Source organism: Psittacula echo (genome assembly GCF_963264785.1).
Source record: "Psittacula echo genome assembly, chromosome: 12".
NCBI classification, from domain to species: Eukaryota; Metazoa; Chordata; class Aves; order Psittaciformes; family Psittacidae; genus Psittacula; species Psittacula echo.
The window spans coordinates 8,387,906-8,459,491 of NC_137747.1; the positions used below are offsets into that span (position 1 = coordinate 8,387,906).

General features: G+C 48.5%; 1 protein-coding gene across 1 annotated transcript; it reads right to left on the minus strand.

Annotated features, from left to right (window-relative positions):
- Positions 1–1,142: 1,142 nt before the first annotated feature.
- On the minus strand, positions 1,143–32,323 carry MYT1 (myelin transcription factor 1; the record flags this gene model as incomplete). Its single annotated transcript, XM_080628065.1, has 21 exons — positions 1,143–1,728; positions 3,410–3,553; positions 3,672–3,775; positions 4,587–4,678; positions 5,608–5,829; positions 9,366–9,449; positions 10,044–10,106; positions 13,048–13,116; positions 13,293–13,355; positions 15,148–15,302; positions 15,690–15,959; positions 16,599–16,804; positions 19,199–19,413; positions 20,810–20,923; positions 22,525–22,615; positions 23,962–24,096; positions 24,703–25,572; positions 26,552–26,799; positions 27,532–27,594; positions 30,693–30,723; positions 32,269–32,323. The coding sequence occupies 21 exons, from the start codon at positions 32,321–32,323 to the stop codon at positions 1,588–1,590; spliced, it is 3,435 nt and encodes a 1,144-aa protein (XP_080484191.1). The 3' UTR covers positions 1,143–1,587.
- Positions 32,324–71,586: the final 39,263 nt, after the last annotated feature.

The window sequence follows — 71,586 nt, forward strand, 5'->3', positions numbered from 1 at the left end:
TATGAGTTGGGTCACTCGTGAGCTCCAAGGACAGACCCAGTGGCTGCTGCAGTCAGTGGGGAGCTTTCCATCAACTCCAAATCATGGATTACACCCTAAACCCCAAATGTCTGCAGGATTGGGCTCAAAATGACACCGCAGTCGTGCCTTTAGGAGGACTCAGCAAAATCCACCCCAGCTCTGCCCGCCCCGCTGCTGGGAGGGATGTGGGATGCAGGATGCGCCCCACGCTGGGACCCATCAGGGGGCTTTTCCCCTTTCTGCTTCCAAAGCATTTGCAGGAGGGGAACAGTGAGCTCCAGATGGGAATGAACATGGGGAGAGCACGTGGGGTGCTGCAGAGCAGCGTCGCAAAGACATTCATTGAGTTGTTCTTTAAGTGCACAGTGGGCTGTGTGGACCGAGCTGCTTACAGAATGCTTCTTTGGATGAATACCCAATACCTGAATACGCTTTTTTCCTCCCTTTTTACAGCGCTTGTGCTGTGATTTTGCAGCAAGCGTAGAACACCAACCCCAAAAATACCCATTGCCCTATGGATACGAGTAGGGAATCAACTACTGATTGGTGGTAGTAAGCACTTTGCTGGCCGTTAATTGACATCTCTCTTCTTGTTGGTTTTTGTTTCTTGGTTTTTTTGCTGCTCATCGCAATCTCAGCCATTTCTCTGGCATTCAATGTATGATCTCTGGACTGGCAGTACTGCGCCACTGCAAGGCTGATCACAACGATGAAAAGAACCAGAACTGTCATCAAACAGACTTCCAAAAAATCATATACACCGGACCATGACACATGAAAGAAGTCTTCTGTAGGAAATATCTGGTATTGGCCTATTCATAATAGCTATTCTCATATTTAAGACAGACAAAGGAATACTGTAGTTGCAAACTCCAAAAGCTTCCCTGAGAACCTTTTTTCCATTGCGCTTTCCACTGGAGATCCAGAACTGCTCTTCAGATTTCTTCCAGAAAATAAAAATAAGCTACTTTATAATACTTAAAGAGTTCCCACACCCAGTGGAGATCTGAACACTTCGGGGCTGGGAGGCCCAGCACCGGTTCAGATTTACAGGTGGCTTGCAGCTCCAGCACTTGTAGCAACACAGAACAGAATTCATGTGTGTGTAGGTGATCTGGACATAAGACCATAGACAACATGAGGGTTTAAGCCAGTCAGATGCTAGTCTTGGATCAGACAAGACCCTGTTCTTGTAACGTTTTAACCCTTGGATCAACTCTGCAAGAGCATGGCAACTCAGGAAAGATGCTTGCTCTTCACCAGCTACCAAGCCCCACAGCCTACTGGAGAATTCAGCCTTCCATCCTGATCTACCTCGTGGTCCAGGTAGAGAAAAAAATCCCACTTTTCTCAAGAAGGTCCAAAGTTAAGTAAACGAGAACATTGAGTTTGATCAGTTCCATGTCTCAGAAATGGCCTCTTGATTACATTTTGGTCCTTTTTTTTTTTTTTTTTTTTTTGTCTTTTTTCATTCATTAAACAAGTTTTCTAACTTGTAAACCTGAATATTTGGAGGGATAGTTCCATCTTACAGTCTGGTCACTTGCTCATTTCTGTCCCACACCACTAAACTTGGATGCCCTTGACGGCTTGCTTGATGGTCTCCAGCAGGTCCTTGTTCTCTGGGTTCTGGTAGCACTCCTGGTTGGTGTACATGTCAGTCAGTGTGTTCACATATGCATCAAAGTTCTGCTCACTAATTGGCTCCTGCAGCCAAAAAAGCCAAATAAAAGTATTAGAAGTAGAGCAAGAAGATGCTGAGATGTTTCTTTGCAATTAATCCTTGAATTGGTTTGTGTTGGAAGGGACTTTAAAGCTCATCCTGCTCCAACCCCTGCCACAGGCAGGGACACCTTCCACTGGAGCAGCTTGCTCCAAGCCCCTGTGTCCAACCTGGCCTTGAACACTGCCAGGGATGGGGCAGCCACAGCTTCTCTGGGCACCCTGTGCCAGCGCCTCAGCACCCTCACAGGGAAGAGCTCTTCCTAATATCTAATCTAAATCTCCCCTCATCATCTGTGTATGTACCAACAGCCAAAGGTCTCCACGTTGGAGCCTTGTAGTGTGTGGTGCTGTAGGTATTGAAATCTCATCATGCAACCCCTATTCTGGCCAGATCCTAACTGGGTTCTTCATTATGTGCATTGGCCCCATGGAACTATTAACAGCACCAGGTTAAGCATGTGCCGGCAGATTGACAGGCTCGAGGCTGAATTAAGGCATGGAAATGAAGGGCTGGAGGACGAGAGGACTGCTGAAACATCACAGAGGGAATCAAAGGCAAAGTTAGGACAGAAGCCTGGTCACCTTGGGCTGAATGCTGCTGTGCAGCTTTCGCTTTTGAGAGGCATGGTGGTAACCTTGCAAATGCCTAACTCGGAGTTAATGGGGAGAAAAGAAAGGGAGGAGGAAGAAGAAGAACAGGACTAAAATGAGCAGATCAGTCTCGTGGGCATTCTTTAATTGGAGTTGCCTGAAACCATGAAAAAATATTTGCTGAACAGTTTATTTGACCTTTATGTGTCAAACACTTGACAAAAAAATAGCTCTCAGCGAGCGGTTTTCTGCCAGTTAGGCAGCTGGGTGAATGCTATCCAAAACTGCTCTGCTGGAGGATGGCTTCTCTCCAACCAGCCTGGATTTAAATACAACCCCCAATGAAAAGGATTCCCAAAAAAAAAAAGAGGAGAAAAGATGGCAGAAAGAAAGAAATCAAAAGCTCGTTCCTCTCATCATTGCCATGGTCTTCATGAGTTGTAAGAGGACAGCTTCTCCCAACAACACGAGCCCCCCTCCACACACCTGGCTTTGACAACAGTAATTACATTGCTGGGAATAGAGAGAAGGTAATTAATAGCCTTTTGTGGTTTTACTATTTTAATGCAGGCTTTTCATTTTGCAGTAACTCTATGGTAACATGCTGTGGGCTGTGAGACCTTGTTAAATGAAACAAAATACACTCTCTTTAAGAATGCTATTCTTTGGCTGCCAGCTATTCAAAACTGAATTGAAACTACCTGCATTATAATAGGAGCTCTAAGATCTTTCTGACGTTGAAATCCAATCCCTCCTGATCTCTGCTTGTGCTGTCTTAGCCTAAAAGGTGCTGGGTGCCCTTGATAAAGTTTCCTATTTTGCGATAACGCTCCCAGATGTAATGAGACAGAACAATAGATACAAAGGCAGATCAGCAGAAAATGACAACAAAAGGGAGATATAATGCAAGCTTCAGAGATAAGGCAAAAGTACTGATCTTATAAAGGACACGTAGGTGTGCGTAGAGAAATTCTTCCACTCTTTAAATGTATATAACCCTTATTGTGGATTGGGTTTGGCACAGCTGCCTCCATCAGGGCCGGCTGGGGTGAGCGCTGTCAATGTTTCTTACCATGTGCGGAAGGCGGATATTGGCAAGACTTTGGATTAGAGCCTGGCTCAACCCTGAGAGCTCCAGGAACAGGGCTTCGTTTTGCTCCTCTATGATTTTGTTTTCCTCCTCAATGTTCTTCAGGTTCTTCTCCATGCTGGAGATCTGCAGAGCAAGGAGCATGGCAGGGTCACCAACCCTCATGTGATGATACCCACCACCATCCACCCAAGGGGCTTGGCCGTGCATTTATGGGCTTGGATGCACATCCAAGCACACAAACCTGTGACTGCAGTTTCACCATGGCTGCTTCCATCTCCGAGTTGGACTCGTTCAGCTCACTGATCTCCTTGTTCAGCTGCTTGATCTCTTCATCGTTCTCTAGAACTGCAGGAGAGATGATTAGGGGCAGTTACCAGCATCACTACTCACAAAGTAGCCTGTGCTTTTACGTCCTTGGGACAGGACACACATCTCACCTGCTTTATATACGTGTGGGTTTTGTAGTAAGGGTTTTTATCATCACAGTTCAATGACACTTGAATAGGTCAATATGTAAATGCAAAAGCAAATGACGGTGTAGCAGTTGGGGTCCAGCACATCCCTTGCAAGGTCAATTGGGTTACTCAAAGGTTGGGAAGATGCCATGTGCCAAACTAATGCATGTCTCAATTAGAAATTACGAAGTTCATAAAACAAAGGAGTATTTATAGAAGACTGCAAGTATTTATAGGTTCCAAACTATAGAAGTATTCAAGTTAAATGCCTGAACCTTGTCAGATACCACAGAAACCTCAGGAATAGGACTGGAAACACAAAGTGCCATCGCTAACAAAATTCCACATCCAGAAATATCTCAGGATTAAAAGCCCTGAATAGGTGGAAATTGCTGAACGACTGCAAGGGGTTTGTAAAAATGCCAGTGAATATTTGATTAAAAACCCCACAAAAATCTACTACTTCAGCATCATTTTTTACTTGCCTGGAATTTCACTACGGAAACTCCTTCTTTATCATGTCGCTCAGGAGTGGTGCTGGTACCACCCCCCAACACCCAGGACTTGTGCTCATGGCACAGGTCATCCTTGCAAACCTGCAGCCAGATCTGAGTTATTGAATCCCCCCCTGGTCTGCAAAGAAAGGTTCATGGACCCAAGACCTTTATACACCACAAGGCAAAAAGAGTACAAGTCTTTACCATCGCTGGTCTTGAACTTTGTGTTGAGAATTTCATCCCCTGAGAGTTTTCCTTTCTTCCCAGCAAAAGTAGCTCTTGGACACCCTGACAAACTGAAAAGCAATTAAAAATGGGTTTCATGAACTCTTGGTATTTATAGGTGCCTATGTTCCCAACAACAGCTCATACCATTTGGTGGCGTTCATGCTGTGAGACGGTTCTTGTAAAAGCTTTTTATGGCACAGAGGAAATTGCTTTATGAATAATGCCACAAAACTCCTCATTTATAAAGCGAGAGCAATTTTCTCGAGCAAAGATTAAAAAGCACACCATTTACTAGAAGAGGGGCTACGCCAGGTCAGGAAGGTGAGATGAGTCTGGTCAGTGGTATGAAAACTCTGTTTGGGGTACCCAAGTCCTGTCTGGCATGCTAATGAAAAGACATTATAGTATCAAATTCCTTTATTTTGCTGAATATATTCCCATCCAGGGAGACCTCAGAGCAGCTTCCAGTACCTAAAGAGGTTATATGAAAGCTGGAGAGGGGCTTTGGACAAGTCTGTAGGGTTAGGACAAGAGGGAATGGCTTTAACCTGCCAGAGGGGAGACTGAGATGAGCTCTTAGGCAGAAGCTCTTCCCTGTGAGGGTGCTGAGGCGCTGGCACAGGGTGCCCAGAGAAGCTGTGGCTGCCCCATCCCTGGCAGTGTTCAAGGCCAGGTTGGACACAGGGGCTTGGAGCAAGCTGCTCTAGTGGAAGGTGTCCCTGCCCGTGGCAGCGGATGGAACTGGGTGAGCTCTAAGGCCCCTTCAACCCAAACCAGTCTGGGATTCTATGATTATCACTATTGCAATATTAAAACAATTATGCATTTACTTCTAAGTAGAAAATTCCAACCTCAGAGCAACCTGAGGTCAGCACATAAAGCTCCAGCTATTGAGCCTTGCATGTAGAGCTGACCGATGCTCAAGCAGCATCTGCGCACAGATGGGGTTAGTCCATGGCGATGTCACACTCACAATGATTTCAACACTGTGATTTACCTTCTGTGAGTGAGGAAGCTCCCATTGGCATGGCCAGAGCCGTCGCAGCCTGGGGTAGGGCAGGTTGGGCCTTCGTTCTTTAAGGACTTCCAGGAAAAGGAGGAGCCATTGAGTGATCCTTCCTTCTGCCTGCGGGCTGCGAGGGGGCACCCCGAGGCGCTCCGGTGGGAGGCGTATTTGCCACTGATGTGTCCAAGCCCAACGCAGCCAGGAACCGGACACCTGGGCACAGGGAATTACAGCACAGGAATGAAGAGGGAAGTAAGGAAACGGGATGAGCAGGAACCAGAGCGTTCAACCCTACAGTAGGTTAACATGGTGTGGGAGCACTGCCTGTGCCCACAGGGACACAACCCTTCCCATGAACCAGTCCCTGACCTGGAAGCCCATCAAGCTGCAACCTGTGCAATGAAGTATCTGACGGATTTCTGAGCCTGTATCTGTTAAGACAAGACAAATAGACCCTGTGGCACTGCTCAGCCTCACTTGCCTCCTCTTCTTGGTTCACATTCCATGGCTACAGCGAGATAAACCTGTGCTCTCAAGGGATGAAAGGGGGAATTACGCTCACCAGCCCTCCCATCCTTGTGCTTCTGCCACCGTTTCAAGCATACAGGAGCTGTGAGGGGTGTTGTGGGAGCATGGACACAACTTGTGCTGATTGCCAAGAGGATGAGGACCTCTGTAAAGGGCATCTCCTTCCTCCCTGCTCGCATCCTCCCCACCTAATGACATACTCGCTAAATTCAGGCGTTCCACAAAGCCCTTTGTGTCTATTAGTGTTTCTGCTGTAGTTTGCATTTGTTTATAAAGATACTGGTCAATAAGAAATACAGTTTAAAGTTTATTACTCAAGAGGTTGCTCTAAAAAAAGGGGAGGTGGAAATAGGTAAGAAATGGCAAAAATAACCCCGTGTCCTGGCTTTGAAAGCACTTAGGGACTCAGTTTCCCCAGCAGAACACCCATTGAGCTGCTCCTGCAAATCACGAGCTGCGTTTCACTGCCCTGATTGTTTGCGTTTTGTACAAAAGGGAGATGACAGCAAAGGGGTGGGGGGGGCTCTGTACACGCAGCCCTTTCCAAGATAATTTGAAAACTGCTGATCTTGATTTTAATCAGCTGCAAATGCAGCACAATTCACTTATAATATCCCTGCCAGCAGGATCCTCAGTAAATTCATAACATCATTGCTTTTATATGATCACGAGCAAATTACTGAATCCTCAGGAGGAAAAGGATGGGGAAGGGAGGAGGAGGAAGAGCAAGAACAAGACAAACCCCAGCATTTAGCACGTTACTGCCCAACCATTACATATTTTACACTGCTAATTTAACATTCATTACGTTTTCATTGTTAACAAATAAACCCGAGCCTCATGGTGCAAAACAGCTGGATGGGGCTTTGCTATTAGTATTATTTCTTTATTTTTAATTGTTAGTATTATTTAACAGAAGCACCAATAGTGTCTGATCAATTCGGCACCTGTGGATGCTCCCGTTTGATGCCAGGGCTGGCCTGAAGGTTGAGGTGATCTGTTCGGTCATGCCTGTAGGAAATTACTTGAGGGATGAACAGCAAAACCAACAGGGGCTCAATGACTTTCTCCTCGGTGGTGATGTGCAAATCTCAGCTGGGTTCCAAGTGGCACCCGATGCAGGCGGAGGAGGGATTTAGAGCCAAAGCTCCTTAACGCAAACCCGCACTGGGCGCACCTTGCTGTGAACACTGGGCTGGGGGAAGGCAGCAGGGAAGGGGTCATTGTGCTGGGTTGTTTTGCGCAGTGCAGAGGAGCGCCTGCCTGCGCCATGGGACAGACAGGGAATGCTTTCACATCCTTATGCCACTGAGAGCCTCACAGCCCACCCAGCACTACCTGCACTCACACTCAGCAAGCAGCAGAGCCACAATGAGCCCCCAAGGCCAGAACTAGCTTTATAGTCAGAAAATCCAACCCCATTTCTTGCCACTTTAACTTCCTCACATTTGCATTTTTAGGGCGGACTAGGTTAAGTATACAGGGTGCTCAGTCTGGAGAAGTCTCTGAAGAGACCTTAGAGCAGCTGTAGTGCGTAAAGGAGCTACAAGAAACCTGGAGAGGGGCTTGGGACCAGGGCCTGTAGGGACAGGACAAGGGGAATGGCTTTAACGCACCAGAGGGGAGACTGAGATGAGCAGAGAACCCAACACTGAGGGAGCCACTGGGCTCATTTCTGACTGGTCCCAGCTCTAGAGTGGGGCAGGAAAGGAAAAGCAAAGCCCTGCTTTCCTCATCCCACAGGGCACACATCCCTGGGTGAGGACATAGAGAGGAACAACCACCCAACCAGGGGCTCCAGCTGCAGTAAAAGAAGCAACTGTGAACAGCGCAGCAGCTGGGAGTTGCACAACAGCACTGGCTACCCTTTCCTCCTTTGTGTCAGTGGTTAATGGCACAGCATTCCACCACCGCCGGCAATGCAGTGTATTGGAGCCAAACCCGGAGTTTTTATCCCACAGATTCTTGAGGAAGTTGCTTGATTTTTAATAAACCCGGCTAACTCCTGCTAATTACCACATGGCTCATTTAACCGGGAGCTTTCCTTCCTGTATGCTGAGAACACAGCAGATGGCTCAAATACCATCTTCTTCCTAAAGGTCCTTCCCCCGGCTGGCGCATCCCCGTTTCCCGCAGGGCTCTTCCGCTCCCACAGGCTCCCGCTTCGGCTCAGCCTCTGGTCCAGGGCAAAACCCACATACACAGAGGTATTCACCGTGTTCTGCAAGGGCAAGACCTGCCCTGGGGCTAAAATGAGCCAAAGTAGATGCATTTGGGGGCAGGCTGCTGAGCCAGAGGGGTGTGGGCAGATAAGCCAGTGCTCATGGCAAATGGAAACTTGGATGGGGTTAATAAGGTTTTCTTTATGCCTCTCTGTTTCTTCTTATCCCTCTCCGCTTGCACTTGCTGGGTGAGTGGACAGGCCCTGGAAAGGCTGGGAATGCTCTGGATTAGGATCCTGGAGTCAGTGCTGGCCCCAGCCTTGCTGTAAAGGCTTTAATGTCCTGTAGCCTCATGAGAGGTCAAGACACAGACCCTGAACCTCACATCAGGCTCTGGATGCTGAGCCCGTGATGCTCAGCCTTGCTAAAAGTCAGGACAAATGGATTTCACAGCAAATGAAAGCTAAGGGATTTAAAATCTCCATTCCCACTAGGAATAAATCCCCTGGGATGTTTAGAAAAATACAGCCTGAGGCAGAGAGAAAGGCTTTTTGTTTGCTTTGGGTATTCAGCCATATCAAAGACCCTACAAAACACATGTAAGTCCAGGTTACTGGATCCTAGTTGGACTCAGTTCCTGTTTCTGCTGCATTCCTAGGAGATAAGAAAACCCACCAGCACCCCTCACCTGCCCACTGGTGCCCAAAAACCTGCAACGTTTTGCTTGCCTGTGGGTTTTTACCCGCATTTACAACACTTTAGGTATTATATAAAGCACAGGTAGGAGAGGAACGGCTTGCCCCCTACCAGCTTATCATTCACATCCACAAAGCCAAATACACCATAACCTCCCCACTGCCCAATTTTCCAATCACATTCCAACATCACAACACCATTTCTGGGATTAGGAAAAAATGCCTCCCGAGACCAACAGAAGAGCTTTGGCTCCATTGCGGGCAGATGATGCTCTGAGCATCATTGTGCTGCTCCGCGTAAATCTGTGCGAGGCAAAGGGGGATAGAGCGAAAGGCTCCACCCAGGAGGTATCTCCAGACTTACTTCATCAGCTCTGGGTCTTCTTTGTCATCCTTTGTCGGGGTGATCTTGATCCCACTTTTCTTGGCACGAGGGCAGCCTGACAGACTGTGGTTAAAAAGAGAAGAAAGGCCTGTCTCACTGGCAGAATCACTGCATTTGCTATTCCCTCGCTTCAGTCAGCTTTCCCTTGCATTTGGCACAGTGTTTTTGATCTCCCTCGCTTTGCAGCTTCACATCACGAGGAGAAGTCAGGAGGAAAAAAAAAAGATAATCAGAAATTGAGGGAGATGGACAGTAATTAATGGTGTCTACATAAGAAGATCTCTGCTAACAGCCTGCGATGTTTAATGGAATTGTTGAAACAGAAGGCTCAGATCTCTGCTATTAATGCTCTAAAGTGATAATAGAAGTCATAAATAGGTAGCATTATTAACAGGAACATTGCATCAGCTAAAATCTGACCCTTTGTCTTTTATGCTGTTGAAAGGAGCTTCTAATCAGATGCTGAAAACATCAGAAAAAAAAGAGAAGTCAGATTAAAGAGATGAAAATAGGCTTCAGTTGTCAGTAACATTAATGTTTTATTCAGGACTTTACAACTCTGCCCACTGCAGGGGGGAGAAACACACAAAAACACCCCCAAAAATCAAAACAAAACAGAAAGAGGCTACAGAAAACCTAATTGAAGGGAGATCTTACCTTCTATGTGATGCATAATTTCCTGTTATGTGACCAGAGCCATCACAACCAGGAGTAGGGCACCTGTGGAGGAAAGGGAGGCTCAGATTAGCCTGGGGTTGGGAGCAGGGGATCGATGCATTGCAGCAGCTCATTGCGAAGAGAAACTGAGGGACTGTCAGCACAGAAGCAGGTTTTTCATCCTGCCCCTTCTCCCTCCATAAGAACAAGGTCTGGAATAGCCACCGGAGTCAATGTATTGCTGCATGATGGTGGTGTTGGAGAGGAACATTGGTGGGAAGAGGTGGGATGTTGGGAGCACAGTGGGTGGTGGCTCCCAGCTTCTGTCCCCCCTCCTCACAAAGGGGACAGCTCAGGAGGTGACAATAAGCCAAATAAAAGACCTTCAGGACAATGGATGTCATCCTGAAGCCATAAAGAGACAGCAAATGCCATCCATGGCCATTGGGCTGGGCATAAGCCTAGGCAAAACCCAGAACGATAGCCTGCACCTCTGGACACCTTGGCCACCACCAAAAGGAAGCTCAGCTGAAGGCCTCAGCTCTGGCCCCTAAAAGTGAGTGAAGCAGTGATTTCCACAGATGCGTTTAGCTTTGCAGCTTGGAAGGAGTCTTTTTAAATGTCCTTTTGGGGTTTTTTTGTCACAAAATACCAAAATTCTCCTCTTTGCACCAGCTCTGGGGAGGTTTTGGCATTTGTGGGGCAATGAATTGTCTCCATTGGTGAAAACTTTCAGCACCTTATCTAGGGTGGGAGAGCAAAGACATGTCCTGGTCCTAGAAGGGTGGCAGGAAGACTAAGTCAGGAGCAAAGCTCAGCATGCTCAGACCCAGGAAAACATAAATACAGGGCTGGTGCTCTAAGAGAAGGGACACATCCAGCAGGACCTCAGTGAGGATGCGCACTCCCTAACGCATCTGGAAGTACAGGTTGAGGAGATGACAGTGACATCTCCCTATTATGTGCTGTTAAAGTAGAAAGCAAAACTATTTCTTTGTTGTTCTTGCTTCAGGGCAGGATGGAATTATAAACCCGCTCCTTTTGCCTTGCAGGACTTTTAAAGAGGGGAAGAGAAGTGATTTGATTTTAATTTTTAATTATCTGGAGACAAATCATACCGACAGAGACCTTTTATTGCATGTTCCAGCCTGGAGCTATTTTTTTTATACCAGGTATATTAACCCCTGAAATAGAATTTATAATAGAAACACTGACATGGCCTTATCTGAAGTTGTGAAAAGCTCTGTCTGCGCTATCTCTAATATCTCCAAATCCTCTTTCCCTTCCTCCCTCCTCTGCTCCTGTTCTCACTAGGACATAATAGTCCTTGGGAAATAACATTTAAAGCTTTGTTTTGTCCAGAATTCCTCTGTTTTACACAGTATTTTGATACAAAGCACTGACTTTGGGTACCCAAGGGGAGTAGGGGATACTGCCCACCAAGGCTTGGTGTGATGCTCTCTGAGGACCAACCCAGTTTGCTTTCTCTCCAGGTCCTTACTGGCAATGGGCACTGTTCCTGAGAGCTTTTAATATCTTTAACACTAATTGCCTGATCACTGGCTATTCTTTAAGGCTGTTGGAGAAACACCAGTTCAGCAAAGCTCTCTTAAGAGGTCCTTTTCAAAATGTATATTGCCTATAATGCATGATTAAGTGTACTTAGTACTAATCATGCAAGTCCTTTCCATCCACTAGCATATTCTATTAATATCAACTAATCCAGCTACTTTTCCACCTCTGTGATAAGGAGCAGGCTTTTAACAAGCATTTTTCCTGGCACAGGGATTCACATTGGTGATGGAGTGTGGAGCACTCCTAGCCCCACACTGCTCTACAGGGCACCAAATAGGGATTTGGGACTTTACCAATCACCTTAATGTCCAAAGGGGCTCCTGCCTGACTCTACTATGGCTTCAAACATCACTGACAGCACACAGGACACAGGGCATTATTGGTTTTCATTATAAGCCTGTGCAATGTGGAGTCCTCCATGAGGTTTTCCTCTCTGTAGAGGCTTCTCAGTTATATTTCAGTGTCTAAATAATCCTGAAACTAGATTCAAAGGAGGGAGCTCAGAGGAGAATCGGCCTCCAAAGGTAAGCTGGATCCGTGGAAGAGATGTTGAAAACAGATTTAAATGAGGTTTCCCCCAAAGGTGCAGGTTGGGTGGAAGAGATTTAGAGTCCCACCAATGCCTCCATCTCTTTTCAATACTATTTCTATTAAACCTCTCTTTAGGGGAAGCAACGTAAGAGAGCATTTGGGAAACCCTCTTGTGAAGAATAAGCTCCTACTGAAAATGAGGAGTTTGGGGAAGACGGAAACAAAGCTGTAAATGGGATTCCAAGGAATATATTTGGATGAAAGTGGCAAAACCAGATTTCTCGCTTCAGGATCAGAAATGGGAACACAGGAATTAGGGTGCCTGTGAGCCCTTCACAATTGGCTGAGGTCCACCCTGAGTGTGTCCTTGATCCTTCACAAATCAAATTCCCATGGAAATTAATAGGAACCGACTGTCACTGTATCCTGAATGGCCCTTAAAATTGAGGGTATTTTCCCAGCTGTGCCTCTTCCCCAAAATAAAGTATGTGCCTTTATCTGGGCTTTGGATTATTTGAAAGACATAGAAAAATCCGGAATGAAAAGGCACAAACTAGGGAAAAGAAGCCAAATGAAAAAGAAGGACATTCTCCTTGCGTGAAGGAATTCCCAAAGGAAATCTGCCCGGGATCCAGCTTATTTCTTATCACTGCCCTGATCCCCTCTCCCAAAAATAAGCCTTTCTCCAATGCCACTGCCTCTCCTCAACGCAGCGCCTGGAGGTTGGACCCCATCACTGCTCCTCGCAGGTGGATTTTGATCGGCTCTTTGAAAGGAGAAGGGAAGGGATGGAAAAGCAAAAGCAGAGCAAGAGGAAGGGGGGAAGGGAAGGGGAAAAGAGAGAAAAAAGGGTGGAAATAAAGGAAAAAAAGGAGTTTCAAGTTGAGCGCAAACATACTTGAGGTCAGCAGAGTGGGCAGCCATGAGGTTTCTGAGGCTCTTGTCAGCAAGAGGACAACCAGAAAGGCTGAAAGAGAAGAGATGGAATATCTGGATAAGCCAAAAAAAAAGGGGAAAAAAAGGAAAAAGAAAAAGGGCTGGGGAGGGAGAGGGGCAACAGAAGGGGGAGGAACGAGAACCAAACTAAAGGACAAAAATCAAGATGTCTTTAGAGCCCGAACCATGAGCAAAAGGTTGACCCACCTGCGGTGAGAGGCATAGTTTCCTGTTATGTGTCCGCTGCCGTCACAGCCTGGGGTTGGGCAACTGGATAAGAAGAAGGGGGATAAGTGAATGGATTCACCTGGGAGCCATGGATCTGCAAAACTGGCTCCTTCCATCAGACCTCAGTGTGTGTCTAATGTTTGCATGCAAGTAAACCAGCTCTTTCCCCATCAGCTGCCCTTCCTCCCTTTTTTACCCCCAAAAGATCACAAAGATCCTGAAAAAAAAAACCCAGAAAACATTGGAAAAACTTGTGGAAAATGTGAAGAAAACATTTGGAATACGGAGCTGCTTGGTTTGCTCGGTGGTAGTGGGAGAATTGAAGCAGCTGGTTGGGTGGCATGGACAAACGGTCATGAACACCCTGTCTGGGTGCTGCCAATGTGAATGATATTTGCCATACTGAAGCTGCAGGAATCAGCTTATTCCTTGGAAGCCTCAGATTCCAGCTTTATGAAATGGTTTTCTTTCTTTCAGCCTTTGTATCTGCAAATAAAAGCTTGGAAATACTGTTCACTCCACAAAGGGAATGAAAGTAATCTCTGATTGATGCGCCTGAGGGATCCTGAAGTGAGGATGGGCAGAAGCTGCCACATCCCGTCTGCTGCACTTCCCCCCTTCCCTTTCTGCTGCCTTCCCTGTGAATTGCCGTTGTGCAGTGATGGAAAAAGGTGCCATTCCTTATAGATGTCCAGGGAATAAAACCCAGTCTGTGCCTGAGCAGTGGGTCTCTGGCACAATCATGCCCTGCCTGCCCAAGGTATGCAAGAGAGTGGGGATGTCCCAGGATACCACAGGGGTATCCTGGGGCAGTTCAGCTCAAGCTGGGAGGAGAAGAGGACTCAAGGGGCTCACCCTTGCATCCTCTTCACAGCCACAACACCCTCACAAACACAGCAAGTCCTAGAGCCAGCACTGATATGAAGATGCTCAAGCAGCAGTGATGTACGTGGTACCCACTTGTGCACCAACAGGAGAGTGACAGAGGTGAAGAGCATCTTCACAGCAACTGCCATCAGCTACACCCAGCCCTGGAGCATCAAACAAATACAGTGGGCAAGTCTGCTCCTATGTTAACTACGGCTAATTCATTACAGCCCTTGGGCCAGAAAGGAGCAAGGATGCTAAATGGGGAGAGAAGGCTCAGGGCTGCCCATAACACCATTTATTTATTCCAAAGCTATTTCTATTTAGGAAATTCCTCTACCCTTGTAATTCAATTAAAGCACAGGAGGATTTCAAGGCTCTACCTCAGAAATTGCTGTTCACATCACTGCTGGGTTTTAAAAAGCCTTTAGAGCTTTGCACAGGGCACCTGGTCTGTGCTTGGCTCATTTAGGGAAGATGCTGCTGCTGCTCTGCCTCCACGGATCTCTTTCCTGCCTGTCTGTTCCTTCAGCCTCCTGCTGCATCACCAGATAAAAATCTATGTTGTACAGGGTAAGCAAAACCATGCCCTGTTTAACATACAGGAAGGTCAAATGCACAAGAAAAGCCAAGAACAGCAGATCTGATGGGACATCCTGGTCACAACCTGCAGACTGATCCCAGCCTGCCATTAGGTCAGAGCCAGGTCCAAGCTGCAGCATTTGGGTCAGACTCTAAACATTAACCACTAATTTGGAGATCATTGTGGATACAGAGCAATACCCCATCTAACAGAACAGACCTGGGTCTGTGTTTCCACCCACCCGAAGCCAAGGTCAGGATCTTTCTCCAATGTCAGATGCACCATGACAACCCCCATCCATGAATCCTGAAAGCACACATTCTGTCTCCCATCAGCCTGGCTGTGCTGGGTACATATTTGGTAGGTCTTGGGGGCAGGACTTACGTGAGCAGCTCTTTCTTGATGTCCTTGGAGAGGAATTTAAGCTTGAAGTTGGTTAAAGTCACCTCCCCCGGGTATTTGCGTTCTTCAAAGTTTTCCTCCGATACTTCTTGCTCGTCAGCTTCCGAGGAGGCAAAAGAGTGGGCAGCAGGCTCTGACTGCAAGAAAACAGACAGGAAAAGTGGGTGTAGTGGTGGTCATTGCTGCCGAGCAATGGGAAAAGGTGGGATCCCAGGTTCATCCCAGTTGAGAGCGCAGCATTACCAGTACCCTCTGTGGTACCCAGACCAGAGACCCAATAGTCTCTAATTTCACTGTTTTAGAGGAGAAATGTGGAAATCACGTCTGTACAGGGATTTACACCTGGTTTTTCACAAGGTTTTGGAGGGATGAAGATGAGTGCAATCCCCCCACACTCATCCTCAGCAGCACCTAGCTCAAAGGACAAATTAGGGGTTCTGGGGGAAAATAGGACAACTGCACAAGCAACCATGGCATTCAATCCCCCAAGAGGCATTATTCAAGCATCAAAAGTGACCTCTCACCTCTTCTGGCTCCTCTTCCCGCTGACGGTTTGGTTTAGTGTAGTCAATGGGCCCATCCCACTCATCCTGGCGGGAGGTCTGGCTGGACTGGGGGGAGGTCATGGTGCTGCTTGTGGCACTGGTGCTGTTTTGGCGCTGGGACACGTCTGGGGACTTCATGCTGGGACTACTGCTGCAGCTGCTGCTGCTGGGAAAGGTGCTCTCCCGCTTGCGGTGCTTGTTCATACTCAAATCCAGAGTCCCGTTTTCATCCACCTCAATGTCCATGGACTGAAAGGTTGGAAACATGCCCAACGTTAGCAGCTGCCAGCAATTCCCAGTGGGCATCTTGCCCCTGTTTGTCTTTTGCAGTGCAGGGGGCAGGTTATTCATGTCCCATCCTCTCCACAGTCAGTTAGAAGGAACTGAATGAAAAGGGATGCTCTTTCATAAATAGTTCGGAAACGTGCCCTGTACGACCAGCAATGTGGTATTTTGGCTCAGTTGTTGAATGCAGGTATCTAGTGCCATTTAAGATGACCAAGGCTGGGAATGCAACACAGGACTTGTGGAAAACCTGCATTCCTCTGAAAAATAGCTGGAGATCAGCTTGGTCACAACTGGGGGATCTCAAATGGCGTCAGACACAGACCAGTGAGCAACTGAAACCAGCTCAAACTCTGGTTGGGAATGATGATCATCTCAGATGGGCAATTTGAACCATGATACATCTCCGTAACACATGAAGAGCCAAGATTACCTCCTCCAAAGTGCATCACCCAAACCAGGGGGCTAAAGGGTGACACGATGAGTTTCTGCATCCCCTCTATATTTAAACATTAAAATGAAAGGAAGGGTTTTTCTCCCATCCCAAACTTCAAGCTTTAACCCACTCTATGGCAGCTGGAGTCTCCGTCACGCTCAGCTCACCTTGCCAGGGGCCTCTTGCTGCTTGGTGCTGAGATTCTCTGGCATTTCCCAGCAGCGGGTGGAGAGGTTGAGGATGGCTGTAGCAGCCATATGCGCAGCCTCAGCATCCTGCGAGTAGTCGAAGCCTGTGGAGGAAGATGAAGTGCTCTTCACGTAACTGCTGGAGGGGCTGTGGCTGGGGGAAGAGGCCTTTGGAAAAGGTTTGGCTGGAATGAAAGCAGAAGGAACAACACAAGGTTAATGTGTAACTAGCACGGAGAGTGGTGAGTTTAAGTCAGTCTGACGCAGCCCCTGTATGAGCAGATCCAGGGGAGCCTGTGGTTATTACCAATCCACGGGCTATTCTGTTGCTTTCGGAATGGTGTGAAAACCTAATTCATTAACGACTCTGCCAACAAGTCCCTAAAACATGAGTGCTTTCCTTCATCAAAGCTGCTCCTCAGTGGAGGTGGTTAAAGGAGAAAGCTTAGAGAAGCTTCCTGACTCTTCCTTCATTGTTCCCTCTATGTTCATAACTTATCTGCGGAGCTGATGTACAGGGAAAATTCTTGTAGCACGTTTGAAAACTTACCATTTACAGAATCCCATTAATGGCAAAACTATGGCCATGAAATACGAGCTTCCAATGACGACACCACTGAAACACGGGCTTTCTGACAGCTGACATGTCATGAGAGCACGCCTGAATAACAGGATTTATTACACAGCCGCGACACCGCTCTGCTGCCGTATAACACAGCGCAAGACAGTGCAATCCTGGGTGCAATTTCTCTTTACGCCCTATGAAATGAAAGTGAGTATTTCCCAGGGTCAACCCACAATAAAAGTTGCCCTAATCCTGAACCTGGTCCTGCCTAAGAGGGCCCTGACCCATGCGAAGTCTGTGGTTTCAGTGGGTGCTAACAGGGGATCATCAGATTTTGATCGCTGACAGGACTGTATTTTGAATTCATCAGCAAAATCTTCAAATTCTTAATTTGGGGTGAGAAATTTCCCCCTTCCAGTTGGAATCTCACCCAGCAAAGACTCATAAGCTTTGGCTTGATGGCAGCAAAGCAGCAAAACAATTCTGGTTGATGTGGCTACAGAGCAAAGCGATTTCATTATTCCCATTACAAACTAGTCATATAAGGCACTATAAAATGCTAATCTTCCCAAGGCCTGCTTTCTCCCTCCTTGTGTGCGTATATAATGCATATTGACATTAATGGGAGTTATGCACACACATGCAGGGCAATATAAATCCCTCTGGATGAAGATCTCTTTCAAATAAGTTCTCAGTGAAAGGAACAGATTTCCCTGCTATGATTGGCAATCATATTCATCTTGTCGCTTTGATTAACTCGTTGGAGCTTTGCCCGAATGGCTATTCTTGTGCATGGCTCCTTGGTTTCGAGTCCGGTTTAATCCATGTCTTTGCAGCGGGATGCGGGTATTTGCCAGCCCAACCTGACAATATCCCGGCTCGTGAGATGCCAATTTCAATTTCACACCGGAGGCTCAGCGATGCTTTTCCATCTCATAAGTATTTCCACCACTAATAGACTCGCAATCAGCAAATTAGTAAAATAAGTGAGGAGAAAAAATAGAAAGGATTATCCTAGTGGGTCTGCTGGAATTATTTTTGTCAGTACAATTACACTGAAAATTCTTTGCTAATATTGCAAATAACACAATCTATTCAGCGAGAGAATCGCTTGTGCTGGGAAACAAATTACTTTTCCATCAGCCCTAACCCAGGATGACAGTGGCAGTTGTGCTCTCTGGCCTCCATCCAATTTCATTGTCTGATCCTGTACAGATTTAGTACTGCAATAAAGGGCGCTTCCATTGTAGTGCAACAACCGGGATGCTTTCAACTACGAGCACTTTTTAGAGAGCAGCTGCATCAGGATTAAGCAGGATTGTGGAAGTGGGATTAGCCAGACACAGAAAACCTCTTGAGGCTGCTGACTTCTGCAAACTGGGCTCCTAAATCTAATTCTTTTCCTCTCACAAATATGTCTTCAGGTGCACATTTGGTGTCAAAGGGAAGGTGGGTTTGAACATCATCTATCTCTCCACACAGCATCCCTCCTGCTCCTGGCAGCCCAGCCCCTGAGGGTTTATTTAGCCATTTCATTAGTACCCACTCTTTCCGTGCGCAGTGTTGTAACTAGTGCAAGGTCCTCGATACAGAGCAGAAGTGGGTGGCTACGATAGGAAAGAGCTGGGAGATAGGAGGTGGATGATCGATAGGTAGCAAAGCTGGAGAGCAGAGCACAGCAGAGAAGACAAATGTGTGGAGTGGGTCATATATAAGATGGAAGAGAAAGAAAACTGTAATCCATTTAGCTAGATGAGGAAAGACAGATCAATAGATATGAACTGCAAAGCAACAGGGATAGACTGAGGACAACTGTGTAACTTATCCCACCTAGACACATCACTCAGGTTAATATTCCCAACCATTTCTCCTCCCGTTCTGCAACAGCAGGAGGGATCCAGCAGCCCAGCCCCAAGACTCTCCCATCACCCCAAACCCAGCATCCCAAGAGCTTTGCAATACACCGAGAAAGGCAGAATATGCAAAACCCAGCCCATCCCTGCTCCCAACTTACATTTAAAGGCTTTAGGTGAGGTTTCGTTAGTCTGAATCTTTGGGGCAAGCATGCGTTTGCCAAAAACCTGAGCATCAAAACTTGCATAATCGAAGGTGACCTTGGAGTACTTCTCCAGCTCCTTGGCCAGGTTGGCCCGGGGGGTTGCTGGGACCATGTTGGGCCGGTAGCTTCCATACTGAGGGATCTCCAGTTGCTTCACAAAGCACATAGGCCTGAGGATGAAACAATGAGCAACAGTGATTTCTCTTTTCCCTGAGGAGATGGCTGTTGGGAGGGGACCAGTCTCAGTGGGGATGTGTAGCTGCACCTTGCCCCTGAGGGGTTACTGGGGAAGAGGGAGCAGTGACATCCTTCTTGCTCTAGTGTGCATCTAGCTTGGGTCTCTTGGATTCCTTCTTTTATTTTTCCACATTTTCCCTTTTTATCTCTCTCTTTTTGTCTTTTTAAGCAACACTCTGAGATGTCAATCTCATCCAAACCAATATCCTTGAAGGCTGCTATAGTGTGGCAGCATTTTCCAACAGCAGTAGACACTTGGGCATCACTCATTTAGGGCACCGATGACACAGGACAGCAGGTTTGAGGAGCCCCAGTTTAGCTCTGATCCCTGCTGCAGGTTCATTGCAAAGGCACCAGGGTCTCTTCCCTGCCTTCAGAGTACTTCTTAAAGACCTGTTTCTGCTGAGCTGCCTATCATGGATCAATTTGTCTTGCATATAAATTGTATATAAATGGCCTATTGTTATTCTCCTTCCCGTGACCTCTTCCCACCAGTGAGTCCTTGGAGCAGGAGCTCCTCGGAGCACGGAGCATCCTCATGATGGCTCCACTGCAAATAAATAAATGATGGCCCTAAATGACCTTTCCAAAGCAGCCAGTGCTGGAGCACCGGGGTGCTCAGCAGTCCTGGGGAGCAAAGAAATAGTTTAATCAGACCTTGAAGCCTTTGTGGGAGTGCTGCTCAGGGTTGTACTGCGGGTTTTATCCTGCTCTCGTTGCAAAATAACTAATCATATTACGCTCCATCTGTGGGCTCATGAATCACATCAGCTACAGAAGCCAGCAGCTACAAGGGATATCCTTAATGTGATACAGCCCTTTCTCCCAGGAAGATAGAGATGGGTGAAATAACAGAGTAAATGTGACTGGTTTGGAAATGAGTGGCAGGCTCCTCTCCTCTGAACCATGCAGGCTAAGGGAGAAAAGCGAGTGGACTCATGTGAAACTGCCATCGAGTGATTTATATGGAGCCTAAATCTCCTCCTCCCGCTCCCTGAGCCCACCCTACTTATAATGCTAATATAATAGCCATCATTCTCTGGCAGTTTGCATTGCAGAGCAATCGGCACAAATGCCTTCTGCTGCACTGGTGAAACCCTTTGGCCTGTAGCATCAGCATTAATTGATGCTACAGAAGCAATTCATTGTCCTCAATGCCCTCCCTGGGATCATCAATTAAGTATCTCCCCACCTTGGTGAGACCTATGATGATAATAACAGGACTCAGCAGTACCCAGATGCAGCCGGAGGGAGCAGTGACGGATGCTCCTGTGAGAGTGGCAGCACAGGGAGGGCTGGGGCAGCGTTACCTGCTGTGGTCCCACTTACCTGAGTATCCGGTCAGAGTTGGAGCTGGTCTTTGAAGGATCACCAGACTGGGTTTGTTGCTTTTCATGTGATTTGGCTAATTTCTCAGCAGCAGCAATGGGGCACCCAGATAAACTGTGGGAGGGTTTTTAAAAGAAGAAAAACAGAGAGAACGAAGCCAAGCATGAGGGATGAGCATGGAAATCTTCACCTCAGGCACCCACTGAGCCCATGAGAAAAGTGTTTGCATTTAAAGGTTTTCATTATTATTTTAAAAATTATTAATCATTATAATCATTATAATTTTATCAAGATTCGTTATTAATATGTATAATACTAAATAATTATATTTAGTATTATTGCTTTTAGTCTTGGCCAGCGGCAAAGCAACCAAACATCTCCAGGATGAGCCCTGGAGCATCCCCAGGGCACAGAGGTAGATTAAGGCAGCAGCTCCCTTGAGCTGAGCACAGAAGGAGATGGAGCTGGTTTCTTTGAGTGGTTTTAGCAGTTAAATGGCATTTTTGCAGTTGTATTTATGTGGATCCTTTGCAGGGAACCTTCTGAGGAGCACTTGCAGGGAAACATTTACACTTCTGATGTGCAGGGCTGACAGCGCATCGGTGCCTGGGGGAGGTTGGGGGCTGTAGTGGCTTTTACTCACATACACCCTAAATGTGAGCCGGGCTCCACCTCTTTAGGACAGCTTGGCTCTTACAGCAATTGCTTAGGGAAGGTTAAAACCCCTCCTAAGCAGAGCCCAGATGCTCCCAGTCAACCCCAACCCATCACAGGCACCTTTATCACTGGAGCAGCCAGCACTGACAGAACCCAAACCCAGCCCCATGTGAAATTCAGAGCTCTCACCCCACTGGATCTCACCCCAAAGCTCACTCCGTAACCCCCTAACACCAGTGGATCACCTCAGTCTCACTGAGATCACTTGCTGCCTGCACCAAACCCAGCTTCTCAGTTAACGAAGCAGATTTCCTCAATTCTCCTCCAGCAGCTACAACGAAGCATCCTCCAGCTTCCTCCACGGCTGAGCAAGTCATGACACGAACTCACCTTGCGCCTGCAAACGCATCAGCACTCACAGAGCTGTCACTCTCTGCCGGTTAAGCTCAAGTGCAGCGAATGGTAAATCATAAATTCATGAGTGCATCCCTGCAGCACAAGCTGGTCTGGCTTTTTGAAAGGATTCTAGCTTTTAAGTGCACCATCACCTCCTCTTACAGCCTTTCTGTTTGTAGAAGTGCTCAAATTTAGCTGAAGCCAGAGCATGGGCTATAATTATAAGGCCGCAAAGCACAACCCTGTCCCCTTCTGACCACATCTGGGCTGAAGTCCTACAGCAAAAGGACCTGAATTCCCAGGTCAGTAATCAGTTCAGCCTAAATAGGATGGATATTCCTAGAAATCCTGTACAGTGCCACATCACTAAACACAAACGTCGCCCAGCAACCAGCGTCACAGGGCACCCTGTGCCAAACACCTCTTTCATGAACCCCCACCTCCATAATCCCACCTGGAAGCATTGCCATGCCCTATTGCCCAGCAAGAAATCACTGCCCCATCATGCTTTCCCATGTTATTCTTTGTCTTGGGATCATTGCTGCTTTTCTAGTCTTAGTTGCCCCATCTCTCAATGCAAGAGTGAAGCCAGGGCTTTGGGGTGGTTGCTCCTGCTGCCATCCTTGCCCTGGCCATTAGGGAGAAGAAGTCAAAGCTGGTACCTCCTGTGCGTGTTGCGGTTGCTGTTGACGTGACCCTGTCCTGTGCAGCCTGGCGTGGGGCATTTCAACACGTTCTCGTGCATCGCCAAGACTTGGGAGCGAGAAAGGGAAAGGGAGAGGGGAAGGGAAGCAAAAACAACTTGATAAAAATCAGAGGGAGGAGAAAAAGACAAAATCATCAAGTCTTGGACTTCCTAGAAACCAGGGAATGTGAAATGCTGTGATTAGAATTTGTCTGTGTAAAGACTAAGGGGTTTACAAAGCAGCAGCACTCAGGTCAACGCTAGATTAGCATCTCCGCACACAGCTTGGCCTCCTTTGCCAATTGGAATCTGGTTTCTCCCATCCCACCACCACCCTTTTGGAGCCAGGTCTCCCAAGTTTCAGGTAGTTTTGAGTGACTGAAATTGTCTCTCTGCTTGCTCCTCCGGACTTGTCTTTTTCTTTCTGATTTCTTTGTTTTTCTGGTTTAATTTTAATCTTCAGGATTATTGCTTCCTGCAGCAGTGACCTTAAAAGTACAGAAAACGCTTCGATTTGCAAGCTTTTCTAAAGCACACAGCTCGTGTTAGGGGTTTATTAATACCCTTTTCTTGCATTCAAGCTGTACTTCCTCCTCGTTTCCTGCAGTTGGGTGTTTATGGCAGGTCTGCAACCTTTGAAATTACTGATAAGGAAAGGCTCCTTTTTTTCCCTGTCTATTATGGCATTATCATAAACATACAACATTGATTTTTATGTACATGCACAGGAAAAGCTATTTCAGATGCTGGTAGAGAGGTAAAAATAAAATCTCTATGCATCTGTATATATAAAAAGCTGTTGTGATGATGATAAATATTTTCTGTGGAATAGATGAATCTCAGGAGTATTACAGTGATGAGAGCTTAAGAGGAGACTCGGCTCTCCTGCACATCCTGAACAACTCCTCTCCTTTCCCATACAGCAGCACCTTCAGCACAGTTGGACAGCGAGAAAGAACAGTTTCCCCTTTTCTCAACGTGGTATCCCAAACAGGGAAAAGTAAGTGACATTCAGTGTAAGGATGGGAACTGTTTAACACACCTCTGGAGGTGGGTAGGCGTTTTTAAAGCACCTCTTGGGTATTCAGAGAAGGGATCTCATTCTCCACAGGATGGTGCTAAAAATCTTTAAGAAGGGTTCCTAGTGAACTCCACAGCCACCAACCGTATCCGTATGGTGGATAGGAACATCCCAGAGCCACTTGGAAAGGCACCATCCCGTGCCAGAAACTATTATACCCCAAGGATTAGCATCACGCTTGCTCTAGGGACTCAGTCATAAAATTCACATCATTTGGGACTATTTGCAGAGTCCATTTGCCTCAAGACAGCTCTACCCATCAGGTGTGAAATTCCTCTTAGGAAATAAGGCTTCAGACTAATTTAAGCACCGTGTATCCCACCATGTACTCACTCTCCGGAGGGATCCTGTCTTTGTGCGGACAACCAGAGAGGCTGCGGTGGTGAGGGTAGAGCCCCGTGACGTGGCCGGTCCCATCACAGCCAGGAGTTGGGCATTTGATTTCTCTCTTCTCGGGTCTTGAGGGATCTAGAGATTGTGGGGAAAAGGCAGTGGGAAGGAGGTTAGGGATTTGGAGAGGGAGAAGTCAGAAGGAGAGGAAAACTGCTGAGGATGCTTCCCTCCACTTTTCCAGTGAAACAGGGAGAAACCCTTCGGGTTTGGAGGGTTTCTTCGTGGATTTATAACACTGAAAGCTCCAGAAATTAGTATCAGCAAAGCAATTTGAGTAAGTAACCAGGCTTGGAGCATGGAGCTGCTCACAGTGATGGAGCAGGCAGCCCAGCTCTGCACTCAGGGGACTCTACAGCCCATGCCAAGTCCCTTGTGTTGTTGTGGCCATTCCCCTGCCACTGCTTTAAAATCCACTTGGATTTTAAACCAGCCCTACTGCTCGGACTGAGATTTAAGGCCAACAACCAGTTTAGCCAAGCAATTCCCTTGCTGAGATGCAGATGACACCTTCATTTTGTGCATTCACTGCTGACCTCTAGGATATCCCCATTGAGGATTTGTGGCTAAATTCCCTCTGTGGGCTGTGAACACCCCCAGCAGCCTATTTCTGATGGGGGGCTGAGCAGACAAGTTCAGCTCTTCCACTGGGCATGGGCAGGAAGGAGGCACGTGTCCCCATACCTTTGCCATAGTAGCTCTTTCGGATGCTGTCCAGCGGTTTGCTCTGCTTCTCATCCACTGGGAAGTGCTTCACGTGCTCCCCCGACAGCCGGCTGGGCTCCCGCACTATTTTCACCTGCTCGGCTTTCAGCGCAATGGCTTGTTCCAGCAGCCCCAGGTTGCCCCTGGTCATCATGTCGTACATCTCTGACTCGTCAGTCACCGCTGACTTCTGGGATCGGGCATCGTCGTCTTTGTCGTCATCCGACCGGACCTCCACGATGACCGAGTACTCGGGCTTCGGGCTGAACTGCCCTTCACAGTGGCTTTTCTGGGTGTCCTGAGAAGTGTGAGGAGCTTCTTCACAGATCACTTCCGGAGCCATCTCCTCCTCCTCTTCCTCCTCCTCTTCTTCTTCCTCTTCCTCCTCCTCATCTTCATCCTCTTCTTCCTCCTCTTCATCTTCATCCTCCTCCTCCTCATCCTCTTCTTCTGCTTCAGCCTTCTGCAGTTTGCAGGACTCCTCGCAGCTCGCATCGTCCCGGTGCTCTGGACACAACTCGCTGCTGCGTTCGCTGGTGACCTCGATGACTTCCTCCGCATCCTCCGTCTGGATGATGATCTCCTTGTCGCACTCTTCCTCCACTAACTCCTCCTCCTCTCCCGCATCCTCATGGACCAGATGCACAACATTGGATGGGGGCTTGGAGCCCTGCAGCTCAGCCTCAGGCAGCTGCCCTTCGATGGCAAGGGTTTCCTCTGCTATTTGGCCTAGGTTTAGGAGAGAGTTGGCGATTATTTCTTGATAGCTGCTATAGTTGGCCTTGCTGGGCCCAGATGTACTTGTTGCTGTGTTCTGTCCATAATGGGTTGATTTTGCTGGGCTTCTCTCTGGGAAGGGGGGGAAGGAAAGGGAAGGGAAGGGAAGGGAAGGGAAGGGAAGGGAAGGGAAGGGAAGGGAAGGGAAGGGAAGGGAAGGGAAGGGAAGGGAAGGAAAGGAAAGGAAAGGAAAGGAAAGGAAAGGAAAGGAAAGGAAAGGAAAGGAAAGGAAAGGAAAGGAAAAAATAGAAAAAGGGAGGAAAATGAAAGGAAAAAAATAGAAAAAGGAAAAAAGGAGGAAAAGAAAATAAGGAAAATTAAAGGAAAAAAAAAAGGAAAATTAAAGGAAAGAAAAAAGGAGTAAAAGAGAAGAAAAAAGGAAAAGGAAAAAGGAGAAAAAGAAATTAATTGTATAAGCTCATAAACATCTCTTTGTCTTAATTAAGCTTAATTGAAATCAGAGCCTGGCTGTTATACCCCTGGAGCAGCGCAATTTATTGCATTAGGGAATGGCAGGTAGGAAAGGGATTTCCTCGTGGAAGCTCTTGTAGAGCTCAGATGCATGCAGCTTCCCAAACCCCCCACTGTTGGCAGGCATCTGGCTCCCAGTGCTTCCCAAACCAGAGGCTCCAAACTGGGACCCCAGGTGGATGCTCAGCTCATTTGCCTGTCAATCCTCCTCTGGGATAGCAACCGGATCCATTGGGATTGCTCACTCAGCCGAACCCCTTGAGGCACTGATGCAGGACCCTGGCTGCCTTCCCTGCTGCATCTGAGCCGTGCGCTGCGAGCCCCCTCTGTGCTTTCCATAGGTCCTTCCCCGGGGAGCATCCCTGATGGAAAAGCTCTCATTTGAAGACACTAGGGACAATCTGTGCATATCATACTCCCTCGGTTAACAAGAGCTTTGCCATTGTGCTTCCACCAAACATAATAACTGAAGGACCCATCATGTACGCAATACAGAGGAGCTATAACTCCTGGTTATTAACACTCCCTGCCCTTTATTCATCTGCAGAACACAGCTCTGCAATCAGCAATGATAAAACACCTTCTGAGAGCTCAGGGCTGTGGGTCTCCTCCTGCTCCACCACCTCTGCCTCATCCTCCTCCAGTGTCCCCTCTGACTCATCGGAGCCAGATTCCTCCTTCGCCTCGGCCTCCTCGCTGCCATCGCTGTCGACGTTGTAGCCCTCATCCAAGGCCAGCTTGAGCGGATGGGATTTTCTCTTGGACACCAGATGTTCGGCCTCCGCATCCTGAAGTTTCCTCTTCTTTGCTAGAGGGCAGCTTTGTAAACTGCAGATGGGATCAAGGAGCAGAGAGGAAGCATGGCCGAGTGAGAAGGACATGGCTATGGCATCAGAACCAGTTAGGCAAAGGCAAGTGGGACAAATACACACTAAAAACACCAGATCATTCAGCAGCACAGGTTTTTACCTGGTTTAACCCTTCATGACCAGAAGATCTGCTCTCAGACCTTGACTTCGTGCAACTATGTCAGCTTTTCTCAGCGCAAGGATGCTGGGCTCACTCCAACAGCCTGGCCCCTGAGCAGTTGCCCTGGGAGGAGCAGGACCAACAGCTTCCAGCACCACTATGAAACCAGGCTGGGTTTCTTGGTCATGTCTACCAACTGCTCTGGTTTCACCATTATAGGGTGATGACAACCACCAGTTAAGGCTAGCATGGCCAAGGCAGACAGCATGCTCTCGTTTCCCCTCCTTATTCACAGAGGTGCCAAGCAGACCAAAATCTCTGCCTGCCAATAGCACCCATCAATCCCAGGCATCTGACCCAGGTCCTTCTGCCATGGTTTGGGGTCTGTGGGAAGGCTCCTGTCAGCCTGGAGAAGCAGATCCCCCAGGACCTCTCACAAACTGATGGAGAGGCTGAAACAGGCTCTTTGGTGGGCAGATTTGGGGCAGGTGAATGGGGTTGCTTCTGTAAACCAGCCTCTCCCAGTGAATGCCTGTCTTTTGGTTTCTTGCTTGCATTTTGCCATCCCCATTACCTCCCACCCATGCTCACCTTCTGTGTCTTGCATACTTCCCACGGATGTGTCCTGAGCCGTTACAGCCTGGGGTTGGACAGCTTGAGAGGGAAACAAGGAACCATCAGGAGCAGCACTAGCACTCAGAGAATTCATTTTTAATTAGAAGTATATAGACTATGGTCAGTTAAACAGACCCTGTGCCCAAGGAACAAAATACCCACAAAAGGGAAGATAATTCCCCTCAAATGGTTCAGCTTGGCCCTTTGAATTCCGAGCAAGGAGGGCAGGAGAGCAGCCTCGCTGTTTGCTAAAAATTAATGAAATTACTCACCCCATTTAATTAAATGAACGGTTCATTATAGTTTTATGAGTATGTTTAATTAAAGATTTGCATGTGTAAGAGCAGGCTTTTAAAAAGCAGACAACCACTGCACTCTGCCTCCCCGCTTCTACTCTTCAGCTTCCTTTCTGTCTGGTGCGGGAGGAGAACGTGGGCTTCTCACCTATTTGATGGCTTGCCAGGGAACCGGGGGCCCTTGCATCAAGAAATGGGTGGTGGTGTGGGGAGAGCAGGTTGGGAATGGAATGAGATTTTAAGCAGGGCACATTGGGTACAGCTCACCAGGACAAAAACCCTTAGGAGCATCTCAGAGCCTCGTTTATAGGGGAATGGATGGGGTTTAGATGACCAGGTCTCCCAAATCCCCACATTTGTTCCTGCTGCTCTGCAGGAGAGGGTGCTCGAAGCCGCTGCTGCCTTTGCCATACACCACTCGCTGCATCCTTCAGCACATCCCTAGCAGGGGAAATTAGTCCCAGCTCCAGAAGCTATAAGAGCTCTAGCTAAGAAGCATTAAAGCAAACATTTTCTGGCAAAACCAGATTATGGCATTGATTATAGGATGCCCAAGTGATTTGCCTGACATCTGAGGGATTCTGGAGTCGTGTACGATTAATAACCTCATTTAGCATCGTGTCACCCTCGGCCCGGGAAGTTGTAAGCGCTAATGAAATCTTTTGATGACAGTGCAAAGGGAGAAGACATCGCCAGCCCAGAGAGGGATCTGGCCAGCCTGTTATTCCTGGAGTAAAAGACACAGGACAACATTAAATAGGACCAAGTGCGAAGTCAGGCTTTAGGGACGCAGAATTCCTGCTCTCAGCAGAGAGCTCAGCCCTTGCAGAAAGCAATGGGTAAGGAGGATCTGAGTGCACTAATGGATGCAGCAGCTCTGGGTGCACCAGTGGGCTATTAATGACTCAACTCCCCAGAACACTGCGCAAGTCACATCACTGTGTTCGAAGATGAGAATTCAACCCCAAACTGTGATGGGAAAGGGCTGCTGAGCTGTCAAAAGAGGAGGAGTCTGACCTTCAAGGAGACCAGATTGCTTTAGCTTAGCAAAACAACCTGGCCTGTGGCTGGAACTAGATGAGCTTCAAGGTCCTTTCCAACACAAACCATTCTATGATTCTAATGCTAAGAGGGCAAATGATGGCAGCACGTCCCTGACAGAGACACAGCGTTCTATAAGTGGCATGGGTGAGAGCTGCATCTCCTGGACAAGACTAAGTCCGTGCTTTGCGCAGAATTCAACTCAAGTTGCTGAGCATCTTCCAACACCATCACTTTGGGGCTGGCTCCCAGTTCATCCCACTAAAGTGCACAACTGGAAGAGGGAGCTCCCCCCTTCACTGCTCCCTCTGCTGATGATCTATTTAATTCTAATTGCCCTCAGTCATGACTGAAGCTGCTCTGTCCTGAGCAGCCCCAGACACACTCTGAAGTTACTGCGCACCAATAGACAGAGTGGTGTTTATGCTACCAGTGACTTGCCTGAAAAAGCCCTTATTCAATGTGAAACAAGAGCAGCTCTGATGAAGACCAGATATTTGATGTGGAGAAATGTAGCCTGCAGTGAAAAGTAAGTAGGGAAGAGCCAAATGGGGTTCAGCATCAAGGTTTGCTGAAGCAGGTGGTGATGTAGGGTGTCTGTGGCTTCCGAGTGTCAATTTAACCCCTTTAAAAGCACCAGCACAGAGGTGATGCTCTGCATGCACTGGGCTGGGCTTTCCTGCCCCTGTTCTCCTCTGGGGAGGTTTCATGTGTTTTGGCAGGAGTCCCAAACAGAGGAAAGGGGCTTTGGGGTCTATGAAATCCACTCTCCTTCCCCACCAGAGCCACCACACCGACCTGCTCTCCCCCTCTCCTCAGCCTGACAAAAGGACCTCTTATTGTCATGCAGACGATGCCCTGCTTCCAATTAGTCGATTAATCGTCCAGTTATTCAGGCAATTAGGTGACAGCTGCAGAGATGGCTTTGTGGAGCACTCTGTCCTGCCCCTTATATATGTCACCTGCTCCAATTACCACCTCCACTCGAGTGCTCTGCAATAAAAGTTGGAGAAGTGGCTGTGTGCCGCCCGCTCCTCCCGTCTCTCCGAAGTAATAGGAGAGAAGAGCAGCAGAAATGCTCTCAAATTGGGTTGGTTAAGGTCCAATTACTTTTGACACACACGGCTTTCTAACGGAGGCTGCCAGGAGAGGCAGCCCCTGCTATTAGTGCCTGTCCAGGTTAAAGACTCCTACCTCTTGCATAAGCCCTTGTGCAGGGTTTAATAGGAGCTTAGAGATGGGGGAGACTGTTATTTCTAATGAGAAGCTCTGTAGGGCTGCAGAGACTTGCTCCTGCTCTTTTGGCTGCTGCTGTTGGCGTGCCAGCGCTGCTACATCTGTGACAACAGGACCTCAGTGACTCAAGAGGTGACATAGGGCCAAAGAAGGAGCATCTGGCATGAGAAGTGATGTGGCTCAGTGTTGTTTGAGGGCAACTAGAGGATGTAAAATAATTCATAGAAAAGAAACTCTGGCTAGTAGGATGCTGTCCCTAATGATGTTGCAACCTAGTGTGGGCATTAGGTTTCACTGGGGTTTAGATCTGGGGTGGGACAGAGAGTGGCTGGAGGGTCTTCAGTTTAATGTGACCCATCCAGAGCTCATGTTTTCACATCCTGTGGCTCCTCTGGTGTGTGCTGTCAAGTGGTGCCCTGAGAACGTAGACACAAGGAAGTGCCCACCAATATCAGCCCCCCCAGCAAGACCTCCACCCCCTTAGTCCTATGGCTTCACTGCCCTCATCCAGGTTCCCAGCAAGGGGCCTCCCTTCCCACCACCAAGGAGGAGCAGGGTCCTTACCTCACCTCCTGGCCGATGAGCTCCGTGGGCACTGGGGCAGGACGCAGCAATGGAAACAAACACAAGGTCAAAACCGCAACAGGGGTGCCCACATCCCCCCGGAGACATCCCTCTTCTCTGGGGGATCCTCTCCTCCCTGGAGCTGGGTTTCTGTTGCCTTCACAGGCATCCCATTTGTGAAAGAGAGGACAAATCTATCCTGCCATCATTTACTTCATGCCAGCCTGTGGTTCACTACTGTTTTGCTGCAACAGCCTCATTTACCTCTGAAACATCAACAGGTTCAGCCACGTTTTTCTTGTCGCCCTGGTCTGATATGGGAGCCCCTGGCTATGCTCAGACACATGGTAGGGGTCACGTTACTTGGCTTTTAAGCTAAATGACAATTTGTAGGGGGTTTAGGGATTATTCCCCACTTGTGAATAAGAGAACTTCTCACTGCTTGCAATAGCAACATACAACAGCATCGCATCACTGCTGAAACCTGACATCCAGCTGGGAATCTACGTAACCAGGAGGAAAAAAGCCCCAAAACACAAGTTCACATTTGCCCAGGCTGAAAACCGTAGCACGTTTGCTCAATTTGTTTGAGCTAATTGGGTTTCCTGGGATCCAGCTCCCAGTGGGATGACTCACAAGCCTCAACAAACCGGAGGCAGCAGCACATCCCAGGGCGAGTGCAATAAATCACCTTTTCACGTCAAGAAACCCAGATTCAAGTGTGGGGAATGCAGGGTGCAAGGAAATAAATAGAATCAGAGCACTCTCATTAGCAACCTGAGCCACATGCAACAAAGCAATGAAACCCACATATCCTAGCTCAGTTCAGCGCCGTTGGCAGCATCTGGGTTTGGTTTTGTTTGGAAAAAGATGCAGATGCTGAGAAGAGCAAGGAGGAATTGCAGCCAACCCCATCCATTCCCCACTTCCAGCCACTTTTCCAATTCATTAAATCCAGAGCCACAAAAAGGAACCAAACTGGAGAGGCTGGTCTGGAACCATCACACGTGCTATGGGACCACACGAGGTACCACCCCATGCTCTGTATCAGAGCATCTCCCCTTCTCCCAGAGAGAAAGCACCCAAAGACCTGCACGTTTCTTACAGTTGGGAAGTAAAGAGCAATCAAGCCTTGCTTTAACAAGCCGTTTGTCCTCACATCCCTGCCAGGGACAGCCTGTTTCCTCCTCCAGCACGCACTACTTCTGCCAGGCGCTCTCAGATGTGCAACTTCAAAGCCGCTGGCAGAGTGTGCATGATGAAAGCCCCAGGAGCTGATCTGAAGCTCCTGTGATTGTGATTCCCCCTAAAGAGCGGCGTGCAAAGGGGCTTTTTTAACACTGTTATTTCACCTGTGTGTAGGGAATGGGGGATTAAATACCTGGAGGACCTGTAAAGGTTTGTGGTTGGGAGTTTTCCAGGTTTGTAGGCAAATTGTGGTGGGGTTGGAAAGGGGGAAGTGAGAATAGCTTCGAATTAAGCCTGGATTTGAAAAATCAAAGCTTATTTGGAACAAGCAGAGCACAGGGAGCTCAGGTCCCTACATCCCCTTCCTGCAGGATACCCAGCTGCTCACCTCTGATAGACTTGGATCGCGTGCGTGCTCTCTTATCGTCATTTTCTAAACTCATCTGGAATAGAAAGAAAAGGTGGTTGTTGAAAGATAACATGAAATTTAGCATTAAGGAGCACTCTCACGTGTGGTTGTTGCTCTGTGTAAATACCTGGGCCACAGGGAAAGCTTACTTTCCCGTGTTTCTGAGACAGGTTTCTTGCATTGAGTTCATTGTTCGACCTTAAAATTAACATCCCAGGACACGAGCACTCTGCCTGTTGGGTACCACAAAAGGACAGCCACCCGGATGTGATGGAAAACAGCTGTGTCAGAGACATCACTCGTTAAAGGCAGAACTGATTTCTTTGCATTTATACCACACAAGTGCTGTCAGCACGCAGGTGAATAGCCAGCACATACATAGAAACCTCTGAACATGCAGCTGAGCTGATCTCATGCCCAGGAAGGGCAACTTTTCATGTAGTGCCCTAAAGAGCAACCTTTTCTCTCTGCTTAAATCTGACACAAAGAGGGTTGCATCTAAATAATCCCTGCAACGTGGACATCAAACAGGAGGGTCCTGCAGGGAATGTGGGCATGAATAAGTAACATCAGGGACTTCAAAGTGCTCTGCATTAATTAAACATCACAATATGCCACAAGGTAGCGTAAGGCTGAAGTGCAGCCACCTCTGGGGTGCAGTGGTGTCAGGGGAGCTTTGAAATCAGGCTGTGCCTCAGGTGGGAGCACCAAAAGGAGGGGACCTCCAGGGCAGGGCAAAAGCCAAAGGCAGAGTAATAGAAATGGGACTTCATTAAAGTTGTCAGTGAAGTTGCTGAAGTGGTCAAAGAGCTGGGTTTGTGTCTCACCCTTGATGCACATGTTGGCTGCAGGCAGGTGAATTTGGCAGCAAATGCCAAGGGGGATGCTCAGGGAGGTAAATCCCTGTTAGTTTGGGAACAAGACAATTTGGGTTTTATTGCAGCATTGCCACCTGGGACATTGCCTCCTGGGATAAAAAGAAGGAGGAGAAAAGGGGGGGAAAGACCATTTGCCATAATATAAACAATTTCTCTTTGAAGCATCCTCTACAAGGCCAAGCTAGAAAGGGATGCGGCCAGCTCCTGTGCCAGCCCCAATTGATGAGGCTCCATAGCTGACCCTCCAGCACTCAGAGGAGGCACAGAAAGCTACTACCCCAGTTGAGGAGCAGGAAGGGACACACATGCTGAGCACAGGCTGCTCCACTGATGACGGGGATGATGCACACATGATACATGCCACAGCATCCCCACATGTGCCTTAGAACCTGATGGGTGCTGCTTGCAGACCCCAGCAGAAGGGGCTGAGCATCAGTGTTCACCCTCAAAGCCTGCAGTGCTTGTTTGGGCCTTACCTGTCCCCCCTGATGTTTGTGGGCAGCAATGGAGGGAAGGGGACTATTGGGCATGCGGGGAGAGAGGACAGAGGTCCCCAAAAACACCTCAGAGGAGAGGGATAAGAGAGCCCCAGGTGCCCCTCTCCTGAAATGCAGCATTAACACACAGTGATTTATGCAAGTTGTTAGATGGGGAGATTGAGGAGGGGGGGGGTGTATCAAAACCCGGAGCAATTTATGCATCCTGTCAGCGCTCAGCTCGTGGCGGCGCGGTGTTGCGCTCCGCGTTTATTACAATCCTCCCAATAACACAGCAGACAATTACTGTAATTTGTATTTTTAAAGCCCTGGTTCCCTGCGGGCCAATGGCTCACGTTTAAAGTGTGGAGAGGAGCAGGTGTCAAAGGGACTTCATTACATTTGCGAGTCTTTCAGCGTCGGCGCGCGCTGAGCGAGGTAACCAGCGCCGCCGCTGCTCACCGGCGGTCCCACTGATGCGGTTGCTTGCTGGGAGCCTGCCTCCAACCAGAAAGGGGTTTCAGAAAAAGCTTTCTCTTTTGACAGCTTTCCCAGGGAATTGGCACGTGTTGGGCGGCTGCCTTGGCAATCCGGGGTTCCTGCAGGGAGTTATTCAGAGGCAGGGGAGGGCAGGCTGCGGGAGGTGTAATGGGCACTGCCTGCTGTGGCCACATAAAGAGGAAAGGCTGGGATCCTGTGGGGACAGAGCAAAGCAAAACTTACTTAAACCTGCCCCTCCAGGGCTGGAAGGGGGGAAGGGCTCAAGCTGCTGGTCTATAAATAGGGGAGATCCCATTTCGTGTCATGTTTGTCTTTAGAAGAATTAGGTATCGGATCCAGGCTTCTCACTAAACCCACAGCACCTCCTAAAGCAGTTCCTTCCATTGCCTTGAGCACTGCTTTCAAACCAGCATCAAGCACACCGGGAAGACAGGAGCACAGTCAGTAACTACATGGCCAAGGGGATAGGAGCCACCTAAAGCAGGGATGGACCCAACCTTACTGAGGACCCAAGGATGGAAAAGCCGAATAGGGTGCCCAAAGCAGCCTTTAAAGAAAGAGCAGCAGAAATATTAATTACTGGGGCTTTCCCCTTAGGAAGACCCCATAACCTGGTTAGAGAACTTGACACTGCCCCACCACTGTGTATTGGTGTTTCGCTTCCAGCACCGGAGGGATGGGATGCGCTGTGCACTCCCAGACTGTTTCCTACCATCAGGCTCCTTTCCTCAGCTTAAACCAACAGCAGCAGCAGCACCCTTTAAATAAATCAAGAAAACTTCCATTTCCCACCAAGGTGCACAAACACCAAGGGGAAAAAAAAAAGATCCATTTCTGAGCTCAGCCCCTGCTCCTCCCAGGCAACTTAAATTAACTGACATGGCCATTACCGCGCTTCTGGAGCCTCTGTGGTTATCGGGCTCGGATGCATGAAGGTTACATGAAACCACTGTCCTTTATTGTTTGCCTCCTCAGCGAGGAGCCCTCCAGACAGATCGTTTTAATGCGAAATTTCAGGTCACACAGTGCATGTTTGCAGTCTCCGAGACTGACAGGGCATTTTCATTTGTTCTCTCGCTCTTGCTCACATAATAGGCAGGCTGAGGAGCTATCTGGGTTTCACTCGTCTTATTTTAACTCTGAATGGAAAACAAAGTAATCTGAAAGGAGACCTGCAAAGAAATGATTGCTGCCACATGCCAGCCTCCGAGTGTGTTAGCTCAGCTCGGAAAAGACAGATGTATTCTGCTCCTCCTCCACCTTATCACTGGATTATCTAAAACAAAACAGGCACAGACCAGCTTTCCTAACCCAACAACCACAGGGTGATGCAGGGGAAAGGACTCTGTGCTGTGCCTTAGCGTCCTTGCTTCAGGATTCAGCTCAATGCTCTGCCACTGACACTCAGGGTAACCTTGAGAACATCGCTTCATCTCTGGGTGCCTGTTTTTCCCCTCCTCTTCTCTTTAAAGGTGCTGGGTGCAGGAGCTATTTCTCACCATGTCTTTGCCCTGCACTGAGGAGCTTCCCGACACAACCATAATACAAACTCTACTGCTGATGCCCCAGAGCTGCAAATCTAAATCGGCGAGGTTCAGACAAACTCAAAGCCCAGTTTAACCTGAGCACAAGGTGAATTTTAGCAGCCTACTTCTAACAGCAGACGCCTTGCTCCGCTGCCACGACTACAGCGATACAGGGTGAGAACAGCAGCATGGATCTGAAGTTTAATTTCATGGAGTACCTACAGGGTTGATATTTTCTTCCTCTTTCTTATCTTAATACACATTTCCAATGGAAAACTGAGGTGCTAATATAAAACCACTGGAGCCTTCCCTGCGCTGATGCCCAGGTGTGCCTGGGCTTGGATAGCTCTATGCAAATACACCATTAAGGGCCGTGCTGAAATTCCCCACGGTCAGCGGTAATACTTTATATGTATTCAGGAGCACCACGGAGCTCAGAGAAGATAAACACGCTGAGAAAGCCTTCAGCTGGACAAAGGGAGGTGAGGAATCAGCAGGAATGTTTATTTTAGTACAGCTAAAGCAGCAGAGCTTCTATCAGGGCTTATTTGTGAATACAGCAAAATGGATTTTGCAAGAAGCTGCGCCTGAGCTTTCGAGGGGACAGACGGACAGACAGAGCCTCTATTTTCAGTTAGAACAGCAAAACTCACATTGGCCTAGCAGCAGGTAAAGCAGGAGGAGGAAAATGCCAGGAGAAATGGCATTTTTCCTACAGAATATTTGAGAAGTGGTTTTCTGCTTGGTCCTTCCCCTCTTCCAGGTCCAAAGAGCCCCTTCTTTAGCTCCTAAGGGAGGAGGCAGTGGTGAACACCCTAATGAGGCAGGACCCACCACCACCATTCTATCCTGGCCAGGCAGAGTGAGAACATCCAGCTCCCACAACCTTGATTCAGGGCTGAGTTCAAAGCCAGGATGAAGGAAGGGAAGAGAAAAGGATGCTGTGTGGGAAACCTTCACCATCACCAACCTTATCCCAAACTCACACCAAGGAAGATTCATCTGCTGATTAATCTGCACTGTCATCTGCTGCTCCTTTCCTACCCAAGGACCACTTTATCAGCACAGGCAATGAAGGGAGCAAATCACAACCAGGCAGCAAAAGTGCCCCTCAGCACCCACCGACTGGTGATGATGGATTTGAATTTGTCCTGATTTCATCACCCTCTGCTTTTACTTTTTTGGAGGCTTTTTTTCCCCCACCCCATGAGGAATCTGCCTTTAAGAACACAATAAATAAGGGGTGATGGAGGAAGAAATACCCTTGATCAGGAGTTTGCTTCTACTTAGAACAAAGGCTCATAGTAGCTCCCAGCTGCTATTTTATAACCACACTCAGGTTCGGGTTTTTTTCTTTATCCTTCTTCCTTTAGGGTTTTCCTTGCTGCTTGATTTAAATCCTTCTGACATTCCACCTATTGTGAGTCCCGTCCTCAGCTGAATAAACCACAGTCTGCCTTTTGCTTTGGCTGCTTCCAGGAAAGAACACCCCATGTGGTGTTTTCAGGCTTGGAGTCAGGAGGGGAGGATTTTGCCTCGACATCTTCGGATGCAAACCCACAGCTTGTGCCCACCTCACACTGAACATTCCAGCTGTGTCACAAACAGCCTCCTGAAGCTGTGCTGTCAGCTTGTGTTTGCAGAAAGGGTCCAATTCCTACCCTAAAAAGAGCCCAATGCTACAAGTGAAGCGCTTACCAAGCAGTAATGCTCTACAGGGATGGCAGAGGCATCCTCTGCACGAATGAAGCAGACCAGAAGCGATGCTCCCCAGCATCACGTTTGACACAGCCGCAGCTGCATCGTGTGCCTCCACAGCATTAGGCTGGGGTGATTTCACATGCAGTAGGTTAAGTTGACATATACTTTCCCCTTGACTGTTCGCAAGTGCTACGACACGCAATCCAAACACTATTTAACACACAGAGAGACCTGAAGTGGCTCCATACATGCAAACAGCTCTCAGGCCAGAAGAGGAGGGGTAGGAAATACAAACATCACAGTTCTTCAACCTCATTGTTTTCAAGCGCAGCAATAAGCTGCCTTTTTGCTAAGATTATCCTCAAGTGGCACAATGCAAGGTGATTGCTGAAGTGAGCTACGTGTGTATCCCCAAGGACCAGAGCAGCCAGTGCTCGTGGCAAGGACACTGTGGTGGCCCCATCAACATCAGCCCTCCCCATTCTAACAGCAGGCAGACTTCAGCAGCAGCCTGCCTGCTATTCAGCAGTACCCTCCCAGCTAGCTCACTGTGGCACAGGAGAAGAGGGAATATCTGGGTGGCAGATTCATTCCTCCATCAGCCACCATGATCCAGGAGCATCCATATGGATGGTCTCAGCTGGCTCTGTGCACTGAGCACCTCTCTCCAGCACTCTCCAGAGATCTCGTTCAGGACCCATCATGGGAAATTTTATCCCATGCCTGGACTTCTTTAAAGGCAGAAGATAACTCAGAAACCGTGCCCCACATCCCTTTGTCCTTCACTATTGCCCACCCTGTGGATTACGAGCTGTAACTGCTGTGAAAAGCTACATTTAAATACAATAAGTATTGTTGTGTTTAAGTGCGAGCGTGTACACATGGTGCAGATCCAAAGGTTAGAGAGGGATTGAGACCCTCTTCCCCCCGATGAGGCAACAGGGCTGCACACACACAATATCCAGGTCTAAACTATCTTGACTTCCACCAGGATTTTAGGAAGACATAGAAAATAAATATGCTGCTGCACTGATTGAAGAGAAATCTTGTTTAATTTGCCTAAATGGCTTTAAAGTGATGCATGGGGAAACCTGCTCATAGAGGTGGCAATAGCCTTATCAAAGCCTCCTCCTTCCCTCTTCCTTGCAAGTTTAATTTAGCTTCTATAACAAGGGACCAGAATTCATCTATTGTTCACTCGCACCTCGGTCTTGCAAGCAGCGGTGCGCAGGATCAGCCCCATATGTACCCTTGACATCCCACAATGTGACTCTGAATGCTTTGCAGGACCAGCGTTACCACCTCCAAAAGCTGCTGAGGGTTCCCAAAGCCTCCTCCCACTTCACAAACCCCCTTCTCACCTCCTCCTGCTGACCCCAGACCAGTCACTCTGTTAGAACACAAACAGGCAGCAAGAAACAGTTAATATTAGCTATGTGCCTGGCAGAGGCAGAGCACTAGATGAGCACCAGGTACCAGGAATATTACCTTTTCTAATCATTGCTTTATTAACATACAACAATCTCATTAAATCTAATCTAAGTGCTTATTTGGCAGGTTCAATAGAAAAGCCTTAATTGAGCTGGGTTTAAATATAGCAACAACTGCTTACTCTGCTTTCTAAGAAGGTGAGAGCTTTCCTGGCGACACCTGCTTGCAGCTGACAGCTTGTTAGTGAAGAAGGATGGGGTTTAAGGATGGATTTTTGCTGGTTCGGGGTTTTCCCAGCGCTCGGTTTATTTGGGGATACAGGAAGCATCAGTAACATCAGTCACCCAAAGAAGGCTTCTTCCAGCACCCAGGTGGGTCCGAGATGGTGCCTTACTACTGAGAGGCCAGAATGGGACAGGATGTGCCATTTGTGTAGTGAGCAGCACAGTTCTATGCTTAATTAAAGCTTCCTAATCTGATGGCAGTGAATCTGCCAGGAGGTCCGACAGCTTTGGCTGGACCCCTTTCATCAGCCACAGCTGCAGCAGTAAATGAGCAGCTCTGTTGAGCCCCCAGGAGCTGCCGGCATCCCAGTGGGGATGAATGCCCCCCTTGTCTCCTCCAAAGGCATCACAGCTTCACCTGGTGTACAAGGGGCTTCTTCCGACCAGCCGGCGCCTTGGAGAAAGGGCCCATTTTAACAGGCCTGGGACTGACCTAAATACCCAGATCTGAGCCGCCCTTGAAGGATGGGACCAGAGAGGAAGGCGAGGATTTAAATATCTGGATTCAAAGCCAAATCTTGGCAGCTGGAAGCCCCGAATTCACCACGCAGGAGGTTTGGCTGTAGGAAGGAGACAGAGACTTCCAAGTCCTGCCCATCACTTTGGGTACCAGAAAGGCTCCATCCCCCCGGGACCACCGGGTCCATAAGGGATGGAGCAGCACATCCTGTGGCAGGGGCTCACCACACTGAAGTACACACTGGTGGGAGACCGGGTGCTCTCTGCTCACCTTGATGCGTGCGCCGTGCAGGCTGGCGGCTCCCTCGCAGCTGCTGATCTTCTCTCCACAGGTCCACCTCTGGTTCAGCAGCTCACCCCGAAACTCATTTTCTGGGGAGGGGAAGAGGAGCACAGGGTCAGGACACAGAGTTGAGCCTGGCGCCCCATCAGCAGCATCAACCGGAGCTGAAAGTGCAATAGATATTCCCTGCCTGCTTTCTTTAATGGCCATACAAATCCTGCCTGAGGGTCTCTATGCCCTCAGTAGCATCCCAGGGTGTCATGCCAAGGCCAAGGGCCCCAGACACGAGGAACTGTGCACCCTGAGCCTACCCTGAACACTGCAGTGCTGCTCAGCTTGGTCATCAGTTGGAAACCGGAGTATTAACAGTGCTGCCAATGGGCTGGGCAAGGAGACTCCCTGTGCCCCTGGCAGCTGGCAAAGGGCTTCCCCCTTACACTCTCTTCTTAAGGTTCATTTGCACATCTATAGGGGTGGATGGGACCCATTAGCCGGGCAGCAGGGAGAGCACAGGGAGGTCCCCACAACAGCTCTGTGTGACATCAGTATTTTGGGAGTGAGTCATTGCAGAAATAGGCACTGAAGGTGCAAAACAAGGATCTCAAAGTTAAAACTCTCAGACACAGAACTGCTTTGGGAGCAAGGAAGATCAAGCAGAGACGAGCCTCTATCCAAGGGGAAATACTGTGGGAAATGCCTATTTTACAAGCAGATTTTGGGTGCTTTCCCTTCACAGAATCCCAGCCTGGTTTGGGTTGGAAGGGACCTTAAAGCTCATCCGATACCAATCCCCTGCCACGGGCAGGGACACCTTCCACTAGAGCAGGTTGCTCCAAACCCCATCCAACCTGGCCCTGAGCACTGCCAGGGATGTGGCATCATCTAGTACAACTCCAAACACCTTTAAGGGGCTATTACTGGCCCTGCAGCAGCTGAACCGGCACGGAGGAGCTGCCATGGCACAGGAGCACACGGCACGGCTTCCCTGCTGTGCAGTCACTGCTCACAGTGATGACACCAAGATCATTTGCCTCCAGACTGTGGCCTCCAGGCCCCCTGCATCTTTGTCGCTGCTTCGAGCCTCCCCCCTGGCATCTCACATTGCAGCTCCCTCTGACACCGAGCACTGAATAATTCACTGCCTGTTCTCCAAGCCTGGCTCCATTCATCTACCACTGATGCAAAGGGAAAAGGAGAGCATCCCCCCACATGAGGAGATACACACATGCCAACAGGCTCATCCGCCTCAGCTGTTAATAGCCTGGGGAAGAGCTCAGGGCAGAGGTTTCCTTTCCTCTGCTGAACAGGTTCCTTGACTTGATGTTTCTTCATTGGGAGATCTCAAAGACAGCGGAAGCAGGCAAAAGGCTCACACATGCTAAAGGAAACCTGGGAAGGTGGGTGTTTCCAGCCATGGATAACTTGCTCAGTGTGTAGGACACCACCAGAGCAACTTTACGTCTGCTCTGCCCCAAAGCAGCTTCTGGGACAATACATAGAAAGTAGTTAGGGAATTTATTCCTCCCCTGCCTGTGTCTCTTCTCCATCTAGAAGACATTAAGGAACAAGCAGTATGCCCCAGAGTGCTCTTGCAATAAGTACATTGAAAGTCTGGGACAATTCAACCCTATGGTGATGTCCAGTCCAACTTAGTGCCTAAGATAAATAACCATTAAAGTCACCTTCATTGTATTTATCCTAAAGCAGAACTGTTCAGAGACCAGGAGGGGGGCTCTTCTAGGTATTATGGGAGAAACACCTGCATTAGAAACTTCTCTCCTAACCCTGTCTGAAGCACCTTGTTCCAGCCTGGACCCAAAGAAAAGGCACAGGGCTATGAAACAATACGAAAGATGCCAAAACATGGTTCTGCTCTGGAGAAGCTCTGAGGAAAAGGTGCAGGGAGGGACAGATGGCCAAGGCAGCTGATGAAACCAAGCAAAATGTGGGGAAGAAGCTAGAAAGGGACAGAGGAAAGAACAGAAGAGGAAAAGGCATCAAATAAGAAGAAATAAAGATGTTTCTATAGTATATTCATAGGGCAGTGCAGCCTGCCTGCTTATCTGAAGCCTTTCCCTGAGTATCCTTCTCTGGTGTGTTTTAAAGCAGGAGCATCCTCTCCGGAATGCAGTGAAGGCAGGAGTGGGTTAAACTGCAGAAACAATAGATCCTGGATGCAAGAGAACCCTAAAGATAGCTTAGAAGATTTCTGAAAGGCCGAGAAATTGTAAGATTCAACCCTGAGGAGTTAAAACCAGCGTAACACATACGCACATTTATCCTCTGGGCCTGTTTAACTCACATGTACCTAAGTCATAGACTAAGGGTGAGTTCTGGATGCTGCCCATGGTAAATCTGGCTCAAGATGCCAGCTTGTCCTTGCCAAGGGGCCAGTCCCAACCTTCTGCACCTTCATCCCTGTGAGCAAGAGGAGGGAAGGGGCTGTGTGTTGGGGTTAGGAGCCTCGGCCAGTCTAAAAGGGTTTTGGCCATGCCAGCTCAGCACCCTCCTGCCTGCTCCTGTCCCTCTGCCCAGCCCGGCTCAGATGGCCAAGGCAGCTCCATCAACACACGAGTCAGATTTCCTCTACTCCCTGCTGCTTAAATGCATGTGGTCTCTGGAGAGGATCAGTTTGCACTGCTGGCTGTGCCCTTTCCACCCTGGGTTCATCAGAAACGAAGCTCACTGGTTATGTGAAGGACACTTCTTTTAACCCCTCCCTGGGCCACCCAAGAGGAGACGCAGGATATTGCCCTAAATGCAGGGTTTTCCCCATGGGGAGCAGTTCAGCACATTCTGAGGTCCTCTCCTTGTACAGAGCTGGGACACGAAAGCTCACAGTCAAGAGCGCTTGCATCCATGAGTAATAACCTGGATGCTCAGCTGGTCTAGGTCACTATAGATCACTGCCTGATGTTCACAGCCCAAAGGAAAACCGCTCCATCCTTGGTACCCACCACCTAGCCAGCGCTGGATCACACACTGTGGTCCCTCACGAGACAGGCAGCTTTTCCCCATCAACATTTATGACAATCCACCACAACACCAGTGTGTCCTCTGCCAAATGAGGCTCTTTTCCCAAACCTTGAATCTATTTGTCCCCTTCCCTCCTTGAGAAATGCCTATAGAGAGAGGTCAGCGGTGGAATGATGCACTGAGATGTGCAGAATCCTGGCGTGAAAGAGCAAGTTCTGTGAAGCCTCAGAAACTCTCATCAACTCCAAACAAGAAAGTCGGGAAAGCTGGGATAGACACACACAATTCAGGGTGTAAAGCAGACTCAGGTGGGCTTTACTTTCGATTTCACTGAGTATTTAAACTAAATGACTAGAAGGAAACCAAATCAGTCTTCATTTGCTCCCCCAAGTGCAAGAAAAAGGGAGTGAGATTTCTCTTCATCTTATTGCAGGCACATTCTCCATGAGAAAGCTGAACTCTGTGTTAAGGCAGCAGCAACACGCTGAGAACAGGCTGGGTCCTTCAGTGTCCCACCAGACAACATGGGCTCAGAGCAAATCCAGCAGCAGTGTGAGGGATCGGGGGGGCCCTTTGGACCCCATAATTCATATGAATTAAAACAAACAGCAGACCAAAACCCTCTCAAATCCTAGTTTTACGTTAGCTATTCTGCCCCATCCTCCTCTGATGACAGAAGTGTTAGTTTAAGCCCCTCTCAGGGCACAGAAATACTGTCTATTCAATGGAATTACCTCTGTTTACTGTGGCACAGCTACGTTCAGGGCTTCAGATTAGCTTCCCAAACATGCATTTAATTTCAGATCTGATACTGGATGTTAATTGTATATTGCACAGTAAACGACTGATCATTAAAACATATTAATTGAGGTTTAACAGCTGTGTAATAGATATTACATCTCATACTTATCAGCAAATTTGATTTAATTATCACTTAGGATGGGATGTATGGATGGGAGACGTAGCATGGCCAGCTAGATTGTAGGATGTTCGTTTGCGGACCTAAAGATACTTGTCCTTAGCTTGGTTGGAAAGGAGCTTGGCAATCACCAAGCAGATGTTGAGCTTTGATGCTCTCAGCTGGGGAGCTTATGTAGACAAGCCCCACTGAGTTTATAGTCTATAAAGGGAGAAATGGGGGAGCCATGAGGAGTTTCTTCCTATAAAGCTGGGGCGAAGCTGCAGGGACCTGGCCCCATGACTATCATAGAATGGTCTGGAAGGGACCTTAAAGCTCATCCAGTTCCAACCCCCTGCCATGTGCAGGGACCCTTTCCACTAGAGCAGGTTCCTTTTACTTTAAGCAAGTTGAAAATGTCATTGCCCTTGACAAGGGATATGAATATCCTAGTCCATATGCCCTTGGCTGGTCTCCAGGGCAGTTTACCCAAGTACTCCATCATCTCCTGCTGCTCCCCTTCCCATCTCCATCACCATGTTAACCCAGCATATCCCACTGTTGCATCCCAGGACTTGCTGCTCCTCATCTCCACATCATTCCCAGCCATGTCCCCTCTAGCCAAAGCAAAGAGCTGGATGGTGCCTTGCTGCACACTGTGTGGCCAAGTACAGCACTGCTCAGCTCTGCAGGTCTTGGGGGCAGAGGAGAGGAGATGAGCACCAGGGTTTCCATCTGGCTATGCAAAGGGGACAAGGACATTGCTAGCACGATGCTGCTGTTTCTCCATCTCCAGCCACAAGAACCTGCCACCCTCCTTCCAAAGACTCCTGCAATGCCCAGGAGCCAGCCAGCAGCCCAGGGAGCATCCCCCACCTCAGCTCCCTTCCCAGCACTGCATGAGGTACAAGTGACTCATGTCCTCCTTCCCAGCCCCATGCCACCTCCTCTCTTGGCTCATCCTGCTTTCCATGCCATCAGCAGCCACGTCAGCCCGTGTGGCCACCTCAGCCGTGCCAGCTCATGCTTTGCCCTGCAATACCTGAAACCTTGGCAGGATTTTGAACTCACTTTGCCATGTCCTTGATGGGAGAAGGGAATCATCCTTTTTCCCACAGCCCTGGCACAGGACGCAGAGTAACTGCTTTAATCACAAGAAGATTCAGATTTCCCAAACATGAGAGCATGTTGCAATAGGAAGGGAAGAAGCACCAGAACCCTAGGAGAGGAAGCAGAGCCCTCAACACTGGGGTTCAGCAGCAGGTTAAAGAGCTACCAGGATTAAGGGATGGGCATCACCTTGCCATGGGACTTGGCATCCGCAGTCCCTTGTGACTGTGGCTCTGCCATCCTTCCCCCAGGTCCCTCTCTCCATCTCTGCCCAGCAGCTTTGTACCCCGAGTCCAAGTGCTCTAGGGAAGGACCAGCATTTCATCTTGTTTCTCTGTATCACCCAGAACTAAAAGAGCTGAAGCCCTCAGTGCACTTACAACGCAAAGGAAGCAAATGAGGGTACAGTCTCTCCTCATTAAGAGCAATATTCACGCTCCAGTGTTCATGGCCACTTAACAAGACTTTTTATTAGAGTCCTTTTTCTTGCTCTACAAAGTGGCAGAAGCATCCTGCACAGCAGAAGAGACAAAACAAGGTGGTTTTCACCTTCCATCCTTGCTTCACTTGTTCAGTCTTTAAGAGAGGAAGAAGTGCTGTGTGCCCACAGCAGTACTGCTGCCTGTGCAGTGTTCTTAAGTATATTGATCAGAAAGATTAAAGGATGAACATTGTTCAGCATCCCATCTTACCCCAGCTCTCAGGTTATGCTGACCCCCTCCAAGAGAAAAACAAGACCCCAGAGCCTCCTGCCTTTGCCTTGTCAGCCTCTAAGAGTTGCCCAAAGTGTGAGTTTTCCTACTGCAATAGGAACTTCATATGAGCTGCTGATTAATTCCTCTCCAAACATACCTGAACCTGTACAAAAGTAATTATTAATAATAGTAGTAATAATAATAATAACATTTTAAAATAAGAAACAAAATACAAGCAAGCCTCAGTTTATCACTTGCAAACGATGAGTGCCAGCATCTCTCTTCTGCCAGGCTTATCCACAGCATGGACCACTCCTGCCACCGGCTTCGTCTCCAGCATCCATCTTTATGCGCACACAGAGGGAGCCCTGCTCAGCAGCACTCATCTGCGTGTGCCCAGCAAGTGTGCAAAGAGGCATGTAACACACCAGGCACACAGAAGAGCATCTCCCAGGAGCAGGATGCTGCTTCTTTCTTCTTGCACATTTCCCCTCATTATTTGGTTCTAATTTGGCTTTCCTGGTACCTTCGCTATTCAATAGGAGCCAAATGCAAACCGCGTCCCTTAATCTCCGCAACAGCAGCTCACTGCTGAGAAAATAATATAGATGTAACTTCCAGCATCACACACTTTCTTTTCCATTTATATGCAAATGCCGACCTTTCACCCAAGCTGTCTCAAAGAAGTATTTCCTTAAAAAGGCAAATAGCACATTGCAGGCAGTTACTCTGGCTGAGTCTTTCTTTTATTATTATTATTTCTTTTAACCTTACCAGCACTGTAAAACACAACTGCTAAACTGCACCCCGGTCATAATTACTTTTCACACCAAACCAAAATCCTTCGTGGAGCTGATGTGTGGAAACACCAGCAGGAGAAATCAGGGCAGATGAGCTTTCAGAGATGGTTTTAGATAGCCGTGTCTTTGGCCAGTGGGAAGGAAGCAGCTCCTTGCTGCCAAAGGGAATGACCTGGTGGCTCTGGGTGAGGTTGCAAGAGCATCTTCTGGCTTGTAAAACCCTTTCCATGGTCCTGATGAAACACAGAAGCCCTCAGGAAGGGAAAACCAACCTGTATGAGTCACAGAGGTTTTGGGGTGAGCACAAGAAGTGTGACCACTGGCATTGCCAGTGTTGGACATGGATGTCCTTCCCCACCTGAGGTGCTCAGAGGAGACCTTTAGGGTTGTGTGTGTATGTGCACAGTGTTTCTGTGCTGTGCAAAAGGACTCTGGGGCAGCATTAAGATGCTGGAGGCTGAAGATGAGCAGTGAGAAAAGTGGTTGAAGAATGGGCGACAATAAGATGATGCATACAGAGGAACAAATGACATTAGGGGATTTCAGCTCCAATACCACCCTAAATCACCACTTCTTCTCACAGCCATTGAGGGAAAGGTAAACCTCCATCTAGGCCAGCACAAGTGAATTGGAATCTGCTCTGGGACCTCACCCTAAACCCACAAAGGCTGCAAAACCCACACTGCTTCTGCCTGAAGCCCAAGCTGGGCACACAGGGGTCTTTGAGCAACACAAACCCTTCTCCCCCTCAAGACCGGGTCCAACAGCACTTACTCAAACAGATGGTTTTGTGGACAGGGATTTCTACCACATGTGATGCCAGGTCAAGCAGAGGAGAAGCTGCCAGGAAAAGCCACGGAAGAGGCTGGCAGCAACTGTGACGCAAAGTTAGATGACTAAATGGGCTACTTCCCAGCTGCCAGCTTGTCTTTACGATATTAAGCCTTTCCTCTCCACTGCCGTATAAGAAGTGAAAAGTTGACACGTAAGCGTGTGTCACACGGAGTCAGAGAGACAGAAGCAATAAGGCATAAAAGGAGGTGAGATCATCATGCAGCAGCGACTCCCCTGGGGTAAAAGGCAGCACCACACGGTGCCCGCTGGCTTGCAGCCCCCACCAGCCTCCCCTTACATAGCATGGGCTCAGCACACTCAAACTGAAGCCCATTCCCATGCCAAGCCTCCCGAAGCAGGGGCACACACAGGGTGCCATGCTGCCCACCATGAAATGAGGCAGTTTAGCTGACCCTTCAAATGGCTTTGTTCAAAAGGAGCCTCTACCCTGCCAGCAGTAAGGTCACAGCCCCCCCTCAGGGTTATCACCACTGAATGGGGTGGCTGCTGTGCCCTACTTGTTTGAAAAGGAGAATCATCAAATACGTGAAGTTTATAGCACTGCTTTTAGTGCCCTGCAGACCCTGTGTAACTGAAATTAAAGAGCCAAGTGATACCTTTCTGTCCTTCCAACAGCAGCCTGCGCTGGCTTATGACTATGAAGTGGGGACAACAAGGAGGAGGGATGGGGCAGAAGCTGTGTGCCCATGAGTAGTGCTCTTGGAGCAGAGCAGCCTTCATCGCCACTTCCAGCCACGCTGGGTTTGTCCAAGTACCAAGACAGGAAAGCCTAAGGTCCCCAGTGATGCGCTGACTCCCTGGAACCCACAGCCAAGGATTAGCTCCTATCCCATAAGCGGGAAACTTCTACTCCAAATCCTTCTTTTCCCAATCCTCCCATTCCCAGGGGTGTCCTGGCTCTCCTCGAAATGCTTCCTGCACAGCAGGGAGGCAGCCAACCTGCCAGAGCCACTTTGCTTGCTCCACGGTGACCTGCCACCCCAGCAATGGGAGGGAGCCCAAAGTTACTAGGGGATACGGGAGCTGACAACTCTGTGCTCCTCAGACACTGCAGGCAAAGTTAACTGTATAGACTGTCATGTATTTTTAAAGCAACCACACTGCTCCCAGGCACTATTTTTACTTGGTTTTTGAAGTACAAATAAAACAGAGCAGCTCTCTCCAGAAGGCCATTAATCCTCCTCTGCCTCTTCCATTCTTGGAGAGAGTGTTTCTCTGGGCAAAAGCAGCAAGTTGCTTGCTGACTAATTACATCAAAATATTGAGGGCAACAACCAAACCTTTAACTCCACTTGCCAGAAGCTCGCTAGATGCAAAGCTTCACAGTTATGGAGGAGAGATGTATGCAACAGAAGGAGAAGCCGGGGCTGCAGGCGCGCCCATGGCCACATCAGCTTTCAGAGGCATGGACTTTCTTTCCCTTCTGCAGAGCCACTCTAAGATAACTTCACCCAGAATATCACCCACCCAAGGCCTTTGATTTCTCACAAAGAAAGGTGTTTTACCTTTACCAGGGAAAGGAATGGATTTATCTTCGCTTTCCCTCATAGGCACTTGGGTTTTGGGGATTAGATGGGGCTTTGAGCATCTTGGTCTAGTGAAAGGTGTCTCTGCCCACACCGGGGGGTTGGAACTGGATGAGCTTTAAGGTCCCTTCCAACCCAAACCATCCTATGATGACTAGAAACACATCCTACAGGAAGGCTCTTGCTTAGGCATCAAGCCCCATTCCAAGATGGTTTTCAAAGCACTTAACTGAAATTAGGCAGCTTCTCTCAAAGCCCATCCAATGCCTTCACTTATCCCAGCAACCTCCCCTTTAGACACAACCCTTCCCTGCCCCAAAACGTCCACCAGACATTCAGCCAACTTCATTTCCATCCCATCACCCTGCATTGCCTGTACAGCCAGAATGGGAAGAGCCAGTGCAGGATGAGGAAAGCCCAATTCTGCATTTAAGTGCTAAACCTGATGTTCTTCCAAGAAGATTTGGATGTCCAAGAGCTAAAACAGGTGACTCAAAGTCAGGCTTTGGCCCCAAGCCCATGGCTGCCTGACAGACATCCCCTTCCACCCCTCAGAGCTGCCTCTTCCAAGCTGGAGAGCACCAGGAGCAGGGAACAGCTCTGACTCTGAAACACGGGTTAAGCCAAGGCAGCTGCTGGGGTGGTTTCTCTGCACAAGGTGGGTGTTTTCACACACAGGTAATTGGGTACTCATCACAGACCTTAACAAGCTGCTCTTGGGGAGCCCGGTGACAAGCGCAGGGCAGGGTTATTCACCATCAAATTGTGGGTTTCAAGGGATTGTTGAAGGGAAAAGAAAAGCAAAGCGCTCAGTGTCACCTGCCGGCTTTGCCAGCAGTACCTTGGGTTTTAAACACCGTGTGCCTGAAAGCTCCCCCAGAGCCTCCTCTTGTACCTTATAATAATATTCACCAGGGGATCCCCTTAATGCAGGGTTTGAACCCATTGCTGTGGAGTACACCTGACTGCTCGCCTCGCAGAGAACCTTCAGGTAAGTGTGCCCATGAGCTGCTCAGACACGATTGAGGTCCTCAGCACCAAACAGGTCTGATCACACCCCCAAGGAGCAAAAGGCTTCCCTAAACCAGGCACAGACCCGACTTGCAGGTACCATCCTAGGGAGAGCCACACACTTGCCAAATGGCTTCAAATGACAGAACGAAGAAACCCGAGTCTCTAGAGCAGCTTATATTTGACTAGAGGAAAGGCAGCTTACGCAGCAGTTTCGGAAACATATTGTCTTACAGCATATTGGATATTTGTATCTTAACAGCTCAACATCGATTTCTTTTATGTAAAGAAAGGGGGGGGGGGGGGGGGAAGAGAATTGCGTGCCCTAAGTTGCGTTAGCTCCAAAGAGACGCCTGTGCCGCTTGGACTAATGTTTAGAGTAATCAAAGGCACGAACTCATGTATTATGTATGGGAACGAGAGTTTTCAGTCTTCTGCAAAAAGGAATCTCCAGCGTTTGGTATTTTGTTAGCAGGCTGGCACCATATGGCTCTCCCCTGCTGATATTCTTTCACACCAGAACTTTATGTTCAGATGCTTTAGTTAATATTTTACCCAGCAAGCATAAACAAGATGCAAAGATTGCAGTCGACAGCAACCTTCTCTTCAACCATATACCCACGTTACAGGGAAGGCTTCTTTCAGCAAGTGCTTTACCAACCACATGCCTGGCTTTTTTTTTTTCCTTAGGGATCCAAGCTGAGCCATTTACTTTAACTGCCTTAGCATCAAACAAAACACAAGCTGCACACCCAGGAAGGACGTTTTCACTCCCTTCCTACTCTGTTTTCCGGCTGATCCAAGGCAGCACTGAATGCATGCAGGTGCCACACACATATAAGTTATACTTACGTACAATTTAAGACTGCATCTCTGCTTGGGTTTAGTTTAAGACTAGATTTTCTGCCAGGAATCTCCACTATTGATGCACCAAAGCTCACAGCCTGCAGTGAAGCCTAGAACACAGTTCTAGTCACAGCCTAAACCGACCAAGACCAGCAACACAGGGCATCCAACTTGAGGGGCTTCACCAAGACTTACATTTTCCCCCTACCCTGCCCATAGTGAAACACAGAATCACTTTGGCAAACTGCAGCTTAGAGATTTAGCTCCAAATATTAACATTTACATTTCCTCCACCCACCCCCTCATCCAATATTCTTGTTATTCTTTAATATTCTTAAAACAAATAGGAGGTAACAGATGTCTTCCAGCCTGCGCTCTTCTTAATGAGAATATTGTAAGAATGGAAATCAGGTCACAAATGTTTAATACTTTGTTTCAAAAGTCTTCAGCTTCTTTAAAGAGTTCCACTAATCCCGACATGACAGATGTACAAGGCAGTTTTGCTTGGGGCAGATTAAAATGCTCGCTCTGATTTGCTCTTTCATTTGGGCTGATTAAAATAACATTGCAATTATTTATTTTATTTCTTTTTTTTTTCCTCCATGTGCCGACTTCAAAATAAGAGGGAAAGAATAAAAAGTGACCAGGAAAGACCAGAATGATCACAATAAAAGCACATTTATTGTTGTTAAGATAAAAACCAGCAAGACAAAAGGAACCAAGGGACAGCCAGCTCATAGCCAGGTCAGCATCGAAGCTGTGTTAAAGATAAAAGGGGGTCCTTTCCAAACTGTGTTTTTTTTTCCCATTTGAAAGTGTTTATTAATCTATTCTCTCTGAAGCAAAAAGTTCAAGGAACGACAAAGATCAAAAGTATTTTAATTCAGGTGAAAATTCTATTTTTTATCTTTTGGGGGTTTATTTTAACCAAAACAAAATGAAAAGCAGAGCATCGCGGTTTATTCTGCTGCAAGACTGACACTTGCTGGGGAGGACAAGGGAATCTCAACCACCCTATCCTCAGCCAAGCTGTGCCTGGAAATCCACTGTTTCCCTTTCCTGACATCCTTTCGCACCCTTCCCTGGACAAGCTTTCGCAGCTCGCTTCATTTCCTCACTGCCATAAAACGCATGGGATATTTGAGTCACATATGAACATCGATACACCAGGATGCTCTTATTGTATCAGGGAGGTGGGATGGAGCCCCAGCCACACTCACACCCCTCATCCTCTCCCTGCTCTTATCTGTAACCCAGCCAGAGCCACGTGTGCCTTTGCCCTCTTGGGTTTGCCTGAAAACAGCCACAGCTCCCAGTGCTGGGTCTCTCCAAGCACTGCTAGACCAGTTTCATACAGGCTCTGCCTCACCAAAGACTCACATAGCACAGAGGCATCACTTTAAAAAGCAGCCAGTGATGTTCAAAACACAAGGGTAAAGTCCTGCTTTAAGGGACCAACTTTTCACACTAAGATCCCAGGCTGTTAGTCTGGACCTTCTTGGCCCAGAATCCTTCTCTGCCTCCCCATCCCCCTCTGTAAAACCACAGCAAGGCCTCCCCCAGAACTGTTGTGGGGATGAACAACCTCAACGACAGAAAAACACCAGTTTTGTGTTGTATATTTAGTTCTTTTAGCTCTTTTTTCCTTAAAACTCCAGCTTGTGCCTTCTATTAAAGAGTCCACAGAACATCCACAGAACATGTTGAGGAGTTCCTCTCTTCAGGTGTTTGTCTCATATTTACAGTCTTTAGACATAAGTGTTCAATACATGTTCATGCCTGAGATGTCCTCACCTCAGCGCCCACCTCCAGCTATTCTCATGGCACTAAAACACACACACACAAGATGCTGCAGCAAAGCAGCTCAGAGAAGCCCCAAGATGCCATCCTACACTGCTACTGCCCTGCAGGAGAAACACATGGAACCTGAACCAGGAGGAATCTGGTCTTCACCTTCCATGTCCCAGCCCCATCCCACTGAGCTGAGCCAACAGCAGCTGCTCCCAAACTCAGCCCAGGCAAATGCTGAACCTCCAGGAATTCCCTTCAATGGATTAACCTGCCAAGAGGAGAAACTCCCTTCTTCCAAATAGACATACTCCTTTTCTCCGTGGTGAATAGATTTGCAGGGAGATGGGGTGACAGATTTCCCTCCCATCTCTGAAGGAAGCAGAAGGGATGCCCCAGCCCTGCTTTTTGCCACTACTTCTGGCTCCCAGATCCCGGAGCAGAAATCTCATTCCACTCGAGGAGCAAGGTATTTTATGGTATCTCTCCCACCCCAGAAACTCTACACCATATCCGTATCATCCCTATTCTCCATTCACACCATGATCTCCTCTCTAAGGACTAGGTGCAGGATCAAGTTTCTGCTTTGCAAAGGGAAGTAGCCTCAGAAGCAATAAAGAATATTGTAAGAGGAAAGGAATATTTTAAGAAGAGGAAGATGGAAAAGATGGAAAGGAGAAAAAATGCAGAAAGAGCGAGTTTTTGTGACAGCAACTTCTCTGTGTCCAAGCTGGAAAAATACCTGGGAACTGGGAGGATGGCTGGAAATTAATCCCAGCCTGATAATCCCTTTCACACAGCTACTGTAGGGTTATGTCCTAAAAAGACAAATAAACCTGGAATGTGGGACCACCTGAGCCTCCCTGATGCTGTCAGCATCCTCCTCTGCACAGCCAGGGAGTAACCAGCATAAGTAAACAGCTCAAAGAAGGGATTTATTGCGGGAAGAATAATAACACTTGGTGGTTTATTCTCAGCTCTGGAAGTTTACAATGTGGATTCTCCATCCTCAGCTCCCATGTAGAGGAGGAACAGCTATAAAGTGACGACAGGAGATGTTCTTTGTCATTAAGGAAAGAGCTCTAGCAGCTAAGCTACACAGTTCACAAGTGTAAAAAGAAGTCCTTCCATTTACAGCTCAACACACGCACACAAAGCAAAGGGGAGATGGGGCCTTGACCCCTCTGCCATGAAACTCTCCCATCTGACCTCCCAGCAGTACAGCAATGCTTCCCCCAGCTCCCCCCCGCTTCCCATGGCTCATTTCATGTCTTCTGGGAAGCCCGGCCCAGGCGTGGCAATTTTCCCCCCACACTCCAGCCTTTACTGTAAACCTGCTGCATTCCCCTCCTCGCCCTCCTTTTGGGGGGCACAGGGTCCCCCAAGCTTCCAAGTAAGGCAGACACCAGCACCCCTTGTAAACCAAGCACAAGGTTGCTGTACCCCTCACCAGACAGGGACCGTTTTGCATTGCACGGATTTTGAGGGGCTCAGGAGTATAAACTCACTAAGCACTGATGCAGAACCAGCGTGGGATTTTGAGGAAGGGAGAAGTTTGTATTCCCAGGCTCCAAAGCTGTGCAATTCAGCCCATTCAGGGTGCGCTGCTCCCCCCAAAGCCCAAGAGCAGCAGTGTGCCCCTTTGAGAAGCCAAGTTTGGAGGCATCACCCCAAAGCCCATATGTCCAGGAGGGGAACAGGGCGGGGGGGGACTTTATCACTGTCTGCTAAGATGGCAGCTGCTCTGACGCTGAACTACGTCTTGCGAAGTCAGCCCTGCCCTCAGCATCCGACTGCCGGGAACCACGGGGGGAGAGAAGGAAGGGGGAAGTTCGGATTCCCATTCACTCCCAGCCCAAAGGGGAAGGGACACCCCTGTCCCAAAGCCACAAACGCCATCCTTGGCATTGACCTGAAGCATTGTCCCACAGCAGGACACCCCTCAAGCTGTGCCAAGCCCCAGAGACCCCCCTTGCAGGGGTTGGGAGCTGTATTCCTGGCTTTCCTACAGCCCGAGGTGCTCCCGCTCCCCCCAGGCACTGCTGTTGGGGTGGGAAATCACAGCCCCTTACTCAGGGATGTGCAGGGGACAAGCAGGAGCTGCCTGCTCGGATGGGACCCCCAGGGAGTTGCCACCCACCCACAGGGCTGGTCCCCCTGCTCTGCAACAGCACCCGGGGCAGACCCGGACCTGCTGCTCTCAGATACAGAGACCTCAAATCCACCAGGAGACAAGAAGCAGCTCCCATCTGCTTTCAGGGAAGGGATAAACCCAACTTTGTGGAGTTTTCCTACTCTTCTCGCGCCTTTGTGCAGCGGGAATCCCACAGTCCCCTACAGCACTCACAGAAGGGAAATACAATAAGCAAAAGTGAGTTTTCCTTGGTCTTTCCGAGGGAGGAGAAAGCAGGAAGGGAAGGGGAGAAGGGGACAAGTTGTGCCCGGGCCACAGCAGCGGGCAATGGTTTGCGCTTTGCAACACGCGCCTGCTCCAATCTGCGCCGCTCGGGAACAATAAACAGGATCATACAAAGAAGTGGAAAGGCGGCATCTTTGCCTCTGGTTTCTATGACAGCATCAGAGACAAACCAACTATAAACTCTAATTCCTGGATTTCTCTTCCCCCCCCCCCCCCCCCAAACCCCCTTTTGTCTGCCATTAATTAAAGTGGCCATATGGAAAAAGCTGATAATAACAGCAGATGAGGCAATGAGAGGGGGGAAAGGGAAAGAAAGAAGAAATAAATAACTCAAAGTAGCGGCAGGGCGATGGTGAGGATTTAACCGAAGGTTTGCACTTGTTTTCAATGGCTGCTCAGGGCAAAAGGGCTCAACAGCAGTGGGGGGAGCCGGGATGGGGGGGGCAGAGGGCAACCTGCCCCCTCCCCTGCCCTACAGCCACTCCAGGGGGGGCTGGCATGCCCCAAGCCCCTGCTCCAAAGGGGTTGAACCCCTTGACCCACCTCTTTATGTGTGGTGAGCCCCGGAGGGTACTGATCCCCCCCAAGGGAGGGTCTGTCCTACCCGCTAGCAAACTGCACCCCAAACTCAGCCAAACTCACCAGGGTCAATCACAGCACAAGCATCTCCTCAGGACCCCGCTTCCCTTCATGCTCCCCCCACATCACCCACAAAACAGCAGCAGCAACAACAACAAAAACTTTGCTCAAATTGATAACGAGATTAGCCAAGCAAAGCCTCTTCCCAGCTAAAAATAAGAACCCGCAGATTTCAGTTGTGGTCAATGTATAGAGAGAAATCCACCAACATGGCACACGGCCCTTGGTCCTCGCTGCTATAAATAGAGAACTCTGAAGTGGTATTGGGGAAAAGGGGAAAAAGAAATATAAATAAAAGGAGAAATATAGAGGAGTCTGCCAGGAGCAGGAGGAAGCCCCGAGCAGGAGACCCAAGGGGCACCGCCAGCGCCCCGCACACGCATCCGGAGCTCCCCAAAGACCGAGGAGTAGGAAACAGCAGCCTGGGGTTGGAGTTTCCGTAGTAAAGGGGTTGGGAGAAGGGGAAGGGGGGGGCAGAGAGGAACGCGCGGAGCCCCGGCCCCGCACCGCCATCAGCACCTCCGAGAGCTCCGCTGGAGCGTCTTCTGCTAACCCCGCACACGCTTCCCTCCGGCCGAGCATCCACCGAGCTCGCAGTCCACACACCCGGCAAGCATCCTCTTCCAGGGGGATTCACAAAGTTTCCCGGCTGAAGGCAATGTTGTGCTTTTTTTTTCCTCTCCTTTCTTTTTCTCCTTCCCCCCCTCCTTTAATAAATCTCCTTTCTCATCTTATTCAACCTCTTTCCAGTCAGAAGCAGATCCTGTCCACTCGCGTCTCACAGCGAGCGAGCAAAGATGGACCTGGGAGCGTGATGATCACGGTATAAAAAAAATCCCCCTCGGTTCTCCGGTGCAGTTTTCAAAACAACAAGCCAGGCTCCGTGCTCTAAAGGCAAAACGCCTGCGTCTGTTTACATCGACTGCGCGCTCCGAAAGCCTTTCCCCTCGGTCTCCATCCAAGGGAGGGGAGGGAAGGGGAAAAAAAAAAGGAAGGGGGGGGGGAAAAAGGGAAAGAGAAAAGCCAGCGTTATCTGCCTTTGTCAGCGAAAGAACATAATATTGACTTACCTTTCCCCACAGCTATTGTCTGCCCCTTTACAAAATGACATCACGGAAACCAATCATGAAATTTACATGGGGGAGGTTGTGGGGGGAGAGTTCTTGGAGGGCAGCCCACTTCCCTACACCAGTAACACGCGTGTAAGACGGGTTGTTGGTGTCAATTAAATATCTGATACTCCTTAGTGTGTGAACTCTTAAGCCTGCTAAAGGCAATGTCTCATTTACTTAATGACCGCTCTCATTAATGGAAATGGCACAGAGGGGGCTTGCTGCGCCTTCCCTTTGTAAATACACTACCCATGAACCCTTGGGGTTGCAATATATCTGTTTACTCTCCGAGGTGAAATAAATTTACAGTATAGCATCAAAGAGAGAGGCAGAGAGAGATGGAGCCGCGGACTGGAGCGCACCGAGAGTTGGGGCTCTCCCGGCCCCTTTCGCTTCCTGCTCCCCCTCCCCGAGCCCCAGCAGAAGGTGAAGGATTTTACCCGAGCTGATTCATAATTAATATGCACAAGGCTCGGGGCTCCTTTGATAGCAGGCACACAAAAGGACGGCGACAAGCGCTGTGGCGTGTGTGTCCCCCCCTCCGCGCATCCCAGCGCGTGGTACGGCCCAATAATTCCTAATAGCAGCAAGCAGCGAGTGACAGATGCCCTGGGTTAGCACAGCTCCAGCGAAAGTACTTTACAATATTTATTGGTGGTTAGGAAGATGACCTATCACCATAAAGAACAGACTGGGAAATTTATCGCCTCTACGAACCTGGAAGTATTGCCTATTAGCTGATATACATATTCAAAAGCAAGTGGTTAAAACGTAGATAAATATTTTTTTTCTCCTCTCTTTAAAATTAAATAAGAAACGTCAGAACATATTCCCAGCAGACATCACCTCACCCCAGGAAGGACAGATTGTGGCTCAGGGGGTTACATTTTGGGCTTTGTTTTGGGAAGGAGAATAACACAGGGAGAAGTCCTAAAAGAAAACTGTGACAAAAACAGTTTGGGGATCGGTTCTGAGAAAGTAAAGTGTGTGTTCTTCCATTACATCACTTATCAGGAGCTACTATTATGCTTCTGTTCAGTGGAGATGTGGCCACCCAGAAGGAGAAAGCCCTCACCAAGCTGGAAGGATGCTCTGGGGACAGACCCCGGCCCTGTACAGCAGGAAGGGCATTAGCACATCCCCTCTGTCTGTCTGTCCCCTGCCAGACAGGAGCATTAGCACTTGGATTACAACTTTTTGGAAGCAGCAGGGAACACACAGGCAGCCCCATGGGATATGGTGGAGGGGCGGGGTGGTGGGGGGGTGGTCACCTTTCTACCCAGTGCTTTCCCCTGCACCCTCACACCATCCCCAGCATCGCTGAGATGATTAAGACTTTGCCGTCATCTTAATAAAGACTTCCAAAAAGATGCAGGAGCGCACAAATGGATAGAAACCCCAGGAGCCTTTAGAGAACTCAGAGAGCAGAGGCAGAGCCTGGCACACAGTTGAATCCTGCTGGGGATGTGCTCTCCTGCTGACAACTCCAGCTCCAGAGCCGCAGAAGAGCTCCAACCACCCCTTTCCAGGTCACCCCTGCTCAGGCCATGTGAGGTGCGGTCAGGAGGGGAAAAAACCTCTCAAGCTGCCCGAGGTTTCAGCCTATGTGTGCCACGAGCTTCCTGCCTGGCAATCAATGTGGGCCGTTGGAAGTGCTGCATGTAGCCCATCTCACCCACAGACCACCCTGGGGTGCTCAACAGGGGAGAGCGATTTAATTCCCCATCTCAGGTGTTTTATTGAGGAGAAGGTGACAAAAATACTAGTTTTAAACTGTTGAGGCCGCCTTGGAGGCTCTTATGATTCTGTTTTCCATGCCTTGGGAGTCTGGTGTGCTCCTAAACCATTAACATAAAGGAGGTATTCAGCAGAGAGTACTCCTGAAAAGCCGCTTTCTATCTCCTTTGGACACACCACAAAAGACAGGGATATTTTACATCCTAAACCTTTGGCATTCAGAAATTCTATTAAACTCTTATCTGCAGGCAGCAGGCCTGGTGCTACACTGCACCTCCATTGTTCTGCACCCGCGATAGAATCAAAGGGAGGGCTGGGTGGACTCAGCTCCTCTCTGCTCACAACGCTGCCTGGTTCCCTCCACCACTACTTCATTTCGAGACGCAATGCTAAAACTTGAGAAACAAAAGTACAATAGACAGGCTAGAAGGCAGGAGGAAGTGTGGTTACTTGCATGTTTCCACACAAATTTACGTACACACACACACACTGCATGTGTGTGAATATGCACATCTCCTGGGGACATTCCATCTGGACACAAGAGGAAGATTTTTCACAACGAGAACAATAAGCCATTGGAATAACCTCCCAGGGAAGTGGTGGATTCCACTTTTAAGACTCAGCTGGACAGCGTGCTGGGACATCTAGTCTAGGTCATGCTTCACCAAGACAGGCTGGATTAGATGATCCTCGAGGTCCCTTCCAACCTGAGATTCTATGACTCTATACCTGTGCCTCTTCAGCTGTTAGTACATATTAATTTTTATCACTGTTGTCGCGTTTATTACCATTCAACTCACCAAGGAACCCTAAGGCAGCTGACAGCATTGATACCATTCGACTAAGCTCTGGGTTGCAAGAAAGTGTTTGGTGTTTTTTGTCCCCAGACTCAGACTTCGCCTTCCCCTCAAACCCTTCCAAAACACTGCAAACAGCCAGCATCGGACCCACAGTTTCCAATTACCCCCAACTTCATTGACCCGCAGAAATTCCTGTTTCACAGCTCCCAAATCCCTCCTTAACCCCCGAATGTCTTCGGGCACACATACACCATCCCCGCGCTGGAGGAGCCCGAGGGGCAAACGAGGCCACGTGTGGGCCGGGCGGGCTGCTGGTCAGCACCACGGCGGCGGACAGCTCCCATCACCCGAGCGCTCATCACCCTGTGCAGCATCTTGCAACCTTTGGGGGGGATTTGGGGGTTTTCTGACCTCTACAGAGTCACTTTACAGCAGTTTCCAGGGAGGAAATAATTACTGTGTGGTCCCAGGTCGGGAAGAGCTGCCGCTTCCCTATGGAAGCCGCACAGCAGAGGGGTATTCAATACATACTCATGTGTTTTCGCGTTGTTTGAGGCAGGAGCAAGAGGATCACTGCCTGCCTGTCCTCTGCAGAAGCGAATGCCAAAAGGGTTTGTAAAAGTAGATTCACTTCGCACACACATCGCCGTGCAATTTATTAACAAACATAATAATAATCCTGCTCTGCTCCTGTTTTCAGATCAAGCGTTTCAAGTTTGAGATTATTCAAAATAAAGCTGCTTTTGCTTGTGTAAATACAGGCATAAAACCACCACATTGCATTTCGTTGGCTTCTTTGAGGCCGTTTCAAAGAAAATTAGATCTCAAACTTTATGCATTTGTAATTGGCACCAACTTCTCCGGTTACCAGCTGGGGGTGAAAGATTTCTCTTCTTTTTTTTTTTTTTTCTTCCCTTCCTTGTTTCTTTCTGAAAGCTTCTATGCAGATGGGCTGACTGCCTTAATGCTTCAGACTACAATTAGTGCTGTTGTATGCCGAATAGAAATGGCCAGCATTAATATTGTATATGGAACAGCTGAAGGGTTGCGAAGAAACCTGCCCACTACAGGCCCCTGGCAGATGGAACAACATGCACAGGCACAAAACAACTTTTAATAACCCTTTGCTCGCTCTCCAGAGCGCCCCTTCCCCCCGATCTGGGCGGCTCCTTCCCGAAGAGGCAACGCCTTTGTCTCACCCAAACCTTGAGCTCTTTTCTCCCCGAAGAACAACAATTGAAGCAATCACCGTCTTTTCGCTCGCATTATCCCTAAACTTACTCCTTTGTTCCCGGGTTAATTCAGGCACCAAAACACATTCAGCTGAGCAGGCAGCAACCAAGTTTGTACTTAATAGCATCCTCCTCACCCTTTTATTATCCAGCAACGTGAAAGAGTGGCATAAAAATAAACTAACACGCAAAAGCAAACCGAACACCACCACCCCCAGCAGAAGTGTGACCAGAAGCAGCAGAAAACAGGATTTTCTCCCTCCTCCCCACCCAGTCCTTTGTAGTTAGGTGAAAACGACAGCAGCAGGGACAAAGCCCCGCCGGTGCCACGAAGTGGCAGCAGCCGCCCCCCCCCGCTTCATCCCCATCCATCGTAGCCCTTCGCAGCTGAGCCCGGTACCGGCGAACACGAGAAACCTGCGCTCTGAAACCTCTTTCTACTGGGGATAAAACATCATAAAACAAGGGGGAACGGAGGATTTTGTGGGTCTTCAACCCCCCTTTTTGGGTGGCTTAAGCAGAATTAAGCTGCTGGAGTGATTTAGAGGGGAAACGGGGAGGAAATCGCTCAGGAACACACACCCACACTCTCGCACCCCCTCCCCACTCTGCCGGCAAAAGGCTACGAACCGAGGAAGGTCCCGCAGAGCTTCATCCTTGCCGGAGGCGGCGGGAGCCGTGGCCCGGGCGGGAGCGGGGCCGCCGCCGCGGGGTTACTCCATCCGCCCTGGGAAAAGTTGCGTCCGGAGCAAAAACTTATGTGCAGCGGCGGCCAATGGGACCTCGCCGCAAAATCACTGCGGCGCACTCGGCGGCCAATCCGCGGGGGCCCCGCACAATGGCTCTGGGGTGGGTGTGTGTGACCCCCCTCCCTGCTATCCCCCTTGGATGGGCAGGGAAGGGGGAAAGCTGGGAAAGGGCACCCATCCTCAGTAGTGTAAGGAGCTCAGTGCCCCACTTGTGCCTTTCATTGGGAGAGAGGTGAAGTGATAACATGCACATCCCGGAGGGGGTAGGACCCCGTATCCAGGCAAAGCAGCCCCAGGGACCCTGATCTACATCCGCTATGTCAGTGAGACCCCAAAACACACTCTGTGAGCTTGTGGAGTGAGAATCCTCCCCAGCTGACCCTACGCTGAGCAACCGTGTGGCTCTAAGCAGCCAGTGGTCAGGACACTGGACCTCTCACACGCAAATGTCTTCTTAGAAACACACAAGTCCAGTTATAGCCACACATTTGAGTCCAGGGTGCATGGGGAAAGGAAAAGGGGGAATTGGTTCTGGGAGAGATCTGAAATGGAAGAGGATGTCCCTCTGCCTCAAAGGACAGATGGCAACATTGGACTGAACTGATCCCAGCTGGAGAAAACTGGCTACAGGCCAGTGAAGAACACTGTCACTGGCCTTCCAGATGGAAAAGCAGGGAAATAGTTACCAGGAAATAATAATAATAATAATAACAATAATAACAACAACAGAAAAGTAACCAAGATTATGATTAACATGTATGATAGCACTGAACTTTGTTACCCCATTGACAAAGTGCCCTCCCAGGGTGTGTGACCCACCATGCTCTGCTCATTGCCCTGGATAAAACCAAGCCCAGCTCTTTCTGTGGTCAGCCCTGGCCTGCAGAGAGAAGAAAGTCTCCTTTCTGAAAGTAAGAGAGAGGAGGGATTGCCTGGCAAAAAGCTGGATCATCAGCGTCAAAATCAGCATTGTGACCTGGGTGGGCAAATAAGTGCATTTGCAGGGAGAAAGCCCACCCAAGCCTCAGCTCGGGTAATTTGGGAAAGGGGGAAAGCCTGTGCTTGGAGGGACAGGTGGCACCAGTAATAAGGAGCCCAGAACAAAGCTGATTCAACTCTAAGGAGAGTTGAACGCAATTTATCTCAGCAGGACAAGCCTGTGTATCTGGGGGGGTTTATTATCTTATAAACATAAGGGGGAATGCAGTTGGAATAAAGGTCAGCAAAGAATGTAGAACAAGAGGCTCATTCACTCTTTGGTGCAAGATCCAAGACTCTGTTGAATATATCCAATTCCTTATCCTAGATTTCTTTGAAGGCAGAGAGCTGGAAGAGGGATTGGGGAGGAACAGTTTGGCTGGGCTGGGGCAGAGGGTGGGGGAATATCAAAGTGCACCTTCTCTTCTGCACATCCATCACGGTCTTCTACTGGTCTCAGCAATGTCAAATGAAATAATACATACGGTCATCATTGGATTTAATTGAAAGTCAGGAATTGCAGTCAAATTGAAAGTGTAACTATGGAACATGTGGGCTTCTGCACTTAGAAGGACCTGGATAAGCCATGCTTACTTCAGCCGGATCACTCATCCAGGCTGGATATGGCTCAGGAAAGGAGCTGGAGCCAGCCCCCTGTACAGCTGTATCTGCCTGCAGAAGTCTCTGTACCAAAGGGGGTATGAGACAGCCTGTTTGGGAACTGGCACCTCTTCCGTCTTTGAATTAATAACTCTGCCTTTGCAGAATATTCTGTGCTTTATTGTCCCTTCAATCCCCACCTTGGAAGATGAGAGGTGACATTGCAGAGAGCTCCGCGCTTGGAAAATGACTTTCAGAATGGTGTTCTGGCAATTTGAAACTTTCGCTCTCTTATCTTCAGCCTCTTGGGGCTTTAATGGGAGACAGCAAAGTGCCTCTTCCTCCTCCCCTCTTTTCTTTTCCTCCCCTGTTCTCCTGCAGCTGCAGCAGCCGGGATTCAGCAAGGTCACTCAACTCCATCGCTTCCTGCATGCAGGAGATCTCAAATTAAGGGGTGTTGGGAGCAGCCTGTTGAGATGAAACAGCCTTCACTCAGCTCCTGCGAGCAAGGAAACAAAACCCATTCGCAGCAGCTCCAGCTTGGCCCACCTTCCCTGTGCATTAGCAGGAGAAAAATTGAAGCTGTGGAGGAGCGAAAAGCAGAGCGAAATCGGTCCATCCTTGAGCTGAAAGCACATTTATTGAGCAGAGGGAACCCCAAATGCCCTTATCAGGCCTTGTGGCTGCAGCTGCCTTGTCCACTCCTTGGTGTTTTCACCAGCATCTCACCCTGGCTCTTGTTTTCCCCCAAATTCATGCTGCTGCCTCCCCTTTCCCCCTTCACTGGTAAGGCAGAGGTGGTCCTGGCTCCCTCCATCCCCTGGTCTTGGAGCACAGTGCAAAGACACAGGAGCTTATCCCTCTGGGCTTGCCCGCAGTGTGATCCTCTTCCCACCAGCCTTAGTCTTGTGCAGACTGAGGGGAGTTTGGTGTTCCATGTGTGTAGTTTTGCATCTGAAAATAGAATAAATAAAATAAAGAAAAGTAAAAAATTAAATAAATTAAAATAAAATAAAGTCAAACAAAATAAAATAAAATAAAAAAGTAAAATAAAAAATAAAAGAAATAAAATATAAATAAAATAAAACATAAAATAAATAAAATCACCCAGACATTTCTCTTCAAACACCATCTTCCCAATAGCCTGTGCTATACTTCCCCCCCCACAGCAGCCCTGCCTTTTTCACAAAGGGGCTAGTTCCAGTCATCTGATGACTGGAATCTGCATCCAATCTCTTCCCTCCAGCACCTCTCTCATGGCTGCACCAGGGGAAGCCAGAGAAGCAGTGTGCAGATATTGTCAAGCTCAACTTGATAGGTACTGTCAAAACTGCCAGAGTGTGGTGACAATAAACATTTCCGCTGGCTAACAATTTGCTGCGAAGGGGGCTGACCCTGACATCGAGTTCTGCTGTAATGAACACTCTGACTCCAAATATTTGCATTTTTGCTGACAAGGTTCACTCTCCAGGAGATTACCTCCACCCGTGAGCAATCTGCCTCAAAGGAGACGGAGGATGGATGCGGGTTCCTGAGCCAGTTTGTTGTCTGCTGTGCAGGAGGGATATGCCCAAAATCAGCCACTGTGGACAGGGGATGCCCGACCGCGGGAGCTGCTCAACTCCAGGGTGTTGCTGGCCTTCATTGAGAAAGCCTTTTCCCGTTAGGTTCTGTATGGCAGCATGATGCTGTCAATGCAAAACTAAAGATGATGATGAACCTCACATAGCAGATGGGGAAATTGAGGCATGGGGTGATTCGGGACCATGTTTAGACTGGTTTTGCTGAGCCAGACACAGAGCAGCCAAGAAAGGAACAGTCAGTGCTGACTGCCCATCATCACTCAGCACTGCCCCAGCCACACTGTGGGAGGAGGCTGAAGCCCTCCAGCAGCTCTGTTTGGTGCTGCAGCTCATTCCAGCACATGGAAAGCTGGGGCTGCCCACCCTCAGGAGCTGCTGCACTGAATGTTCTTCCACCGTCTTCAGAATGGCAAGTGGTTTGACCAAGGTTACAGAGACCAGCAAAGTGAAGAGCTAAGCATCACCTTCCTCAGCCCAGAGTCCCAAAGCCCAGCTGGCCCCAGTGTATCAGAGATGCTCAGAGTTCCCTAGCTGCACAGGCAGAGATGCAATGCTTATGTGTTTGAGGATTAAGTTTCTCAGGACAACTATATTCATAAGGATGATCCCAAAATTACTGGCCATTAATGATGGACAAATGGCTCTGCCTAATTCCCCCAGGGGCAAAGTTTCCAGACTGGATAGGCTGAGGATTTACTTGCACAATTCACCTCTGTGGGATGTGTCCTCCAAAGCTCACCCAAAGTGGAGCAACTCTCATGTTCTGCACCAGCACAGGGAGAAGCTGCAGAGCTTGATCCCACAATATCCAAGATCCTGCACATGGGAATGTCCTTTGGGTCAGTGCACACCCACATGGTTTAGGTCTCACACATCCCACTTGAGTCAGTGTCAGGCATGGGGCAGAGCAGCAGCCAGGACAGGATGCTGCTTTCTAGCTTATCACTTCAGCATCCCATTGCCATCTTTAATACCATGAATATACCCCCAAGCAGGCAGGTTCTCACAAGGAGGTGGGAGAGCTGGATTTCATTTCTATTCCTGACACTGGTTTTTTAGGGTGGCCATGGGGAAATGTCTTCATCCATTTTCCCTCTGACACTTGGCTTCTATATTTTGAGTAAGAGGTGCTCAGAGTTCATCGTGCCTCTCACCACGTCCATCAGCAGTGCTTGTCACGCTAGGGCTGTGATTTCTTGAGAGCCCTAAATTCCTAGACAAATACACAATAAATTGTAATAAAACTTCACACTCCTGCAGGAATGTGGGGGGAAAAAAGACAGAAAGAATCCTTATAGGTTTGCAAAAAGGACATAAAGGGAAGAAAAGCACGGCTTATTTCATTTTTATCTCCCTTTCCCTTCCCTACTGTAATGAAAGGCAATTTCCACCAGCAGAGTGTTGTCATTTTGCTGGAGAAAAAATCACAGTTTTGGCCAGAGAGGATTATTTGGGGTTTTTTTACCCTATTTGTGACAGAGAGCTGTTGTGTGCATGGTAGCACTGTGCCTTGGAAGGCACCCAGCCTCCAACCTCCATGCGCTCCAGTGCGGCCATCCCACACGACACCTCCTTGCTGGGCTCACCATGGTACTCAATACAGTGAGAGAACTGCATGGGTGCTGCTGTGCTCAGTTGTGCTGCAACCTTGGAATCTTCTGCCTATGGTCCCTCTGTATGTCTCTATTGAGATTTTTTCCAATGCTTCTTGCTACAAGGGAGTTTCTCAGCACTGACAAACACGGTTATCATCCTCTCAGCCGCCCCTAGGATTCTCCATCTCCAGGTGGACAGCCTCAGGTTCCTTCTATGTTTCTTTTCCATTACAAACTGTGAGCCAAAACACTCTGATTCAAGGCTACAAGCTGAATTCTCCAATTCACCATTGACTGCAAAGAGATGATTTCTCCTTTTCCTTCTTCTTGCCCTCATTCCCTCCTCTCTGGCACAGGACAATTACCACGGCTCCCAGGCACACACCACAAGCCCCTTGCCAGCTGAGCCATTTCACCCTGTCCTTGTTGCAAGCCGTGCTGGGAAGCCCATAAAGCACAAGGGAGGGATAATTGCTAGTCCCAGCACTGCGATGGTAATTAATACTCTGCTAAAAGGAGCACTTGTCAGGTCAGGGAGCAGGAGGAGGGATGGGAAAACAAATAGGCAAAGTTAAATCCCGAGCAAAGGTTTAGTGTGAGGAAGGGGCTGGGGACAAGGGGCAGGAAGGAGGAGCAGTGAAGTGCAGGTATCCAGAGAGATGGGAATGGGGTCTGTGCTCAACCACAGGCTCTTGGAAAGCTGGTGTTTCACACCCATGGGTGCGCTGTTGGGGAGCTTTACTCTGCATTGTATCACAGAACCCAGTCCCATCCTCCTTCAGCACTAAGAGACAGGAAAACCCTGCAGCCAGCAACACACCAAGCCAATCTGGACCATATTTGCCCCACTGGGGAGGTGGGAGGAGTTGGGTGAAGTTCCCAGTGTCCTCTCAACCAACAATGGAAAAGCTCTTTGCATGGTGGGTCCTGGATGTGCCGGTGTTTGCCAGCCAGGCTTCTGCGTGCATCTCACTGCCTGTGTCACAAGGACTGGAGATGAGGTTTGCTCTCCTGATATTCACTTCTAACATAAAACTCTCTTCCCTGGGAAACAAGCACTATTCTACTTTCAGTCTAAAAACTATGTGTGGTATTTAGCAAACAGCTTTGATTTCCAGCCCAAACCAACTCCATCTCTGAGTGAGCATCCCACAGACCTCACACCTGAAAAGCAGGATATCCAAACAAGTCAGAGCATCTACTCATCCCCCTTTGTGCATACAGACAGCTCCTCATTCCCTGAGTTATGGCTTTCCCCTCTTCAAAGCTTTCTCAATTTAACACTGATTTCACCATCTGGGGGACATCAGAGTCCACCCTTTAACTGAGGTTGGAGAAGGAAAGGTGGAAGCAATATAAAGAATTCCATGGTAGCAATGGGGAGCTTGAAACCTAAGCATCATAAATCAAAACTCAATAAATCTGAGTGAGGTGAAGCATAAGAAAAGGGAGGGTGTCAGAGAAATGTGGGCTTGGGGTTTTCCTCAAGAAGAGGCTTCTGGACAGCCTTGGGGTTTGCTCTTCTCTCCCTTGGTCTCATCACCTGAATGATCAGCAAACCGCCTCCATATATGCTGTGTATCAGCCTGTTTGCAATGGAGGTAAACCAAAAAAGACAACCCAGAACCCATGGTAAAGGGTGGGAGAAGCAGAGGAGTGCTGGCAAGGGAGAACAATATGTTTTCAGACAAGCTTTAAAAAGGAATGTTATGTTAATACGAGTTTGGCGTCACACTGTCATAACACCATCAAAATGACATGCTGCCACCACTAATACGACTGTTTAGGGAATAGGCAACATGAACAAAAAAGCTATTTGCTTAGAAACAAACTGGGATGAGTCTATACTGTAAGAAAACAGAAATACGCTGCAATCCAAGGAAGGACCAGACAAATGCTCCGCAGTTGCTGGTGACAGTGATGCAAATGGGAAGCAGAAGCTCTGAACAGAACTTGCTCCTTGTTTTCCATGACCTCTTAGCCTTCACTGGGATAATCTGCTCCTAAGAGAGAAACAGTTTAAGCACAGCTGTTCTGGCATTAATTAAAAAGCCCTACAGTCCTTCCCTCATAGACCCACTTTCCTCCTAAGATCTTCTTCCTCCATTTGTTTTCATACCTGTCCCTAATTAAGTCCAGTGAGAGGAATTCACTGCTTCAAATGTGGTAAAAACGGATGTTCTCAAGGCACCTGCGTCCGAGGAAACTGATTTTTGAAGCCCATGAATTACATGAAGAGGGGACATTTTCAAGCTGAACGCTCCCTTTTGACGAGCACAAACGAGCTGCTCTGTGCTGAAAACCATTCCTCTTGCTTTTAGAGCTCATTTGGCAAGAGCTCTGCTGGTAGGGTGCTAAATAGTCACTTTAAGGACTACAAACCTGCGAGCGCATTGAGGATGAGTCCTTTAGAAGGGAGATGCAGCATCACTTCACCTGAGGATGCCCCTCTCCAGGGATAGCTATGGAAACACGCAGCCCGGCAGCACTGACAGAGGCTTGTTGACCAACAAGATTCTGGCACAAGCCCCGTGGATCAGCCATGGCAACAGGGCTGGTGGTGCGGCGGCAGCTGCTGCTGTGCACAGGGAAGAGCTGTTCAAAATACCACGGCTCAAACCCATGACAGAACACAAAAATAGCAAATAGCAGAGAAAACAAGGCTGCGTGTGAAATAGAAGCCAGGAAGGATGTTAGGTACAATTATAGCTATTGCCTGCCCCAAATGTTCCTGGACTTCTAACTCGATGCTTTGTCACTACGCGCAATTCCAAAGCTATTTTTTATTTGGTCAGAAAATGTCAAATTTCCTCCTTATTTTTCTTTTGTAATTCTTGATAATGTGATCAAAATTAAAGCTGAGTTGTGTCAGACTAAGGCCAAAACACTGGGATTTGTTGGTCTCCCAGGCACAGGTTTCCAGCCCAAGTCTGCCCCCACACTGTCATCCCTATAGCCCCAGCCCCTGCAGAATCAGCCCATGGGGTGCAAAAGAAGATGCTTATCGCCTCACTCCTCATATAAATCTGATAGATTTATACTCCCAGGTATAAATCTGATAGAATATGTCTTAGAGCCTTTCTGAGGGGCACCTTTAATGATAATTCCATACCTCTTGTCAGAGCCTGCAGAAAAGGTGATCAGTCAAGGAGGGGTGATGCAGGGGGACGAAGCGTAAGCTTCTCCAAAGCCACCCCATCTCCAGCTGAGCCTCGAGTGAGCTAAATTCATTCCCAGTGTCAGTCCAGTGAAGCACACAATTACGCAGGCAAGATTTTGGGCTGTGCTGTCTGGTTCCGTTAGGCCACCCCACCAGGAGCTGCAGAGATTGCGGCCAGGAATTTGCTTATGGAAGAATGAAAAATGGCCCCGTTCAATCTCTTCCTTCCCACCTGCTGGGTTTTATCTCTTAAAAACATGAAAAACAAGGCAGGAAGATTTGCTCCGAGAGCTTTGACCCATGGATTGGTTTCCTCAGCTTGTTAACAGCTGAGCTTTTCAGAAAAGCAGGTCTTTGCCATGCGGGATGAATTACCCGTGGTACAGCGGATCTGCACAGTGGTAGGCTGGGTTCCGCTGGAGCTGGGCATTTGCCATGCTTTCCTAGAAAAGCTCTCTGCTGCTCTCCTTGCAACATTAATTCTGAGCAACAGAGATGGAATGAAATGTACGTTTGAAAGCAAGCCACAAGGCAGAGAGCAATATTTAGCTTTCCTCTCCCAGAGGTCTCACCTGTGTTGGCACTGGTTTAAAGACGTTAGAATGGGATTAAGGGGCTAAATCAGATGTTTTATTAGTTACAGGAGCCCATTTTCCTTGCTAAATAATTGAATGCGTGCGCTTAAGGCAAGAGTCGAGGCTGGCTGCTGAAAGGGTGTCCATGGAACTCCAGGCTGAGATTTCACAGAGGATCAGATGGAGTGTGCAGCATCAGCCTGTCTGTGAAGACATCTGGGTCTTCTGTCATCTGGCATGGATGCTGCATGTTACTGGGAATAGCAGTTCCTGGGACGTTTCTGACAAGGATTTACATGAGGAGATGCAAAGGTCTGACATTTCTTTAACGGAAATACGTTTTCTTCTAAATAAGAGGAAAAGAGTTGAACTTCAGTCTTCAAAAAGGGGTTTTGTTTGTCTTTTTGTAGGCCAAATGTGTCTATGATGAGAATTCAAAGGCCTGGTTAGCTTCAGGTCTTTATGTAGCATTATCCAGTCCAGGAGAAGAAAAAGCTGAGAAACTTGCAGCAAAACCATTCTTATGAATATTTCAACTATTCTGCAGGTTTAATAAATTAAAATACTTCTGCAAATACTTTGGAGCTTATTCATCTCTGATAACACTTGGTACCTTATTATTTCTAACTGAGCTACAGAGAAAAACACATTATTATGGATTTTGTGGTAGATCCTCCAATTTATCAACCTAAAAAGATTTCCGAGCAATAGAGACTTTCTATGCAAGTTAATATGTCATAGGCTATTTGTCACCTGGGGTTTGCTGAGTCCGCATTCCTAATCAATGGCTTGACAACCTGAGTTAGGGAACACTTAAAGATGATATCCGTGCAAAGTAAGGGATGTGGCTAAAGCAGGTTCGGCCTCCAGGAGGGGATACTGGGCACTTAGGTCACCCAAGATACCTTGCGCATATGTGGCTGCATTGCCCAGGGATGAGCACCAGCAATAAAACCGTGATTTCCTCACCTGAGCAAGCATTACTCCTGCAGAAACCCACAGGAGCAGACACAGAAATATCCCAGAACTCAGTTGATGGTGGAAAACTCTGGATTCCAAGATGTATAATTCCATTCTGCCTCTTTCAGCTCTCCCTGGGGCCAGGGGGGATGTTCATCCTTGAGGCATTCATCACATCCCTGCCTTGGTGATGCTGCTTTTGTTTCCTGGCGCCTCTCCCAGAGGTGGCTGCCTGTGCTGGAGGTGAAGGATGACAGAGTACACCGGGTGTTATGGGCACTGGGAGGCTTAACGCACTAAATAAGTGTAATGAATATATATGATTTCATTTCCCTCCTACCCCAGATGCATTTCTACAGTTCCATTTGATCTCGCTGATGTACTGCAGCCTCGCTCCATATAATCTACACAAACTCCATATGCCTTGGAGCAGAGCTGGGAAACTTGGCAGGTTGGAGCTTCAGGTGAAGGAGACCCCAGCACCACATATGCATGAACCAGGAGCTGGCAAAATCACACATCCCACTGCATACCTGCCCTGAAAGCCACGGGGGCTGCAGCTTGCCATCCCATCCTGTTGCATCCTATCCCACCTGCAGCCTCAGTCCTCTGGGCATGTACACATGCGCTCCTGCTGTGTGGGGTTTGTGTGCTGCAGACCTAGAACCGTGAGAGCAAGGCAGGTGTTTCCACACACATTACAGACTCATGGGAGGGACAGGGATGCTCAGTGGACAGGCGCTGCATCCACTTCAGCAGAGGACACCCATCCTTCATCCCATGATGGATTTATTCCTGTGACCCAGCGAGCGGAGGTCAGAAGACCCTGACAGAAAACAAACGAGAAATGGCATCTTTCAGGAATTCCTGCAGTAACTTCTTTCCCTCTGCCTCTGACATCTCTCCTGTCATATAGAGCCACAATGGAGGGGCTGGGCAGAGAAACACCCTTCCTCACCTTGGTGCTTCCTCTTGGCCATCTCCTCCCAGCTACAACCCAAAGTGCTCCTCCAACTTTACACACTGTTGGAGTAATGACTTGTAAAGCCACTCGCTGGCATCCCCCATTACCCCTGCCTTGGTTCACGCTGCTCCTTACAGCTCCTGCAGCTGA